Raw genomic sequence first — 72,089 nt, 5'->3', positions numbered from 1 at the left:
CTTGATGAAAGTGAAAGAGGAGAGCGAAAAAGTTGGCTTAAACTAAACATTCAGAAAAAGATGATCATGGCATCCAGTCCCATCACTTCATGGGAAATAGATGGGGAAACAGTGGAAACAGTGGCAGACTTTATTTTTTTCGGCTCCAAAATCACTGCAGATGGTGACTGCAGCCATGAAATTAAAAGATGCTTACTCCTTGGAAGAAAAGTTATGACCAACCTAGATAGTATATTCGAAAGCAGAGACATCACTTTGCTGACTAAGGTCCGTCTAGTCAAGGCTATGGTTTTTCCTGTGGTCATGGATGGATGTGAGAGTTGGACTGTGAAGAAGGCAGAGCGCCGAAGAATTGGTGCTTTTGAACTGTGGTGTTGGAGAAGACTGTTGAGAGTCCCTTGGACTGCAGGGAGATCCAACCAGTCCATTCTGAAGGAGATCAACCCTGGGATTTCCTTGAAAGGAATAATGCTAAAGCTGAAGCTCCAGTACTTTGGCCACCTCATGTGAAGAGTTGACTCATTGGAAAAGACTCTGAAGCTGGGAGGGATTGGGGGCAGGTAGAGAGGGGGATGACCAACGAAAAGATGGCTGGATGGCATCACGGCTCGATGGACGTGAGTCTGGGTGAACTCCGGGTGATGGTGATGGACAGGGAGGCCCAGCGTGCTGTGATTCATGGGGTCTCAAAGAGTCGTACACGACTGAGTGACTGAACTAAAATGAGCTGAACTGAAATAGTTACTAAACATAGAAGCTGCTGGATGCCATCTTTTTGCTCTCTCTATGCCTTCTTCCATCTCACTGATATCTCCCCCAAAATAGTTTGAAGTATTGTGTGGCACACAAATATGTGACTATCACTTATGATACACTTTTAGATCCCTGCCACTGGTGGCCAGGAAAAATTATGTTAGTAAATCTCACAGGAGTGTAGAAAATTGAGAAAGAGTTCTTAAACAACTATCAGCCTAAAGGCACAGTAACAACACAACAAACTAAGACAACCAGTATTTCTGTGATGAGGTCTATTAGCTATCTTCATAACAGTGTCCTGAATGACAAGCTTCCAATTAAACACACGTATAAGGCCAGCTATAATCTGTTCCAGAGGATTTAGAGGGTAGATACTAATTTTGTACTCTCCACCCATTATGCCACAGAATGCTAGAATCTCCTTGAAGGGGAGGTTGTATATACATCTGATACACCAATGTTTTTGCAGCTGTCACAAAGGAGAAGCCACTTGGTCTCTTGGACCAAATGGCCAGTAGGGATTGTGTTCATTATTTCAGTGGTATGGTAACAAATAAAGAAACAGTTCTTAAGTTTTACCCCATTAATCAATGAAGATGATTACTCTCCTAGTGTACCCCCTAAAGAGTTATATTTATATACTTTAAAAGCTTCTGAATGAGAGAATGTCTTTCAATCATTCTGAATCTAGGTGCAGACAGAAATCATTCCCTTTGGGACACTGACAGGCCCTTTCATACCTCAACTATTAGGAGCCACTAAAATAAAGTAGTTTGTTTGGACAATCACAATGATTATGGTTACAACCAAGAGCTTGAGTAGGATATAATCATAAGGTTAATTTTCTACTTGAGGCCAATCTATAAATATTGGGAAAGGTTTGGTCTAATGCATAGACACCAACACTAGGATGACCCAGAGGGATTGGATGGGGAGGGAAGAGGGAGGGAGGTTCAGGATGGGGAACACATGTACACCCATGGCAGATTAATGCCAATGTATGTCAAAACCAATACAATATTGTAAATAACTAGCTTACAATTAAAATAAATAAATATATATATATAAACTACCAGTAGAGAGTTAGGCAAAATGATGTGACAGACAAACATGTTCCAAATGAAACAACAAGATAAAACTTCAGAAAAATAAAAACATTTACATAATGAAGATAGGTAATCTATCTAAAAAAAGTTCAAAGTAACATCATAAGGATGCTCACCGAGGTTGGGAGGGGAGGAAAAACAAAATGAGAACTTCAAGAGGCAGATTGTTGTTCAGTCACTGTCATGTCTGATTCTTTGTGACCCCATAAACTGCAGCACACCAGGCTTCCTTGTCCTTCACTATCTTCCAAAGTGTGTCCCAACACATGTTTATTGAGTCAGTGATGCTATAAAACCATCTTAGCCTTTGCTGCCCCCTTCTCCTCTTGCTCTCAATCTTAGCCAGAATCTTTTCCAATGAGCCAGCTCTTCACATTAGTTGGCCAAATAATTGGAGCTTCAGCGCCAATCCTTCCAATAACTATTCAGGGTCAGTTTCCTTCAGGGTTGACTGCTTTGATCTCCTTGCTCTCCAAGGGACTGTCAAGAGTCTTTTCCAGCAGCATAACTCAAAGCATCAATTCTTTGGTGCTTAACCTTCTTTATGGTCCAACTCTCACATCAGTACCTCTCTACTGGAAAAACCATACCTTTGATTAGATGGACCTGGACATTTGTCAGCAAAGTGATGTTTCTGCTTTGTAATATGCTGTCTAGATTGGTCATAGCTTTTCTTCCAAGGAGCAAACATCTTTTAATTTCATGACTTCAGTCACTGTCTGCATTGATTTTGGAGCCCAAGAAAAGGAAGTCTCTCTGTTTCCATTTTTCCCCATCTATTTGCATGAAGTGATGGGATCAGATGCCATGATCTTCATTATTCCAATTCTGAGTTTTAAGCCAGGTTTTTACTCTCCTCTTTCACCTTTGTCAAAATGCTCTTTATTTCCTACTTGCTTTCTGCCATTAGAGTGGTATCATCTCCATATCTGAAGTTGTTGATATTTTTCCCAGTAATGTTCATTCCAGGTTGTGAGATATCCAGCCTGGCATTTCACATGATGTACTCTGCATGTAACCTAAATAAGCAGGATAAAAATATAAAGCCTTGAGGTACTCCTTTCACAGTTTTAAACAAGTCTGTTGTTCCATGTCTAGATCTAACTGTTGCTTCTTGACCTGCATATAGATTTCTCAGGAGGCAGGTAAGGTGGTCTGGTACTCCCATCACTTTAATAATTTTCTACTGTTTGCTGTGATCCACACAGTCAAAGAGTTTAGCATAGTCAATGAAGCAGAAGTAGATGATTTTGGAATGGGCTTTTTTTTTTCTATGATCCAATGGATATTGGCAATTTGATCTCTAGTTCCTCTGCCTTCTCTAAATCCAGCTTGAACATCTGTAAGCTCTTGGTTCACAAAATGTTGAAACTTAGCTTGAAGGATTTTGAATATTACCTTGCTATCATGTGAAATAAGCACAATTGTATGGTAGTTGAACATTCTTTGGCATTGTCTTTCCTTGGGATTGGAATGAAAACTGACCTTTTCTAATGCTGTGGCCATTGCTGAGTATTCCAAATTTGCTGTCATATTGAGTGCAATGCTTTAACAGCATCGTTTTTAACATTTGAAAGAGCTCAGCAGGGATTCCATCACCTCTACTATCTTTGTTCATAATAATACTTCTGAAGGTTACAGGATGACTGCCTATAAGTGACTAACCACACCATTGCAGGTATCCGGGTCTTTGAGACCTTTTTTTTTTTTTAATATAAATCTTTTTATTTTTATTGGAGGCTAATTACTTTACAATATTGTATTGGTTTTGCCATACATCAACATGAATCCGCCACGGGTGTACATATGTTCCCCATCCTGAACCCCTCTTCCACAACCCTCCCTAACCCATTCCTCTGGGTCATCCCAGTGCACTAGCCCCGAGCATCCTGTATCATACATCAAACCTGTATGGACATTCATATCACATATGATATTACATATGTTTCAATGCCATTCTCCCAAATCATCACACCCTCTCCCTCTCCCACAAAGGCCAAAAGACTGTTCAATACATCTGAGTCTCTTTTGCTGTCTCACATACAGGGTTATCGTTACCATCTTTCTAAATTCAATATATATGCGTTACTATACTGTATTGGTGTTTTTCTTTCTGGCTTACTTCACTCTGTATAATAGGCTCCAGTTTATCCACCTCATTAGAATGGATAAAAATGTATTCTTTTTAATGGCTGAGTAATACTTCATTGTGTATATGTATCAAAGCTTTCTTATCCATTCATTTGCTGATGGACATCTAGGTTGCTTCCATGTCCTGGCTATTATAAACAGTGCTGTGATGAACAATGGGATACACATGTCTCTTTCAATTCTGGTTTCCTCGGTGTGTATGCCCAGAAGTGGGATTGCTGGGTCATATGGCAGTTTTATTTCCAGTTTTTTTAAGGAATCTCCACACTGTTCACCACAGTGGCTTTACTAGTTTGCATTCCCACCAACAGTGTAAAAGGATTCTCTTTTCTCCACATCCTCTCCAGCATTTATTGCTTGTAGACTTTTAGATAGCAGCCATTCTGACTGGCATGAAATGATACCTCATTGTGGTTTTGATTTGAATTTCTCTGATAATGAGTGATGTTGAACATCTTTTCATGTGTTTGCTACCCATGTGTATGTCTTCTTTGGAGAAATGCCTGTTTAGTTCTTTGACCCATTTTTTGATTGGGTCGTTTATAGCTCTGGAATTGAGCTGCAGGAGTTGCTTGTATATTTTTGAGATTAGTTCTTTGTCACTTATGTCATTTGTTATTGCTTTCTCCGATTCTGAAGGCTGTCTTTTCACCCTGCTTATAGTTTCCTTTGTTGTGCAGAAGCTTTTAATTTTAATTAGGTCCCATTTGTTTATTTTTACTTTTATTTCCAGTATTCTGGGAGGTGGGCCATAGAGGATCCTGCTGTGATTTATGTTGAAGAGTGCTTTGCCTATGTGCTCCTCTAGGAGTTTAATAGTTTCTGGTCTTATGTTTAGATCTTTAATTCATTTTGCATTTATTTTTGTGTATGGTGTTAGAAAGCATTCTAGTTTCATTCTTTTACAAGTTGTTGACCAGTTTTTCCAGCACCACTTGTTAAAGAGATTGTCTTTTCTCCATTGTATATTCTTGCCTCCTTTGTCAAAGATAAGGGGTCCATAGGTGTGTTGATTTAGTTCTGGGCTTTCTATTTTCCTACACTGATCTATATTTCTGTCTTTGTAACAGTAACATACTGTCCTGATGACTGAGGTTTTGTAGTAGAGCCTGAAGTCAGGCAGGTTGAATCCTCCAGTTTCATTCTTCTTTCTCAAGATTTCTCTGGCTACTTGAGTTTTTTTTGTATTTCCATACAAATTGTGAAAGTATTTATTCTAGCTCTGTGAAAAATACCATTGGTATCTTGATAGAGATTACACTGAATCTATAGATTGCTTTGGGTAGTATACTCATTTTCACTATATTGATTCTTCTGATCCGTGAACATGGTATATTTCTCCATCTATTAGTGTCCCCTTTGATTTCTTTCACCAGTCTTTTATAGTTTTCTATAAATAGGTCTTTATTTAGGTAGATATATTCTTAAGTATTTTATTTTTTCGTTGCAATGGTGAATGGCATTGTTTCCTTAATTTCTCTTTCTATTTTCTCATTATTAGTGTATCAGAATGCAAGGGATTTCTGTGTGTTGATTTTATATCCTGCAACTTTATTATGTTTATTGATTAAGTCTAGTACTTTTCTGGTGGAGTCTTTAGGGTTTTCTATGTAGAGGATCATGTCATCTTCAAACAGTGAGAGTTTTACTTCTTCTTTTCCAATTTGGGTTCCTTTTATTTATTTTTCTGCTCTGATTGCTGTGGCCAAAACTTCCAGAACTATGTTGAACAGTAGTGGTGAATGTGGGCACCCTTGTCTTGTTCCTGACTTTAGGGGAAATGCTTTTAATTTTTCACCATTGAGAATAATGTTTGCTGTGGGTTTGTCATATACAGCTTTTATTATGTTGAGGTATATTCCTTCTATTTCTGCTTTCTGGAGAGTTTTTATCATAAATGGATGTTGAAGTTTGTCAAAGGCTTTCTCTGCATCTATTGAGATAATCATATGGCTTTTATTTTTCAATTTGTTAATGTGGTGTATTACATTGATTGATTTGTGGATATTGAAGAATCCTTACATCCCTGGAATAAAGCCCACTTGGTCATAGTGTATGATCTTTTAAATGTGTTGTTGGATTCTGATTGCTAGAATTTTGTGAATAATTTTTGCATCTATGTTCATCAGTGATCTTGGCCTGTAGTTTTCTTTTTTTGTGGCATCTTTGTCAGGTTTTCGTATTAGGGTGATGGTGGTCCCATAGAATGAGTGTGGAAGTTTACCTTCCTCTGAAATGTTCTGGAAGAGTTTGAGTAGGATAGGTGTTAGTTCGTCTCTAAATTTTTGGTAGAATTCAGCTGTGAAGCCCTCTGGCCCTGGGCTTTTATTTGCTGGAAGATTTTTGATTACAGTTTCAATTTCCATGCTTGTGATGGGTCTGTTTGTATTTTCTATTTCTTCCTTGTTTAGTTTTGGAAAGTTGTACTTTTCTAAGAATTTGTCAATTTCTTCCAAGTTGTCCATTTTATTGGCATATAATTGCTGAAAGCAGTCTCTTATGATCTTTTCTATTTCTCTGTTGTCTCTTGTAATTTCTCCATTTTCATTTCTAATTTTATCAATTTTATTTTTCTCCCCTTGTTTCTTGATGAGTCTGGCTAATGGTTTGTCAATTTTATTTATCCTCTCAAATAACCAGCTTTTGTCTTTGTTGTTTTTTGGTATGATCTCTTGTTTCTTTTTCATTTATTTCTGCCCTAATTTTTAAGATTTCTTTCCTTCTTCTAACTCTGGGGTTCTTCATTTCTTTCTTTTCTAGTTGCTTTAGGTGTAGCGTTAGGTTATTTATTTGACATTTTTCTTGTTTCTTGAGGTTTGCCTACATTGCTATGAACTGAGACCTATTTTGTATAGTTCTTTTGTGTATTCTTGACACTGTGTGCATGCTCAGTTGCTTCACTTGTGTTTGACTCTTTGTGTCCCTATCAATAGTATCCAAGCAGGCTCCTCTGTCCATGGGATTCTCCCGGCATGAATGCTGGAGTGCGTTGCCAAGCCCTCCTCCAAGGGATCTTCCAGGGATTGAGCATGTCTCTTGCCTTGTAGGTCAATTCTTTACCCTTGAGCCACCAGGGAAGCTGATATTCTTGCCACTTCTTAATCTCTTCTGCCTCTCTTTAGCTCCTCACTTATGTCATTCATTTTGTCCCATTTTGCATCAAATGTTCCCATGATATCTCCCTTTTTCTTTAAGTGATCTCTAGTCCTGCCCATTCTCTTGTTTTCCTCTATTTTTTTTTTTTACATTTTTCACTTAAGAAGAATTTTCTTTTATCTCTCCTTACTATTCTCTGGAACTCTGCATTCAGTTGGGTATATCTTTCTCTTTATCCTTTGCGTTTTTTCCCTTTTCTTAGCTTTTAGTAAGGCCTCCTCAGACAATCACTTTGCCTTGCATTTATTTTCCTTTGGAATGATTTTGGTCCCCATCTCCCGTACAATATTATAAGCCTCTGTTCATAGTTATTCAGCCACTCTGTCTACCAGATACAATCCCTTGAATCTATTCATCACCTCCACTGTATAATCATAAGGGATTTGATTTAGATTATACATGAATGTTCTAGTGTTTTTCCCTACTTTCTTCAATTTAAGCTTGAATTGCCTTAAGGAATTCATGATCTGAGTCACAGTCAGACCCAGGTCTTGTTTCTACTGTGTGTATAGAACTTTTCCATCTTCACCTGCAATGTACATAATCAGTCTGATTTCTGTATTGACCATCTAGCAAGATCCATATGTAGAGTCACCTCTTGTGTTGTTGGAAGTGAGTGTTTGCTATGACCAGTATGTTCATTTCATAAAACTCTGTTAGCCTTTGTCCAACTTCATATAGTACTCCAAGCTCAAACTTTCCTGTTTTCCCAGGTATCTCTTGATTCCTACTTTTGCATTCCAAATCCTATGATGAAAGGACAACTTTTTGGTGTTAGTTTTAGAAGTTTTTGCAGATCTTCACAGATTCATTCAACTTCAGCTCCTTTGACATTAGTAGAGAGAGAAAAAAAATACATTTATGTGAAAATATTAAGTAAAAGTCACATAGCAGAGTTATATACTGTGACACAATTAATATATAACAAATGACTTCAACAGGGGATTAAATGCAGCAGAAGAAATCATGTGAACTAAGACACAGGGCAGTGAAACTCACCCATGTTGGGGTCCAGTCCCAGTGGATTCAGGGTAATTTGAAGTGGGGACGGAGTTAGCAATTAGGAAAGAATTATTTAATTAGAGATATAAAGAGAGATTAGGGAAGAATAGTGTAGTGAGAGAGAGGAGAGAAAATAGAGGAGAAAAAGAGGCTGTATTCCTTGGTTTACACAGGAGACCAATAAAGCCCGAGACAAGGGGCTTGCACAGTCTACGCAGGCCACCGGTGCCCGCTTGAATAGCAGAGGGTGCCCCGCCTTGGGCTGCCTCTCATGTGGGTCTTAGAAGCCAGGGCAAATAAGTAGAAATGGAGAGCCTCTATGGTCCAGACGGGAATTCAGCCTGAAAAGGAGAGAATGAAAAAAGATGACACAGGGGAAACCAGTCTTTCCAGGAACTAGTCCAACTCTTTATTTTTCAGGAGAGCTTTTATACTTTAAGTTGTACGTAGAGATCAATGGATAATACAAAGTCATGCAGGGTCAGTAGTCCTCATCCTTATTGAGACCACACTTTCTTTCTGCATTCCTTCCGATATACAAAGTTCTCAGGTGATTTACATCATCTTCTGGCCAAGAGGCCTGCTAACATTTTATGACCCTTTCTGATGATGATTAGTCAATCAGAAAACTTATTTTCTCCAAAGGTGATTTTTCTTAAGTCAGGCACCACCCTCTGAAGGCACCAGATAAAGTTGCATTCCTACAGGGCAAAGGTGCAATGGGTTATAATTAAAATAATTTACTTAGCCTAAGGTCTAATGTGATTAATATCAAGGCTAATACTTATTTCTCCTAAATGCTAGTTATATCAATTAGTGTGTATAAGGGGCAAGTGATATGGAGGCTTAGCAGCAAATATTGGCTCAACAATGAAACCCTCCACTGGCATAATTTCTAACTAACTCACTAATACTATACTAATAATTTTCTAACTTCTCAAAAGAATCTGTATTTAGAAAGTTTATGACATCTCATGCCTCTCACGGTTGGGAGGCTGTGAACAATCACATGTGGCTGGATAAACCTGTCAGACAGGCTAGAGAGCCATCAGAGGACTTTTTGGGCTGAAAGACTCTTGTTAAACCCAGGAGATTTATTAACTGGAGCTCTAAGTTAGCTCCTTTTCAGAGAAAGTTTGTGGGGGATAGCCCCCTCCCCCCCCATGTCAGAAGTGTAGGTGAAAGCATAATGCAGTAAGGTAGGCAGACTCTGGTTTTGGGGGTAGATGCTCGAGAATGTACAGGGGGACCCCTGAGGCTTGATCCCACCTTTGTGTATGTCAGGCCTCCCTCCGCATGACCTGTGCCATGGGCGGGATTCCTCACGCTGGCTCCGGGCACACCCAATCAGATCAGCCACAAAGAAAGTGAAGAAACCTTAAGGGACTTATAGAACAACATCAAGAAGACCAAAGTTTATACTTTCTTTAGGTGTCTCAGAAGGAGGAGAGAAAGAAAGGGGAAAAAATGTCATGTAAAGAAATAATGATTAGACCTTTCCTAACACAGAGAAGTAAACACAGTCTATACCCTGGAAGAATTGAGAGTTTCAAATAAAAATGAACTCAAAGATACCCAAAATAAGACCTAATTAAAATTTCAAAAGATTTGGACAAAGATAGAATCTCAAAATAAGCAAGAGAAATACTACTTGTTTTGTTCAAGGAGCCCTGTTTTGCCAAAAGTTATAACTTTCATTTCAGGTTTGAAGAATTCGTTAACAAAAGAAACCAGTCATGATAGACAAAAAATCAATTCCAATATTTAATGAATAATTATTTAATTTACTTTCAATATACACTCACTAAACAAAAAGATAAACAGAAACAGTAAAGGAGAGTTATAGTACATACAACACCAATTGGACTGGTTGGCATCCAGACTCAACCAGCACTATGAAGTTCCATGTAACAGAAATCTGGTGTCCCAGTTGGGAAAAGATTTTGAGCATAATGTCCGCTCCATGGATGAGACTTCAAAATTGCAGTTTGGAGGTTCCTGATTATAATCCCAGGCTGCAAACTGATATCATCATCATTTTTGTAAGCAAATTATAGCTCAGGTTTTATGTAAATTTTTTTTCAATGCTGCTTGTTTTGCTTTGTAAATCTTGGAATATTGTTAAGCCCAGGACATGGTTGGCCAGACTGCTTTCCTGAGCTCAACAATTTCAAGATCTGCCCCCTATCTTAGCTATCACAGCAGGCACATGTTCAGGGCATGGTCTAGGCAGATCAGGGGCAAAGTCAGATGACTGCTTTGATTTCTTATCACTGAAGCTTGAAGAAGACTAGTTCCATTTAACTTCCCTAAACTTCCCATAAGACACTCTGCAGATTTTTTGGTAGAAACTTTTAAGTCTGAAAAGAAGTATCATGATGTTAGGCAGGGTGGTCGGCTCAATGAGGTGCATAACAGCGCTGGGGACCTGAGTCATGTTTCCTGTTTTCTTGAAGAACGTTCCTTAACCAAATAAGGAAAGATTTCTATATGCGATAGCATAAGGAAGGCGTTGCATGAGCTCATTCTGCCTGTCCAATCAGGTATCGCCAAGTACCCTGTAACTGAGACAAAGAGCTGACTGTATATAAACTGCCATACTGCTTTGTTCGGGGCTCTCGTCTGATTCCGCTGTGGCGGATGAGGCTTGAGCCCTAGCGCGCTAGAAATAAAAAATTCCCTTCTTGCCTTTGCATTACCATGGTGGACTTGTTCACTCTCTTGGTTGGTTTGGAGATATGGGCTCGGTGCATAGCATTTGGGGGCTCGTCTGGGATCTCCGGCCTACCGGGGAGGACAACTCTCCTGATAGAAGGGAATAATCTCGTTAGGAGTTGAGAGCTCTGAGCACCGGTGCTAGCAGTGCAGAGGCCTAGATTAAGTCCGGGGCCTGGTATCGTACTGGGTAGGCATCTAGGTGTAAAGCGAAGAGGAAAGCCCAGCATAAGGCTGGGTCCCTGGTAGCGAACCGGGAGGGCAGCTGGAACTGAGGTCGTCTTGACGGTAAGACACTTGCAAGTAGAGAAGGGGTCTCTAGTGTTATAAAGTAGACTGAAAGTAATATTGAGAGTTGGAATCTGTTTGTTGTGTCGTTTCTGTGACTCTGTGTGCCAGCACTGTCCGTGTGAGTCTTGTTGTCATTGTCCGTGTTCTCTGTACCCATGGGGCAATCTACTTCTACTCCGCTGTCTCTGATGACTGACCATTTTTCTGATTTTAAGTCTAGAGCTCAGAATCTTTCGTTACTGGTGAAGAAGAGCAAATTGGTGACTTTCTGTTCTGCCGAGTGGCCCACCTTTGACGTCAGATGGCCACAAGAGGGAACCTTCAATCCCCAAATTATCCAGGCAGTTAAAGAGAGGGTGCTTATCCCTAGTCCTGCCAGGCACCCAGACCAGACTCCCTACATTCTGGTCTGGCAGGATCTAGTGAGAAACCCGCCAGAATGGCTTAAACCCTTTGTTCTCACTCCTTCTAAACCTCCTAAACCTCCCCGTCCCTCTTCCCCGACTCCAACCTCGCTAAACCCATAGGTACTAGTCATGAAAGCTTCTGAAGAAAAAGAAGAAAAACAGGACGAAAAACGACCTAAGCCAGTGTTCCAGGAATCTCCTTCTCTGTATCCTAATCTGATTGACCTGGAAACCGAGTTGTTCCCACCCCCGTACACGGATCCACATCCGCCCTTGCTTCCACAGGTTCCACAAGTTTCATCGGGAGAAGCCTAGAGGAGGGCCAAGCCCTCGGCTCCTCCTAGGGAAGGGGGCCCTGCCCAGGGAACTCGGGGAAGAGCAAGGAAAATGGCCAGTGCAGTGGAAGAAGAAGGCCTGGAAATTCCCTCCTCCACTGTTCACGAGTTTCCGGTCTGGGCGGGGCCAGCCAGAGAGGGCGGGGAACGGACATATCAGTGTTGGCCCTTTGCCACTAGTGATTTGTACAGTTGGAAGACTCAAACTCCCTCCTTCTCCGAGAAACCGTAGGGTCTTATTAATCTTTTAGAATCTATCCTCTTTACTCACAATCCCACTTGGGATGATTGTCAGCAACTGTTACAGGTACTTTTTACTACAGAAGAGTGCAAATGGATCCTGTCAGAAGCCTGGAAAAATGTTCCAGGGGTGGATGTGAGGCCCACAATACAGCCTCACTTCATTGAAGAGGGGTTCCCTTTAGTGCGACCCAAGTGGGACTTTGAACGCGATGAAGGTAGGGAGCGTCTCTGAGTGTACCGTCAGACTCTCATGGCTGGCCTTAGAGCAGCCGCCAGAAAGCCAACTAATTTGGCCAAGGTAAATTCAGTGAGGCAAGAGCCAAATGAGAGCTGGCAGCCTTCCTTGAAAGGGTAATGGAAGCTTTTAGACAGTATACTCCTATGGACCCACAGGCAGATGAGTCTCGAGCAGCAGTTATGCTAGCATTTGTGAATCAGGCAGCCCCCAATATTAGGAGAAAGTTACAAAAGATAGAGAGGTTGGGTGAACAGTCCCTGCAAGATCTAGTGAGGGCAGCAGAGAGAGTTTTCAATCATAGAGAGACCCCAGAGGAGAGAGAGGATCTCATTAGAAGGGAAGAAAGAGAATTTAGAGCTGAAGAAAACCGTAAGAACCAAAAAGAGCTGGCTCAGATACTTTTCACTGGAATTGAAAACAAAAATAGGTTCCAAAAAGGGAAAAAGCTAGACTCAAAGACTGAGGAAAAACCTGCAAGGTGCAAGCTTGAAAAAAAACAATGTGCGTTTTGTAAGGAGATTGGACATTGGAAAGATAAATGCCCCAAGAAAAACCTAAAAGAGGGGTCCAAAAATCCCAAGAATGAGACTCCCTCTCCTAACAGTCATATCCTCTATGCGGGTGAGGATAGTGACTAGGGGGGTCAGGGCTCGATGCCCCTCCCCGAGTCCTGGGTAACTATAAATGTGGAGGGGAAACCGGTTGGCTTCATGGTGGATACGGGAGCTCAATACTCAGTCTTAAACCAAAGAGATGGACCCATGTCTAAGAAAAGTAGCTGGGTGCAGGGAGCAACCAGGACTAAGCGATATGGATGGACTACAAAACAGCATGTGAACTTGGGGACCCACCAAGTGACCCATTCCTTTCTGGTGATACCTGAGTGTCCAGCGCCCTTGCTGGGAAGAGATTTACTGTCAAAAGTAAATGCCCAAATTCATTTCGACCATGGGCAAGTGTCAGTTTTAGATGGAACCGGGCATCCTCTTCAGGTCTTGTCTCTGGCATTAAAGGATGAATACAGACTGTACTTGCCAGAGGCCCCAGCGACAATAAGTCCCGAAGTACAGCCATGGGTTCAGAGATACCCTCAGGCCTGGGCTGAAACAGCAGGAATGGGACTGGCCAAACAGAGGCCCCCTATTATTGTGGAACTGAAAGCCAGTGCCACACCGGTGAGAGTGCGGCAGTATCCCATGAGTCAAGAGGCTCGGCAAGGAATTACTCCTCACATACAACACCTCATAGACGCTGGGGTCTTGAGAAAGTGCTGGTCCCCATGGAACACTCCCCTGCTTTCCGTAAAGAAGCTTGGGGGAACTGATTTTAGACCGGTTCAAGACCTGTGAGAAGTCAACAAACGGGTGAGTGATATTCATCCTACAGTTCCTAACCCTTATACATTGCTAAGAAGCTTGCCACCAAGCTACGTTTGGTATAGTGTTTTAGATTTAAAAGATGCCTTTTTCAGTCTGCCTCTTGCCCTTGCAAGCCAAGAGATCTTCGCCTTTGAATGGCAGGAAGACAGTGGTCAGACTCCTGTGCAGCTGACGTGGACTCGCTTACCACAGGGTTTCAAAAACTCACCCACGTTGTTTAATGAGGCCTTGGATGAAGACCTCCATGAGTATCGGGTTGAACACACTACCATTGTTTTATTACAATATGTTGATGACCTTATGCTGGCAGCGACTACGGAAAAAGAGTGCCAAGAGGCAACAGGTGAGCTTCTCCAAACCTTGGGGACTTTAGGTTACAGGGCCAGTGCCAAAAAGGCCCAGATTGCCAAGCAAGAGGTTATATACCTCGGTTATAAGATAAAACAGGGCCAGAGGTGGCTAATACAGGCTATGAAAGAAACCATCCTCCAGATCCCTGAGCCGGCCAACCCTAGACAAGTGAGAGAATTTCTGGGAACTGTGGGGTATTGCCGATTATGAATCTTGGGGTTTGCAGAAAAGGCCAGGCCCCTGTATGAAGGGATCAAAGAAAACAAAGACTGGAAATGGACTGAGTCAATGAAAATGGCCTTTCAGGAGCTCAGGCGTGCCTTGCTGGAAGCTCCTGCCCTTGCCCTTCCTGACCCATCTAAGCCTTTCCAATTATTTTTAGATGAAAGGCGAGGGATAGGAAAAGGGGTACTAACACAGAAGTGGGGACCTTGGAAGCGTCCCATAGCTTACCTTTCCAAGAAATTGGACCCAGTGGCAGCCAGATGGCCACCTTGCCTCTGAATCATCGCGGCCACAGTGCTCCTAGTCCATGATGCTGATAAACTGACTTATGGACAGAGACTCTTGGTCTACACTCCTCATGCTATAGAGAGAGTTCAGAAACAACCCCTGGGTAAATGGATTTCCAATGCCCGCTTGACACACTACCAGGCCCTGCTACTTGACACCTCACGGATTCATTTTCAAACGCCCTGCACTCTAAACCCGGCTACTCTTTTGCCCAATCCGTAGGGGGATAGCCCCCTCCACAACTGTGATGAGATACTGGCCGGGGTAACGGCAATACAGAAGGACTTAACAGATACGCCACTGGATAACAGTGAGCTAATATGGTTTACAGATGGAAGCAGTTATGTAAAAGATGGACAGAGACGGGCGGGGGCCACAGTGGTAGATGATTCTGGATGGACGATATGGGTGGAGACTCTTTCCCCAGACACCTCAGCACAAAGAGCAGAGTTAATTGCCCTGATTCAAGCATTAGAGAGAGCTAAAGGAAAAAGAACAACTATTTTTACTGACAGTCGCTATGCTTTTGGCACGGTACATATCCAGGGCCCGATATATCAGGAACGGGGGTTTTTGATAGCTGAAGGAAAAGAGATTAAAAACTTGCCAGAAATCCGTCGACTTCTGGAGGCTGTGCAGTTGCCTCATGCTCTGTCAATAGTACATGTACCTGGACATCAAAAAGGGGACAGCCCCACAGCACGAGGAAATCGTGCTGCAGATCTGGTGGCTCGAAAAGCAGCTAATGAAGATTTCATCACTCCGGTGTTGGTGATCGGACTTCCACCCCCAGGTATGGGAACTTTGCCCCAACCCCTGAGTATTCATCCACAGACCTTGCCTGGATCCAGGAACATCCCTACCTCCAACAAGGAGAGGATGGATGGTACCGAGACTCTGATAGTTACTTGATACTCCCTGCTCAGTTGGGACGGCAACTGTGTGAGCATCTACACTCGTCTACTCATCTGGGAGAGAAAAAGACTCTGATGCTTTTTCAAACTGCGCGCCTGCGATTCCCCCAGCACCAAACAACTATGAAGAACATAGTACATGTTTGTAAGGCATGTCAACAGATGAGGCCAGGAAAGAGGCAACACGCAGGACTGAGGTATCGGGGAGAAGGGCCAGGGCAGTACTGGGAAATAGATTTCACTGAGGTAAGGCCAGGCAAGTATGGTTACCGGTACTTGTTAGTGTTGGTAGATACCTTCTCAGGGTGGGTAGAAGCTTTTCCTACTAAGGGAGAAACTGCAATGGTAGTGGCTAAAAAGATTTTAGAAGAAATAGTTCCCAGGTTTGGCCTGCCAGTGACTATTGGTTCTGATAATGGACCTGCTTTTGTGAGCCAAATAGTTCAGAACCTTGCCTGGGCTCTAGGGACCAAATGGAAATTACATTGTGAATACAGCCCAGTGAGCTCGGGGCAAGTTGAAAGAATGAATCAGACCCTAAAAGAAACTTTAACTCAATTGGCTATAGAGACTGGTGGGGACTGGGTGACTCTCCTTCCCTTTGCCCTCTTTCGTGCACATAATGCTCCTTATCAGCTTAATCTGACCCCATTTGAAATTCTGTATGGGTGACCTCCCCCTGTATGTCCAATATTTGAAGGAAAGAAACTTCCACCTCCTACTTTGGGGCAATTCCAGGAGGCTTTGATGGCTTTGGGCAAAGAGCATTCTCGCGTCTGGAAACTGCTCCAGAAAATACATGAGGGTCAAAACAAGGGGACTATCCCCTCACATAACATTGGCCCTGGAGATTGGGTGTGGGTCAAAAGGCACCACACCAAGGCACTAGAACCTAAATGGAAGGGTCCTTATGTTGTTGTTCTTACCACCCCAACTGCCCTAAAGGTCGACGGTATCGGGCCTTGGGTGCATTGCAACCACATACGCCCAGCCACTTCAGCAGAGCAGGAAGACGCTAAAAAAGAATGGGAAGCATCTCTGCACCCATCCAACCCCCTGAGGCTGAAGCTTCTGTGTCGTCGACAGGACCAAGGCAACTCGTATGGACCATCTTATGGATGACCATGTTACTCTGCTTCGAAGCTGCCAGCGTGAACCTGCGCCAATCCATCAAAATCACCTGGAAACTGAAAAATGGACTAACATGTGAGATGCTTAACTCCACCACCACAATACATCCACCAAATACTTGGTGGCCAGACTTATACTTTGACCTTAAGCCAGTGGTAAATGTACCTTGGAAAGGGGGCTACCTCCAGAATCATGCATTCTGGGCATGTCCAGGTGCACCCAGGCACAACTGGAAGATCTGCAGGAGGATACAGGACTCTTATTGTAAATCTTGGGACTGTGTCAAAAAAAGAATTTTGTGTTATGGTGGCTGTGATACCAAAGATACTGTATCGACCAGAAGAAGCTGTATATGATTATCGGGCCCACAAATTGACTCTTAATCAACAAGAAAGAGCTTATAAAGTTAAGAGAGAGCACATTACTGCCATAACCATAGCAACTATGTTTGGTCTGGGAATAGCCGGGGCCGGAACTGGAATAACAGCTTTGTCCATGCAAAGTCAAGGATTTAACTCTTTAAGAGCAGCCATAGATGAAGACATCACTCGTATAGAACAGTCTATTAGTCATTTAGAGTCATCTTTAACTTCCCTGTCTGAAGTAGTTTTGAAAAATAGAAGAGGGCTAGATCTGCTATTTCTGCAACAGGGGGCACTTTGTGCCGCCCTAGGAGAAGAATGTTGTTTTTATGCAGACCATACTGGAATAGTTAGGGAATCCATGGCCAAAGTGAGAGAGGGGCTAGCCCAGTGTAAATGAGAGCGTGAGGCTCTACAGGGATGGTTTGAGTCCTGGTTTCAACAATCCCCCTGGCTGACTACTTTAATCTCTACCCTGCTAGGACCCCTGATAATCCTTCTAATAATGCTTACGTTTGGCCCGTGTATTATCAATAGACTTGTAGCCTTTGTAAAAGAGTGCATTAACACAGTACAACTGTTCGTGCTTCGGCAGCAATATCAAACAGTATCTCAGGACCCAGAGGAGGATTCCTCTGTATGATCTGAGAACAGAGGGGGAATGTTAGGCAGGGTGGTCGGCTCAATGAGGTGCATAACAGCACCGGGGACCTGAGTCATGTTTCCTGTTTTCTTGAACATTCCTTAAGCAAACAAGGAAAGATTTCTATATGCGATAGCATAAGGAAGGCGTTGCATGAGCTCATTCTGCCTGTCCAATCAGGTATCGCCAAGTACCCTGTAACTGAGACAAAGAGCTGACTGTATATAAACCGCCATACTGCTTTGTTCGGGGCTCTCATCTGATTCCGCTGCGTCGGATGAGGCTTGAGCCCTAGCGCCCTAGAAATAAAAAATTCCCTTCTTGCCTTTGCATTACCATGGTGGACTTGTTCACTCTCTCGGTTGGTTTGGAGATACGGGCTCGGTGCATAACACATGATATATACAAAGAGCTTGGGGAAAAAAGCAAAAACAAATAAATAAACAAACAAACCAGAAAACTTTCTAAGCAAGAATACATTTCCTGGCAAAGTTGTCATTTAGAATGAAAAGAGTAATAAAGAGTTTTCCAGACAGACAAAAGCTAAAGCTAGTGGAGGTGATGGAATTCCAATTGAGCTATTTCAATTCCTGAAAAATGATGCTGTGAAAGGCCTGCACTCAATATGCCAGCAAATTTGGAAAACTCAGCTGTGGCCACAGGACTGGAAAAGGTCAGTTTTCATTCCAATTCCAAAGAAAGGCAATGCCAAAGAATGCTCGAACTACCCCACAGTAGCACTCATCTCACATGCTAGTAAAGTAATGCTCAAAATTCTCCAAGCCAGGCTTCAGCAGTACATGATCCATGAACTTCCAGATGTTCAAGCTGGTTTTAGAAAAGGCAGAGGAACCAGAGATCATATAGCCAACATCTGCTGGATCATGGAAAAAGCAAGAGAGTTCCAGCAAAACATCTATTTCTGCTTTATTGACTGTGCCAAAGCCTTTGACTGTGTGGATCACAATAAACTATGGAAAATTCTGAAAGAGATGGGAATACCAGACCACCTAACCTGCCTCTCGAGAAACCTATATGTAAGTCAGGAAGCAACAGATAGAACTGGACATGGAACAACAGACTGGTTCCAAATAAGAAAAGGAGTATGTCAAGGTTGTATATTGTCATTCTGCTTATTTATATGCAGATTTCATCATGAGAAACTGCCGGGGGCCAGGGTGAGGAACTCCACCCATGGCAAAGGTCATGAGGAAGGAGGCTTGGCATACGCAAAGGCGTGATCAAGCCTTGGGAAACCCCCTGTTCCCGAGCATCTAACCCCAAAACCAGAGTCTGTTCTATGCTCTCACCTACACCTCTGACTTTACGGCGGGCTCTCCCCCATAACCATTTCTCTCAGAGAAGGAGTAAACGAGCAGCTCCAAGTCAATAAAAATTCCTGGGCGTGACAAGAGTGTTTCAGCTTACGGACTCCTCTGAAGGTTATCTAGCCCACCTGTATAGGTTATTCCGGCCACATGTGATTGTTTACAGCCTCCCAACCTGAGAGGCATGAGATGTTTTAGACTTACTAAAGGCAAATTCTTTTGGGGAATTAGAAATTATTAGTATAGTGGGTTGGTTAGGAATTATATTGGTGAAGGGTTTTTCATTTGTTGTGTCAATAATTGCTGCTAATTCCCTGCTCTGGGTGGGGCAAGGATGTCTCAGGTCAAACCTCTCTATTGACAGACTAGCTTGTGTGACAGGATTATCCATACTCCTGCCACTATGCACATGATTGTTTACTACCTCTCAACCATAAACAGCACAGAGAGTTTTGGAGTATTTTGAAAGTCTTAATTAGCATAGGGCTTTTTTCTTCTTGTTGAGTCAATGATTGCCGCCAGGCCTCCATATCCTTAGGCACCTGGAAATATATTAATCAATGTATTTGGAATATAGAAAAGGAAACATAGTAGTTTTTAAGGTTAGCAATACTAGTCTTTTTGAGTTAATGAATTTTCTCTTTTGTAATAGATCACTGTACTTTGTTATAAATCACTGTGTCCTTGCTATGTAAAAATGTAACTTTATCACTATCTTAAGACTAAATAGATCTTAAGGGGAGCATTGGTGAAAGGCTTTTCATTTGTTGGGCTGATGTTTGCTGCTAAATTTCCATATTCCCTGCCCTTATAATGAATATAACTAGCATATAGGAGAAATAAGCATTAACCTTTAAGATTAATAATGTTAACCTTGGGTTAAATAAATGCCTTTCTTGATTGTAACTCACTACACCCTCACCCTATAGGAATGCAACTTTATTTGGAAGGTGGTGCCTGGTTTAAGAAAAAAAACACCCTTGGAAAAAATAAGTTTTTGGTTATCAGAAAGTATCATAAAATCCCTAAGACCTTTTTATGTTAAGCACGTGATTTTGATAAAGGTCAGGACTGCTGATCCCCACGTGATTCTGTATTCATCCCTATGTGTAACAAAAGGTATATAAGCAAAACCAAAAATAAAGAAATCGGATCAGTTTCTGGAAAGACTGATTCCCCCATGTCGTTCTTTCTTGCTCCTCGTTTTTCTGGCTGAATTCCCATCTGGAGCATGGATGCTATTCCATGTAATCCAAGTTATTCAGCCTCTTTTCTCCACTCGTTTCTAATCTCTCTATATATCTGTAATTAAATATGTATTTTTCCAAAGACGCCAACGCCATCCCCACCTTCGAATTCCCTGGATCCACTGGGGCTGGACCCCAGCAAGAAACACTGGGCTGTAAGAAGCACAGCTAGAATCAAGATTGCTGGGATAAATATCAATAACCTCAGGTATGCAGATGACACCACCCTTATGGCAGAGAGTGAAGAAGAACTAAAAAGCCACTTGATGAAAGTGAAAGAGGAGAGTGAAAAAGTTGGCTTAAAGTTCAACATTCAGAAAACAGATCATGGCATCCAGTCCTATCACTTCATAGCAAATAAATGGGGAAACAGTGGAAACAGTGGCTGACTTTATTTTTTGGGGCTCCAAAATCATTCCAGATGGTGATTGCAGCTATGAAATTAAATATGCTTACTCCTTGGAAGGAAAGTTATGACCAACCTAGACAGCATATTAAAAAGCAGAGACATTACTTTGCCAACAAAGGTCAGTCTAGTCAAGGCTATGGTTTTCCCAACGGTCATGTATGGATGTGAGAGTTGGACTGTGAAGAAAACTGAGCCCCGAAGAATTGATACTTTTGAACTGTGGTGTTGGAGAAGACTTTTGAGAGTCCCTTGGACTGCAAGGAGATCCAACCAGTCCATTCTAAAAGAGATCAGTCCTGGGTGTTCTTTGGAAGAAATGATGCTATAGCTGAAACTCCAGTACTTTGGCTATCTCATCCGAAGAGTTGACTCATTGGAAAAATCTTTGATTCTGGGAGGGATTGAGGACAGGAAGAGAAGGGGATGACAGAGGATGAGATGGCTGGATGGCATCACTGACTCGATGGATGTGAGTTTGAGTGAACTCAGGGAGTTGGTGATGGACAAGGAGGCCTGATGTGCTGCAATTCATGGGTTCGCAAAGAGTCGGACACAGCTGAGTGACTGAACTGAACTGCACTAAACAGTCAGGACCCTGCCCCTAGTAGGCAACGCTGCTCCACCTAGGCTATTAATAAAATACTTTAATGCCCCTAACAGGGTCAAATAAACCACTCTTTTGTCACTACTTCTGTTATTACCTAAAATGAAATGCTTACCAGGGAGACACCCTAACCTGCTCTTAAGGAGGACTGGGGGAAGAAATCAGTGACTTACAATCCCTTAGAGTTAGAGTACAAAGCTTATGACTGTTTCACTGTTTATCAGTCTCAGGGTACAGGCTTGGATTGTTTTACATCATGATATCTATTCCCATCCACAGTGGCAAAATAGCAATGAGTTACAAACCCCTTAATTCTACCCAGCACTGGTCACGCTGGAGACCTTGGGGAAGCCAAAACTCCAGTCAAGTGGTCCCAGGAGGTCATCATGCCTTGACCTGCCTGGGGATCTGGTCCTTGAAATGTTGTCATGCCTTAACCTGCTCGTGGATCCGCCAGTCCCGAGGGTCCCAGGAGGTCATCATGCCTTGACCTGCCCTGGCACCCAATTCTCAGGAAGGCAGTCATGCCTCGACCTGCCTGGGGATTCAGTCTCTAGGAAGCTGTTATGTCTCAGCTTGCCTGGGGATCTACACCCTGACCCGGGGATGTCTGGCTCTCAGGTTGCAACAGTACTGGGTAGAATAAGCTTCATAAAGACTCACCCCTAAGGAAGTCCACCCTTGGATACAGAAGGAAGCCTATTACTTGTCGGACTGTGCCCAGTCTCAGCAATAACTCAGGAGCCCAATGAGAACCCTGTTGCCTTTCCAGAAAGGCTAAAAGAAGCCCTCCAAAAGTTTACCAATCTGGACTTAGACTCTTATGAGAGACAGGTGATTTTAAAGGACAAATCCCTGTCCCAATGTGCATCAGATATCAGAATTTAGTTACGTCTACAGCAGAAGGACCTTGCTGCTTCTTTAGATGAGATGATCCAGACAGTCACCAATGCCTTTTATAACAGAACAGGAGAAGGAGGCCAAGGCCCAGGAGAGGGATAGAAGGAAAGAGACAAGGCATGCCCAGATGTTGGCTGCCCTCCATAGAAGCCCTATGGCACACCTTGATTCCTTGAAGGACAAGGCACAAGGCAAATGCCTAATCTGTAGACAGGCAGAGTATTGGGCCAAAGAGTGTCCAAACCACGATAAGTCTCCTAGAACGACTTGCCACAAATGCCATCAACTGGGACTTTGGGTGTCACTCTGCCCTCGGGACCCAAGAGCCTCAAGGTCAAGCACCAAGCCTCCCTTCATGATGGCTCAAGAGGACTGAAGTGGCCCGCTCCAGCCAGCCTGCCTGTCACAGATAACCATCATGGGGCTGGAGCCAAGGGTCCAACTGGATATGCCAGGTAGGTCTGAGAATTTCTTGGTTGACACAGGGGCTACCTACCCTGTCTTGATCTCCTACTCTGGAGCCTTCTCCTCCCAAACCTGTACCATTTTGGGAGCTACAGAAAAAGTAACTACTAAAATATTCACCTGAGCACTTCTTTGTTGCCGGGATGGACAAATATTTTCCCACCCATTTCTGGTGGTCCTTGAGTGTCCTACTCCCTTATTGGGAAGAGATATACTAACTAACCCAGAAATGCACAAGGAAACCAAGCAGCTAATCAGGCAGCTAAAAGAGCAGCATTACAGAACCATGATGCTGTACTGATGCTACTTATGATTGTTTTCATGCATTATAAATTTTCTAACCTGTTTGTCTCTGCTCAGGTCAACAAGCTACATGTGGTATCAGTTCAACAAAGATACAAAACTACAGCCAACCAGGAAAAATATCACTCACCCTTAGATGAACACTGCTATGCGGACTCTGAGGCCTGAGACTAGAAAGAGGGGAAGGCCCAATACCCTTTGCCATCCCAATTCAGCAGGAAGTAGCCAGAAAGACCTCAATGCCCCTGTTCCCAAAGAATTAGGCCTCCCATCTCTTGAGGGGGGGATGTTAGGTAGTTAGAATAGGGAAAAGGAGTCCAAAATTGCAGTGACCAGAAGACAAGGAAGATAAAATCCCAAGAAAATAGAACAAAGGAAGGCCAAAGAAAGTTCCAAGGACCAGAGTGAGGACTTCAAGTAGAACAACACTCCTGGCTGAGCCCAATTAGCATAGGGCAGGCCCAGGGGGAAGAAAACATATAAAAGGAGGAGGCAAGCACTCTCTCTCTCCTGTGTGTGTACGCTCTTTCTCTCTCTCTCTTCTGTGGTGCATATGCTCGCTGTCTCTCTCTCTCTCTCTCTCTCTCTCTCTCTCTCTCACCCGTAGGGTATGCTCTTTCTCTCTCTTTCTCTCCCCTGCATATGTACATGCTCTCTCTCTCTCTCTCTCTCTCTCTCTCTCTCTCTCTCTCTCTCTCTCTCTCCCTTTTGCGTGCACTCTTTCTCTCTCCCTATCCACCCCCACTGCACGAGCATGCTGGTGCGCTCCTCCACACTCTTCTCTTCTTTGAGGATGGATTCTCCTGCTATCTTCTAAATAAAATAAAGCTGTAAAACTGATTTGTCTAAGAGCTATGACACGGTTTGTTCAAGACCCGAGAGCTGTGACATGCCAAGGGCTTTAATGTCTGTCACCCCAAATCATTGTTGTGACGAGACAAGAAGTGAATGAGAAACATACATTTGCCTGACATGAAAAAATGTGGTCCAACAGAGAAGGGAATGGCAAACCACTTCAGTATTCCTACCTTGAGAAACCCATGGAGAGTATGCAAAGGCAAAAAAATGGAAAACTGAAAGATGAACTCCCCAGGTTGGTAGGTGCCCAATATGCTACTGGAGATCAGTGGAGCTGACTGTGGCACAGATCATGAACTCCTTATTGCCAAATTCAGACTTAAGTTGAAGAAAGTAGGGAAAAACCATTAGATCATTCAGGTATGACCTAAATCAAATCCCTTATAATTATACAGTGGAAGTGAGAAATAAATTTCATGGACTAGATATGATAGACAGAATGCCTGAAGATCTATGGACTGAGGTTCATGACATTGTACAGGAGACAGAGATCAAGACCATCCCCACGAAAAACAAATGCAAAAAAGAAAATGGTTGTCTGAGGAGGCTTTACAAATAGCTGGGAAAAGAAGAGAAGCCAAAAGCAATGGAGAATTGGAAAGATATACCCATTTGAATGCAGAGTTCCAAAGAATAGCAAGGAGAGATAAGAAAGACTTCCTCAGTGATCAATGCAAAGAAATAGAGGAAAACAATAGAATGGGAAAGACTAGAGATCTCTTCAAGAAAATTAGAGATATCAAGGGAACATTTCATGCAAAGAAGGGTTTGATAAAGCACAGAAATGGAATGGACCTAACAGAGGCAGAAGATATTAAGAAGCGGTGGCAAGAATACACAGAGGAATGGTACAAAAAAGATCTTCACGACCCGGATAATCACGATGATGTGATCACTCACCTAGAGACAGACATCCTGGAATGTGAAGTCAAGTAGGCCTTAGAAAGCATCACTATGAACAAAGCTAGTGGAGGTGATGGAATTCCAGTTGAGCTATATCAAATCCTGAAAGATGATGCTGTGAAAGTGCTGCACTTAATATGCCAACAAGTTTGGAAAACTCAGCAGTGCCCACAGGACTGGAAATGTCAGTTTTCATTCAAATCCCAAGAAAGGCAATGCCAAATAATGCTCAACCTACCTGTATTGTTATGTGGGTTGTCTACCACTAGAGCAACTTAGGAAGCCTAAAGAAGTTGTTGTACGTATATACAGTGAAATACCACTCAGCCAGAAAATGGAACAAATTTGCATCTGTTATAGTGAGATGGATCAACCTAGAGACTCTTAAACTGAGTGAAGTACTTCAGAAAAAGAAAAAAAATACAGTATGTTTAGGTGGCAGTCGAGAGGAGCTACCCTGCGCTTGAGGCCAGGGACAGTGGCCGGGAGGAGCCAACCTCCGTCCAAGGCCAGGGGCAGTGGCAGGGAGGAGCAACCCCACGTTCAAGGAGTGGTGGCTTCCCGGGCACAGGAGGGCCTAGAGGAGCCATCACACACTGAAAGTCAGGAAGGGTAGTGGGAGGAGATACCCATCATCCAAGGTAAGGAGCAGTGGCTGCGCTTTGCAGGAGCAGCCGTGAAGAGATACCCCACATCCAAGGTAACAGTAACCCCAGTAAAATGGTAGGTGGTGCAAGAGGGCATCACAGGGCAGACAAACTGAAACCATACTCACAGAAATCTAGTCGATCTAATCACACTAGGACCACAGCCTTGTCTAACTCAATGAAACTAAGCCATGCCTGCAGCGCAACCCAAGACAGGCGGGTCATGGTGGAGAGGTCTGACAAAATGTGGTTCACTGGAGAAGGGAATGGCAAACCACTTCAGTATTCTTGCCTTGAGAACCCCATGAACAGTATGAAAAAGCAAAATGATAGGATACTGAAAGAGGTACTCCCCAGGTCAGTAGGTGCCCAATATGCTACTAGAGGTCAGTGGAGAAATAAATCCAGAAAGAATGAAGGGATGGAGCCAAAGCAAAAACAATACCCAGCTGTGGATGTGAATGGTGATAGAAGCAAGGTCCGATGCTGTAAAGAGCAATATAGCATAAGAACCTGGACGTCAGGTCCATGAATCAAGGCAAATTGGAAGTGGTCAAACAGGAGATGGCAAGAGTGAACATTCTAGGAATCAGCGAACTAAAATGGACTGGAATGGGTGAATTTAACACAGATGACCATTATATTTACTACTGCGGGCAGGAATCCCTCAGAAGAAATGGAGTAGCCATCATGGTCAACAAAAGATTGTGAAATGCAATCTCAAAAATGACATAATGATCTCTGTTTGATTCCGAGGCAAACCATTCAATATCACAGTAATCCAAGTCTATGCCTGAACAGTAACGCTGAAGAAGCTTAAGTTGAACGGTTCTATGAAGACCTACAAGACCTTTTAGAACTAACACCCCAAAAAAGATGTCTTTTTCATTTTAAGGAACTGGAATACAAAAGTAGGAAGTCAAGAAACACATGGAGTAACAGGTAAATTTGGCCTTGGAATGCAGAATGAAGCAGGGCAAAGACTAATAGAGTTTTGCCAAGAAAATGCACTGGTCATAGCAAACACCCTCTTCCAACAACACAAGAGAAGACTCTACACATGCATATCACCAGATGGTCAACACCGAAATCAGATTGATTCTATTCTTTGCAGCCAAAATGGAGAAGCTCTATACAGTCAACAACAACAAGACCAGGAGCTGACTGTGGCTCAGATCATGAACTCCTTATTACCAAATTCAGGCTCAAATTGAAGAAATTAGGGAAAACCGCTAGACCATTCAGGTATGACCTAAATAAAATCCCTTATGATTATACAATGGGACTGAGAAATAGATTTAAGGGCCTAGATCTGATAGATAGAGTGCCTGATGAACTATGGAATGAGGTTCATGACATTGTACAGGAGACAGTGATTAAGACAATCCCCATGGAAAAGAAATGCAAAAAAGCAAAATGGCTGTCTGGGGAATCCTTACTAATAACTGTGAAAAGAAGAGAGGCGAAAAGTGAAGGAGAAGAGGATAGATATAAGCATCTGAATGCAGAGTTCCAAAGAATAGCAAGAAGAGATAAGAAAGCCTTCTTCAGTGATCAATGCAAAGTAGTAGAGGAAAGCAACAGAATGGGAAAGACTAGAGATCTCTTTAAGAAAATTAGAGATATCAAGGGAATATTTCATACAAAGATGGTCTCGATAAAGGACAGAAATGATATGGACCTAAAAGAAGCAGAAGATAGTAAGAAGAGGTGGCAAACGTACATGGAAGAACTGTACAAAAAAGATCTTCAAGACCCAGATAATCATGATAATATAATCATTAATCTAGAGCCAGACATCTTGGAATGTGAGGTCCAGTGGGCCTTAGAAAGCATGACTACCAACAAAGCTAGTGGAGGTGATGGAATTCTAGTTGAGCTGTTTCAGATCCTGAGAGATGATGCTGTGAAAGAGTTGCACTTACAAATGTGGAAAACTCAGCAGTGGCCACAGGACTGGAAAAGGTCAGTTTCATTCCAATTCCAAAGAAAGGCAATGCCAAATAATGCTCAAACTACCGCACAATTGCACTCATCTCACATGCTAGTAAAGTAGTGCTCAAAATTCTCCAAGCCAGGCTTCAGCAATACGTAAACCGTGAACACCCTGATGTTGAAGCTGGTTTTAGAAAAGGCAGAGGAACCAGAGATCAAATTGCGAACATCCGCTGGGTCATGGAAAAAGCAAGAGAATTCCAGCAAAACATCTATTTCTGCTTTCTTGACTATGCCAAAGCCTTTGACTGTGTGGATCACAATAAACTGTGAACAATTCTGAAAGAGATGGGAATACCAGACCACCTGACCTGCCTCTTGAGAAATCTGTATGCAGGTCAGGAAGTAACAGTAAGAACTGGACATGGAATAACAGACTGGTTCCAAATAGGAAATGGAGTACATCAAGTCTGTATATTGTCACCCTGCTTATTTAACTTGTATGCAGAGTACATCATGAGAAACACTGGACTGGAAGAAACACAAGCTGGAATCAAGATTGGTGGGAGAAATATCAATCACCCCAGATATGCAGATGACACCACCCTTATGGCAGAAAGTGAAGAGGAACTAAAAAGCCTCTTGATGAAAGTGAAAGAGGAGAGGGAAAAAGTTGGCTTAAAGCTCAACATTCAGAAAATAAAGATCATCGCATCCAGTCCCATCACTTCATGTCAAATAAATGGAGAAACAGTGGAAACAGTGTCAGAGTTTATTTTTCGGGGCTCGAAAGTCACTGCAGATGGTGACTGCAGCCATGAAATTAAAAGACGCTTACTCCTTGGAAGAAAAGTTATGACCAACCTAGATAGTATATTCAAAATCAGAGACATTACTTTGCCGACTAAGGTCGTTCTAGTCAAGCCTTTGGTTTTTCCTGTGGTCACGTATGGATGTGAGAGTTGGACTATGAAGAATGGTGAGCACGGAAGAATTGATACTTTTGAACTGTGGTGTTGGAGAAGACTCTTGAGAGTCCCTTGGGCTGCAAGGAGATACAACCAGTCCATTCTGAAGGAAGATCAGCCCTGGGATTTCTTTGGAAGGAATGATACTAAAGCTGAAACTCTAGTACTTTGGCCGCCTCATGCGAAGAGTTTACTCATTGGAAAAGACTTTGATGCTGGGAGGGATTGGGGGCAGGAGGAGAAGGGGATGACCGAGGATAAGATGGCTGGATGGCATCACTGACTCGATGGATGGGAGTCTGAGTCAACTCCAGGAGTTGGTGATGAACAGGGAAGCCTGGCATGCTGCGATTCATGGGGTCACAAATAGTTCGACACGATTGAGTGACTGAACTGAACTGAACTGAACTGAAGCGATTATATGGAATCTAGAAATATTGTAGGGAAGGAATGGAGACCCAAATATAAAGGATGGTTTTGTGGATGCACTGAAGGAAGGAGAAAGTGGGATGAATTATTCAAGTAGAATTGGCATATACACACTACCCTGTGTAACGTATAAAGCTAGTGGGAAGCTGCTGTGTAACATAGAAAGCCCAGGCTGGTGTGATTGGGTTTGGGTGGGCAAGAGGTTCGAGAGGGAGGGGTATATATAAGTATATATAAATATATATATAAGTATGTGTGTGTGTGTATATATATATTTTATATATTTATATATATGTATGTATGTGTATATATATATATATATATATATGTATGTATGTATATGCCGGGAACCATCATGAGGAATCCTGCCCATGGCAAAGGTCATGAAGAAGGAAGCCTGACAAAATGTAAAGGCGGGGATCAGACTTCAGGAGTTCCCCGTGGAATTTCCTGAGCATCTAACCCCCAAATCAGAGTCTGCCTGCTTTACTATATTATGCTTTTCACCTTCTCTTCTGACATTAACAGGGGGCTGCCCCCACCAGCTTTTTTTAGGAAAAAGTTAGTTTAGAGCTTTTAGATAATAAGTCTCCTGGGCATAATAAGAGTGTTTCAATCCAAAAACCCCTCTGATGGCTCTCTAACTTGCCTTACCTGGAGTGTTACAACTACGCCTGTGATTGTTTGCAGCCCCCCAACTGTGAGAGGCATGGGAAGCCTAAAACATAAAGCCTTTCAAAGAGCTAAAAGTTATTAGAATAGTGCTGGTGTAAGATTTCATTATTGGGCCAATGCTTGTTGCTAAGTTCCCATATCTCTTACCCACTGTACACCTGGGAGGACATTTGTTAACATATTTAGAATGTAAGAATAAACAAGTGTAGCCTTGAAACTGACCACATCAGATTTTTGAGCTAATTGGTTCTTTCTTTGTTGTAACTTACTGCACCTTTGCTTCATGAAAATGTAACTTTGTTTGATACTTTCTGAGTCTGACATAGATTAGAAATATAAAGAAAAAAACACTTCAAGGGAAAATAAGTTTTCTGGTTGAGCAGCCTTTATCAAAAGAGGGTCTTAAAATGTTTCACAGGCCTCCAAGGCCAGAAGATAATGTACACAGCATCATTTGTGGGAAAGGTATAAAAGTTCTTTTAAAAAATAAAGTTATTGGGGCCTCGCTCACTGAAGCAGCTTGGTCTCCCCGTGTCTTCTTTATTTTCTGGCTGAATTCCCATCTGGGGTGTGGAGGCTCGCCATGTATACTTACTTGCCCTGGCTTCTAAGACCCATGCGAGAGGGAACCCAAGGCAGTGCACCCTCCACTATTCAAACGGGCGCCGGTGGCCTAATGTCGATGGTGCAAACCTCTTGTCTCGAGGTTTTATTAGTTCTCCATGTAAACCAAGTTATTCAGCCTCTTTTCTCCACTAATTTTCCTACTACACTATTCTTTCCTAATCTAATCTTATATTTCTAATTAAATAAATCTCTCTTCACCGACTCTGTCCACCCTTTGAATTCCCTGGATCCACCGGGGCTGGACCCTGGCAAGTATATATATAGTTATGACTGATTCATGATGTTTTTCAGCAGAAACCAACACAACTTTGTAAAGACATTATCCTCCAATTAAAAATTTAAAAAAATAATAAGAAAACTTTGAATTCTAGATGCTTATGCCTGTAGTAGAATTAAGACCTATATTTTAAAATTCAAAATAATATTGTGCTGTTTAAAAAAAAAATTAGGCAAATGGAAATACAACATACCAAAACTCATGGGATGAGACAAAAGCAGCTTTAAAAGGGAAGTTCAAAGTAAGAAATGACTTCTGCTGCTGCTAAGTCACTTCAGTCATGTCCAACTGTGTGCGACCCCATAGACGGCAACCCACCAGGCTCCTCCATCCCTTAGATTATCCAGGCAAGAACACTGGAGTGGGTTGCCATTTCCTTCTCCAATTCATGAAAGTGAAAAGTGAAAGTGAAGTCACTCAGTCGTGTCTGACTCTTAGCGACCCCACAGACTGCAGCTTATCAGGCTCCTCCATCCACAGGATTTTCCAGGCAAGAGTACTGGAGTGGGATGTCACTGCATGAAATTAAAAGAAAATTTGAAATAAAACCTAACTGTATACTTCGTAGAAGCAGAAAAAGAAGAACCAATTGCAAAATTAGTAGTAAGGAGTAACAAAATCGTAGTCCAAATCAGAGGTGAAAAAGGCAATAGAAAAAAAAATAAATAAAACTAAGAGCTAGTTTTTTGAAAGTTTAAACAAAACTGTCAGATCTTTAGCCAAATTCATCAATTATATATATATATAGGTTTCCCAGGTGGTGTTAGTGGTAAAGAACCCATCTGTCAATGCAGGAGATGTAAAAAAAAGTGGGTTCAATCCCTGGGTCAGGAAGATTCCCTGGAGGAGGGCAAGGCAACTCACTGCATTATTCTTGCCTGGAGAATTCCACGGATAAAAGAGCCTAGTCGTCTACAGTCCACGGGGTCACAAAAAGTCAGACATAGCTGAAGTGACTTGACATGCATGCACACATATTTATGTAGGTTGGTGAAAAAGTAACTGCAATTTTGGATTGTGAATTTTAAATCAATACAACTAGGTCAAACACATCTTTATTAATCAAATACAGTTTTGTGTTGATACATTACAGTCAACACATTTTTGCCAAAAAGAAATGTCTGTTTACTACTGTTCCATTAAAATCCATGCTTTGAGATTCAAATAACATTTGGAAAGCATTTTCTGCCTCTTGCAAGCATTTTCCCTGCAAAAAGTTGTCGAAGTGCTTGAAGAAGTGGTAGTCAGTTGGCAAGAGGTCAGGTGAATATGCTAGATGAGGCAAAACTTCATAGCCCAATTCTTTCAATTCTCAAAGCATTGGTTGTGTGATGTGCAGTCAGGCATTGTTGTGGAGAAGAATTGGGCCCTTTCTGCAGACCAATGCTGCAGCAAGCATTGCAGTTTTTAGTGCATCTCATTGATTTGCTGAGAATACTTCTCAGATGTAATGGTTTAGCCATTACAATGGTGTGTTGCGGATCACAATTGTAGCAGACCACCAAACAGTGACTAGGACCTTTTTTTGGTGCGAGCTTAGATTTGGTAAGTGCTTTGGAGCTTCTTCTCAGTTCAAACACTGAGCTGGTTATCACCTATTGTTGAATAAAATCCACTTTTCATCACACATGACAATCCGATTGAGAAATTGTTTGTTTTTGTTGCATAGAATAAGAGAAAATGACACATCAAAACAATCTTTTTTTTTATTTGCTGTCAGCTCATGAAACACCCACTAATTGAGCTTTTTCACCTTTCCAATTTACTTCAAATGATGAACAACTGTAGAATGGTTGAGGTTGAGTTCATCGTCAACTTCCCGTGTAGTTGTAAGAGGATCAGCTTCAGTGAGCCTCTCAACTGGTTATTGTCAACTTCTGATGACCGGCCAATGCTCTCCTCATTTTCAAAGCTCTTGTGTCTTCTGTAAAACTTCTTGAACCACTGCTGCATTGTAGGCTTTTTAGCAGTTCTTGGGTTAAATGCACTATTGATGCTGCGAGTTGTCTCCACTGCTTTATGACCCGTTTTGAACTCAAATAAGGAATTCACTCAAATTTACTTTTTGTCTAGCGTCATTTCCCTAGTCTAAAATAAATAAAAAATAAACTGCAAGCAATAAATCATTTGCAAAATAAATCAAGCAAGAAATGTGCTTTCAATTGATGTATCAGTTCAGTTCAGTTCAGTCGCTCAGTCGTGTCCAACTCTTTGCGACCCCATGAATCGCAGCACGCCAGGCCTCCCTGTCCATCACCAACTCCCGGAGTTCACTCAGACTCACGTCAATCGAGAAGGTGATGCCATCCAGACATCTCATCCTGGGTCGTCCCCTTCTCCTCCAGCCCCCAATCCCCCCCAGCATCAGAGTCTTTTCCAATGAGTCAACTCTTCGCATGAGGTGGCCAAAGTACAGGAGTTTCAGCTTTAGCATCATTCCTTCCAAAGAAACCCCAGGGCTGATCTCCTTCAGAATGGACTGGCTGGATCTCCTTGCAGTCCAAGGGACTCTCAAGAGTCTTCTCCAACACCACAGTTCAAAAGCATCAATTCTTTGGTGCTCAGCCTTCTTCACAGTCCAACTCTCACATCCATACATGACCACAGGAAAAACCATAGCCTTGACTAGACGGAACTTAGGCGGCAAAGTAATGTCACTGCTTTTGAATATACTATCTAGGTTGGTCATAATTTTTCATATAGCAACCACATATATTTAAGAATGTATTCCAATATCAAACAACAAATTTCAAAAATGCATAACCACAATTACTTTTGCACCAACCTAATATATAAAAGTCAAATAAATAATATCAAAAATGGAAAGGAAAGTATTAAAATTGATACCACAGAAATACAATGGATTAAAATAAACTACTATGTAAAAATTATATGCCAACTAAATGGGCAATGGGACTTCCCTGTAGCTCAGACAGGGAAGAATATGCTTGCAATGCAGGGGACCCAGGTTCATTCCCTGAATCTGGAAGAGCCTCTGGAGAAGGGAATGGCAGCTCACTCCAGTATTCTTGCCTGGAGAATCCCATGAACAGAGAAGCCTGGCAGGCTACAGTTCATGGGGTTGCAAAGAATCAAACATGACCGAGCAACTAACACTAATTGGACAACATAGAATATATGGATAAATTCCTAGGTACATACAACTTAACAAGTCATGAATAAATAGAAACAGGAACAGATCAATTACTAGGAAGGAGATTGTATTGATAATTTAAAAATAATTCCCAACAAAAGGAAGTCTAAGATTAGATGGTTTCACTGGTAAATTCTATTAGTGATTTAAATAATAATTAATACAAATCATTTTCAATCTACTTTAAAAAATTAAAAGAGAAAGACATGCATTTAAATTCTTATTAGAAAGCTAGCATTAGCCTGATTAAAAAAAAAAAATTGGACAAGGACACCAGAAGATAATGAAATTACAGCCAATGTCCTTAATGAATATGCCTTCATAAATCCTCAATAAACTTTTCACAAGCCAAATAAACAATGTATTAAAATGATCATATGCCATAATTAAGTGAGATTTTTCAAGGAATGCAGACAGTTCAATATATGCATATCAATAAATGTGGTATACCATGTTCGAAGTGAAAGTTATTCAGTCGTGTCTGATTCTTTGTTATCCCATGGACTATATAGCCCATGGAATTCTCCAGGACAGAATCCTAGAATGGGTAGTTTTTCCCTTCTCCAGGGGATCTTCCCAACCCAGGGATTGAACCCAGGTCTCCCACATTGCAGGTGGATTCTTTACCAGCTGAGCCACAAGGGAAACCCAAGAATACTGGAGTGGGTAGCCTACCCCTTCTCCAGGGGATCTTCCCGACCCAGGAATCAAACTGGGGTCACCTTCATTTCAGGCAGATTCTGTAACAACTAAGCTATCAGGGAAAATAAAAATGATATTACCAAGGAGAGAACAAGATGTCGGAGGAGAAGGTGGATGAGGAGTACATCTCTTCATGGACATCAGGAATACACGTTCAGACACAGAAGTGCATGTAGAACACCAGCTGAGAGCAGACAGAAGTACCTGACCAGCAGAAAAGGATATATAGGACCACTCAAAACTCAGTAGGATGAAGGAACTAAGGGGAAAAACAGAAATGTTAGTAGGACTGGACCTGCTTTTGGTGGGTGGCAGAACTGAAGCAGGGGTCTGATCCCCACATAGGGGCAATTGTCTGAGTTAGAGGAGAAACATTTAAGGCTGAGAGTGAAACAGCGGATTGGTGGCAGCCTAAATGGAATGAGAATCAGACAGTCCTTGCAGCAGCCATATATACCCCAAACAGGGACACAGGTCCCCTAGAAGGCACAGAGGCTGGAAGCTGGAGTTTAGGTATTGTGGAGAAATCCCAGGGCAAGGGCTGCTGTTGATGGTGAAGAGACAGATTGAGGGGATGTGAGAGAAAAGATGCCACAATCACCCTAATACTAAAAACAAAGATGCCTCAAAACAGAACACTACAGAATAGGCAGAGCTATGGAGAAAGACTGGCCAAAGAAGCCTTCTGATCGCCAGTGACAAGAAGTTCAAAAAAAGACTCTGATAAGGCCATAACTCCTGTGGAGGAGGCAGTCCATGTCCTTGCACACTTGGTGCAGCCAGGGTCCCCATAAGCCAAGCAACTGTGCCATCTTCATGCTCAACTCTCACTGGGGCAGAGTTGCCATAGGCAAAAAAAGTCTTGCCTCTATGTGCACAGGGTTCCTTCAGTCATGTCTGACTCTTTGTGACCTGGTAGACTGGCCTTTCAGGCTTCTCTGTCAGGGAGGGGGGTTCTCCAGGCAAAAATGCTGGGCTGTATTGGCCAATACTGGTTTCCATATCCTTCTAGAGCACTGTATTTCCTGCTGCCCTAGCCACCAACTCCGCTGAGTACCTGGTGCTGCCAGAACGCCTGTGACCCAAGCAGCTGCACCACCTCCACATCTGGCCCTCACAGGGGCAGACCTAAGTCCTCCAGGGCAGCCTCAGGAGCAAATCGCAGTAGACAGCCCACATGCAGAGGTGGAAATAAAACTGCAATTGCAATCCAGGTGCAGTATGGCTAAGGAAGAAGACCCAAAACCCTCCCACCAGCTGTAAAAGTTTCAGATTAAATCCACACAATCAACTAGGCGGACTCTGTGTCTATGGAATATATAAAAGATCATTGAGAGCTTCCACAAAAGAAAACACACTAGTTCTGATAGCTGTGGACATTAGAAACAAGAACACACAGGAGTGGACCAGATTAGAATCTGAGCTACCCTCAGAGCAGGTCTAGAGATAAGCAAAGTGTTAGAGGGCATCCTAGAGAGGTGAGGTGGATTGTGACTCCCAGTGAGGGAAAGGATTCTGACAGTGGTGACTCAAGAAAATTATTTATTATTCTTATATTTTGACTTGTTCTATAGATTCTTTTGGACTTTTTTATTATTTTTTGCCCCTTTTTTCCTCCCCTCTGTTGTAGTTATTGATTTTATTGGCACCATGAAATGTAATTAAGTTTTTGAGCTTTTTATTTTTTTCCTTTTTTTTTTAATTGTAGATATAAACCTCTGCCTCTATGTTGGGCTTTTACAGTTCTGGGGAGTTTTCCCTTTTTACTTGTTTTTCTTCTTTTTAATTTTAATTTTTTAAACCTCTTATTATTTTTTTTACATTTATTCCTTTGTTTGCATTTCCTACTGTTCTTTTCCCCTTGAAATTAATCTTTAATATATATAAATCTTCTTTATCTACCTCTACTTAGCTTTGCATATCTATTATTTCTTTCTTTTGTTTCTTTCCTTTCCTCTCAACATATTTGTTAGTTTTATTTTCATTGCTTTATTTCCCAATTGGCAACTGACTTTAGTTTTGTTTTCCAATTGTGCTTTAGTTAGTTTTGTTCTGGTAGACATAATGTTTAGTTCCTTTTGTTTGCTGGGTCAATTTATTGTACTTTATTTTCGTTGGACTGTTTTGATTTTGTTTATGGGTGTATATGTATATGTGTATATTCAGTTACAATTATTATTGTTATAAACCTCTGCATCTATGTTGGGCTTTTTCAGTTCTGTCGAGTTTTTTTTTTCTTTTTTCTGTCTTCTTCCATTATTTTTCTTTTCTCTTTTTTTAAATTTTAACTTTTAATTTTTATACCTATCATATTTTTCTACATTTATTCCTTTTTTTGCATTTCCTACTGTTCTTTCCCACTTTCAGTTAATCTTTAATATATATAAATCTTTTACATTTACCTCTATTTAACTTTGCATGTCTATCCTTTCTTTCTTTTCTTTCTTCTTTCCTCTCAAAATAATTGTTAGTTTTTGTATTCATTGCTTTATTCCCCATGTAGCACCTTGCTTAAGTTTTGTTTTCCAGTTTGTGCTTTATTTAGTATTGTCCTTAACTGGTAAATATAATTTTTTTTTTATTTTCTTTTTTAGCTGGGTCAATCTATTATATTTCACTTTTTTTGGACAGTTTGATTTTGCTTATGTATGTGTATGTATATGTGTATATTCCATTACTTTAATTATTATTTGCCTGATTTTGTAATTGTCATTTGTCTGGAGTTCATCTTTCGTTTCTCGTTTTTGGATATTTGTTTTAATCTCACTTAATGTCATAACAAACCACTTGTGAAACCGTCATTCCTGACCAGAAATCAAGCCCTGAGCCTTTGGAGTGGGAGCACTCACTCCAAGAATCTAGACTACCAGAGAATTAACCCTAGGGAGTATCAAATACTGAGAACTCACACAAAGGAATCCACTGAAATACAAGACCTGGCATCATCCAACCACCAGTAGCACCCTGAGTAGGATGCCTCATCTAAACAAACAAAAAGAAAATAAAAACCCAATCATCAGCAGACAGTATTACCACCTCACTCAGCCTTGCTCATTAGAGGAGAAACAAACAAACAAACAAACATTCAGCACAAGTCTCACCCTATACGAAGCTTACTCAAACCACTGGACCAAACTTGGGAGGTCAGAAAACAAAAGGAAGAAAGAATTCAACCCTGAAGCCTGGGAAAAGGAGATCTCAAATACTATAAGTAAAAATAAATAAATACATAATGAAAAGGCAGAGACATACTACACAAATGAAGGAGCAAACTAGAAACACAGAAGTTCAAATAAATGAAGAGGAAATAGGCAAACTACCTGAAAAAGTATCCAGAATAATGATTGTAAAGATGATCAAAAACCTCGAAAACAGAATGGAGAAAATGAAAGAATTAATTAACAAACAACTAGAAGAATTAAAGAATAAATATACAGAGACAAACAATACAATTACTGAAATTGTAATTAAAAATACTCTAAAAGGAATCAACAGCAGAATATCTGAAGCAGAAGAATGAATCAGTGACCTGGAAGATAAAATGGTGGAAATCACTTCTGAAAAGCAGAATAAAGCAAAAAGAATGAAAATAACTGAGGATAGTCTCAGAGACCTCTGGGATAATATCAAACACACCAACATTCAAATTATGGGGGTCCCAGAAGAAAAAGTGAAAAATAAAGGGTATGAGAAATTTTTTGAAGAGATTATAGTTGAAAACTTCCCCAAAGTGGAAAAGGAAATAGTCAATCAAGTCCAAGAGGCACAAATAATCCCATACAGGGTAAACTCAAGGAGAAACATGCTAAAACACATGCTAATCAAACTAACAAAGACTAAACACAAAGAAAGAATATTAAAAGCAGTAAGGGAAAACAACAAGTAACATACAAAGGAAATCCCATATGCTTAACAGCTGATCTTTCAGCAGAAACTCTGCAGGCCAGAAGGGAATGGCAGGATACATTTAAAGTACTGAAAAGGGAAAACCTACAATCAAGATTAGTGTACCCAGCACAGATTTCATTTATAATTGATGGAGAAATCAATGCTTTTCAGAAAAGGAGAAGTTAAGAGAATTCAGTACCACCAAACCAGCTTTACAACAAATGTTAAAGTGATATATATAGTCAAAACATACAAGAGAAGAAAAAGATCTACAAAATTAAGCCCCAAACAATTAAGAAAATTACAATAGGAATATATATATATATATATATATATATATATATATATATCAATAATAACTTTAAATATAAACAGACTAAATTCTCCAACCAAAGGACACAGACTGGCTGAGTGGAAAACAAGACCCATATATATGCTGTCTATAAGAAACCCACTTCAGACCTAAAGATACATATAGACTGAAAGTGAGAGGATGGAAGAAGCTATTCCATGATAATGAGAAGAAAAAGAAAGCTGGAGTAGCAATCCACATATCAAACAAAACAGACCTTAAAATAAGAAAGATTACAAGAGATAAAGAAGAACATGACATAATGATCAAGGGACCAATCCAAGATGAAGACATAACAATTGTAAATTACTATGCACTCAACTTAGGGGCACCTCAATACATAAGACAAACACTAACAGACATAAAAGGAGAAATTGACAGTAACACAATAATAGTAGGAAACTTTAGCATCCTACTCACAGCAATGGACAGATCATCAAAAGAGAAAATTAATAAGGAAACACATGCCTTAAATGAAACATTCTAAAACAAATGGAAAACGAAGAATAAAAACCCTCAAAATTAGCAAAAAGAAATAAATCATCAAGATCTGAGCAGAAATAAATGAAAGAACCAAAATAAAGATTAATAAAACTAAAAGCTGGTTCTTTGAGAAGGTAAGCAAAATTGACAAACCTTTAGCCAGACTCATCAAGAAAAAAAGAGAGAATAATCAAATAAGCAAAATTAGAAATAAAAAAGAGGTTACAACAAACAATGTGCAAATACAAAGGATTATAAGAGACTATCATGAACAAATATATGGCAATAAAATGGATAACCTGGAAGAAATGGACAGATTCTTAGAAAACTTCAATCTTCCAAGACTGTACCAGGAAGAAATAAAAATTATGAACAACCCAATTACAAGCACTGAAATTGAAGCTGTGGTCAAAAATCCCCCAAAAAACAAAAGCCCAGGACTAGATGACTTCACAGAATTCTATCAAACATTTAGAGAAGAGCTATTATCTATCTTTCTAAACCTCTTTCAAAAAATTGCAGAGGAAGCAAAACTTCCGAACTCATTCTACAAGGCCATCATCACCCTGATACCAAAACCAGACAAAGACAACACACACACAAAAAGACTATAGGCCAATATAACTGATGAATACAGATGCAAAAATCCTCAACACAATTTTAGCAAACATAATTCAGCAACACACCAAAAAGCTCATACACCATGATCAAGTTGGGTTTATTTCAGGGATGCAAGGATTCTTCATTATATGCAAATCAATCAATGTGATACACCATATTAACAAACTGAAAGATAAAAACCATATGATAATGTCAATAGATGCAGAAAAAGCCTTTGACAAAATTCAGTACCCATTTATGATTTAAAAAACTCTTCAAAAATTGGGCATAGAAGGAACCTACCTCAACATAGTAAAGGTCATAAATGATAAGCCTACAGCAAACATTATTCTCAATGGTGAAAAACTGAAAACATCCCCCCTAAGATCAGAAACAAGAAAAGGGTGTCCACTCTCACCACAATTATTCAACATAGATCTGGAAGCCCTAGCTACAGCAACCAGAGAAGAAAACAAAATAGAAAGAATCCAGATTAGAAAAGAAGTAAAGCTCTCACTATTTTCAGATGACATGATACTGTACATAGAAAACCCTAAAGATAGTATCAGAAAATTACTAGAGCTCATCAGTGAATTTAGCAAACTTTCAGAATACAAAATGAATACACAGGAATCATTTTTCAGTGATTTCTAAATGCATATAATATATGCATTTCTATATACTAACAATGAAATATCAGAAAAAAAGGAAATTAAGGAATCAATCCCATTCTCCATTGCAACAAAAAGAATTAGGTATCTAGGAAAAAACTTACCCAAGGAGACAAAAGGACTGTACACAGAAAATTATAAGACACTAGTGAAAGAAATCAAAGATGATCTAAACAGATGGAGAGATATTCCATATTCCTGGGTAGGAAAAATCAATATTGTGAAAATGATGATACTACCAAACACAATCTACAGATTCAATGTGATCCCTATCAAATTGCCAATGGCATTTTTCACAGAACTAGAACAAAAATTTCACAATTCATATAGAGACACAAAAGACCCCAAATAGCCAAGACAGTTTTGAGAAAGAAGAATGGATCTGAAGGAATCAACCTTCCTGACTTCAGATTATACTACAAAGCTATAGTCATCAAGACTATATGGTACTGGCACAAAAACAGTAATATAGGCCAATGGAACAAGATAGAAAACCCAGAAATAAACTCATGCAACTGTGGGTACCTTAGTTTTTACAAAGGAAGCAAGAATATGCAATGGGACAAAGACAGCCTCTTCAATAAATGGTGCTGGGAAAACTGGACAGCTATATCTAAAAGAATGAAATTAAAACACTTCCTAACACCATACACAGAGATCAAGTCTAAATGGATTAAGACCTAAATTTAAGACAAGAAACTATAAAACTCTTAGAGGAAAACAAAGGCAGAACAATCTCTGACATAAATCAAAGAAAGAACCTCTATGATCCGCCTCCTAGTGTAATGGAAACGAAAATAAACAAGTGGGACCTGATTAAACTTAAAAAGTTTTGCACAGCAAAAGAAATGATAAGCAAGGTGAAAAGACAACCCTCAGAATGGGAGAAAATAACAGTAACTGAAAAGACTGACAAACAATTAATTTCCAAAATATACAAGCAACTCATGCAACTCAAAACCAGAAAAACAAACAACCCAATCAAAAAGTGGGTAAAAGACCTAAACAAACATTTCTCCAAAGGAAACATACAGATGGCTAACAAACACATGATGCTCAACATCACTCATTATTAGAGAAATTTAAATAAAAACTATAATGAGATATCACCTCACATTGGATAGAAAAGCCATCCTCAAAAAGTGTACAAACAATAAATGCTGGAGAGGTTGTGGGGAAAATGGAATGCTCTTGCATGGTTGGTTGGAATGTAAATTGATACAGCCACTATGGAAGATGGTATGGAGCTTCCTTAGAAAAAAAAAAAAAAAAGGGATAAAACCACCATATGACCCAGCAGTCCCACTCCTAGTCATATACCCTGAGGAAACCAAAACTGAAAAAGACAAATGTATCCTGTTGTTCACTGCAGCACTATTTACAATAGCTAGAACATGGAAACAACGTAGATGCCCATTCATAGATGAATGGATAAAGAAGTAGTGGTACATATACACAATGGAATATTACTCAGCCATAAAAAAGAACACATTTGAGTCAGTTCTAATTAGGTGGATGAACCTAGAGCCTACTATGCAGAGTGAAGTAAGTCAGAAAGAGAAAGATAAATATTGTATACTAATGTACATTACAGAATCTAGAAAAATGGTACTCTAGAACTTATTTCCAGAGCAACAGTGGAGAAACAGACATTGAAAATAGACTTATGGACACAGGGAAAGGGGAGGAGAGGGTGAGTTGTATGCTGAGAGTAACATGGAAACTTTCATTACCATATGTAAAATAGATAGCCAATGCGAATTTGCTGTATGTCTCAGGAAAATCAAACAGGGGCTCTTTATCAACCTAGAGTGGTGGGATGTGGAGGGAAATGGGAGGGAGGTTCAAAAGGGCGGGGACATATATATACCTATGGCTGACTCATGTTGAGATTTGACAGAAAAGACAAAATTCTGTAAAGCAATTATCCTTCAATTAAAAAATAAATAGATTAAAAAAAAGAATGTTTGAGATAGCTTCATATCTCCATACATTAAAGTATACATTTAATCTCCATAGATTAAAGTCAAGGCGAATTATCTTCAGATTGTCACAAAAGCACTGAAAAGCTCGCTTCCATTCAGTTCAGTTCAGTTCAGTCGCTCAGTCGTGTCCGACTCTTTGCGACCCCATGAATCGCAGCACGCCAGGCCTCCCTGTCCATTACCAACTCCCGGAGTTCACTCAGACTCATGTCCATCGAGTCAGTGATGCCATCCAGCCATCTTGCCCTTAGTCATCCCCTTCTCCTCCTGCACCTAATCCCTCCCAGCTTCAGAGTTTTTTCCAATGAGTCAACTCTTTGCATGAGGTGGCCAAATGACTGGAGTTTCAGCTTTAGCATCATTCCTTCCAAAGAAATCCCAGGGCTGATCTCCTTCAGAATGGACTGGTTGGATCTCCTTTCAGTCCAAGGGACTCTCTTCAGCACTCTGCCTTCTTCACAGTCCAACTCTCACATCCATATATGACTACTGGAAAAACATAGCCTTGTTTCCATTACAACATCTTATCTTTGAGAAGCAGGGTTTTCTGCAGTAACAGCAACCAAAACAAGATTACAGAGTAGACTGGACATAAGTAACTCACCTCGTGAGTGTCACTGTCTTCCATCACCCCCAGCTGGTTGCAGGAAAACAAGCTCAGGGTTGTAACTGATTCTGCGTTATGGTGAGTAGTGAAATGATGTATAATTATTTCATTACACATCACAATGTAATAACGATAGAAACAAAGTGCACAATAAATGAAATGCACTTCAGTCATCCTGAAATCACCACCTCTCCACCACCAATCCATGGAAAAATTGTATCCTACAAAAACAGTCTCTGGTGCCAAAAAGATTGGGAGTGCTGATCTAAAGTAATAGGCCCCTTTGTATGGAGTTTATACTCTTAGAATAGAGATCACAGCATGTGAAGTTATTAAAAGTCATCAACATCTTATCCATGGTGAGTTCTTATTGACCTATTGTAGTTGCATATGATTGCTTACATTTTTATTAAAAAGGAAGTACATTAAAGGTCAGAAATTGCTATAGGCTTGAAGGCTCTTAACAAATAATTGAATTTACAAATAAGCCAATTATGGGGCCTTTAGACATGAGTACTTGATATAATATCATAAAGAGGTTAAACTATGAAATTGTAAAATATAAATGTGTACAGCAGCACTAGTGGTAAAGAACCTGCTTGCCAATGCAAGAGACGTAAGAGATGCAGGTTCAATACCTGGGTCAGGAAGATCCCCTGGAGGAGGGCATGGCAACCCACTCCAGTATTCTTGCCTGGAAAATCCCATGGACAGAGAAGCCTGGAAGGCAATGGTTCATAAGGTCACAAAGAGTCAGACATGAGTGAAGTGACTTAGCATACACGGGAGTAAAGGCAAAGCTAGGTTCATAATTTTAGAGTTATTGCAAGTATACCAAAGCTTAATAGGTAATGCTAATTGTTCATACTATGTGTCCCTCAAATGAGCACTAGTGGAATATGGTAAAATTTATTATAGGTTTCTAGAATTTATACAACCTAAATTCCTTATAGCGTTCAGTACTTAAATAGTTTTGTGGATTTCACAATACTGTTATCGGTGAGAAAAAAAGAATCACTGCAATATTGAAAATAACTTCTTTAGGAAAGTTTTTCACATATAAATCAGATCTATTACAGAACACCAAACAGAAATGTAAAGATATAATTTCTAAATTCAGGAAAGTAGCACAAAATGAAACTTAAGAAGGTTGAGCAATTTGGCATGCTTTACACAAAAAGATTAAACAATTTAAATATTTTAAATTTAAAACATTCTCTACTATATGATTAAAGAGCTTACTTAGAAACACACACACATACAAAGGATGAATCATTGTCAGTGTTGTAGCTAACACATTGATGCTGCTTTCAGATATCTAAATCCCATAAATTCAAAAGAGAAAGGTAAGAATTATTTCATTGCCATTTCAAACAACTAGTTCCATTTAGTTCAGTCGCTCAGTTGTGTCCGACACTTTGCGACCCCATGAATCGCAGCACGCCAGGCCTCCCTGTCCATCACCAACTCCCGGAGTTCACTCAGACTCACGTCCATCGAGACAGTGATGCCATCCAGCCATCTCATCCTCTGTCGTCCCCTTCTCCTCCTGCCCCCAATCCCTCCCAGCATCAAAGTCTTTTCCAATGAGTCAACTCTTCGCATGAGGTGGCCAAAGGACTGGCGTTCCAGCTTTAACATCATTCCTTCCAAAGAAATCCCAGGGTGGATCTCCTTCAGAATGGACTGGTTGGATCTCCTTGCAGTCCAAGGGACTCAAGAGTCTTCTCCAACACCACAGTTCAAGAGCACCAATTCTTCGGTGCTCAGTCTTCTTCACAGTCCAACTCTCACATCCATACATGACCACAGGAAAAACCATAGCCTTGACTAGATGGACCTTAGTCGGCAAAGTAATGTCTCTGCTTTTGAATATGCTATCTAGGTTGGTCATAACTTTTCTTCCAAGGAGTAAGCGTCTTTTAATTTCATGGCTGCAGTCACCATCTGCTGTGATTTTGGAGCCCAGAAAAATAAAGTCTGACACTGTTTCCACTGTTTCCCTATCTACTGCCCACGAAAGTGATGGGACCAGATGCCATGATCTTCGTTTTCTGAATGTTGAGCTTTAAGCCAACTTTTTCACTCTCCTCTTTCACTTTCATCATGAGGCTTTTTATTTCCTCTTCACTTTCTGCCATAAGGGTGGTGTCTTCTGCATATCTGAGGTTACTGATATTTCTCCCGGCAATCTTGATTCCAGCTTGTGTTTCTTCCAGTCCAGCGTTTCTCATGATGTACTCTGCATAGAAGTCAAATAAGCAGGGTGACAATATACAGCCTTGACGTACTCCTTTTCCTATTTGAAACCAGTCTGTTGTTCCACTAGTAATACCTATTAAATTAAAAATTGACAAAAGCTTGAAGTGGTTACTAGGTTTTTTTTTCCCCCTCCCTTTAAAAAATATAAGCCATAGAGTAAATGCATGAATAAATATCTTTAGTATCCCACACACTTTAATGTTGAAGTCATATAGTAAATCTCTGATCCTATTATTAAATATGCTCATTTCTTGTTGACTTTTACTCTTAACAGATCTCAGTCTCCAGCACTTATCAATGGCACGTTTGTTGAAACCTGTGAGGAAATGCACAAGAAAATGGCTTTTTCACTTTTCTGAAAATAAAAATATACCTAAATTTGCTCTCTACTTTCCCTATATTCCACCCCTACTCTCTTTCACTGTCTTAATAACATAGGGTGAAGGAGGAGATAAATTGCCTGCCCTGCAACAGGTCTCTTCTATGAAGACAGAAGGACTTGTGATTGTTGTAAAGTTGGTAAACAAATATACAAAGGTTACTAACATCATGAATTTCTTCTACAGCAACCAGATCTTCATGAACCACATAAATGTGAAGCAGCTATTTGCCACTCAATTTTTTTTTAAAGCCTGAAATGAGAAATTCTTAACACCATTATTTAAATTTTCACCTATAGCAGACACACTTTTAATATAGACTTTACTTTTAGAACAGATTTAAGCTCATGAAATATCTTTTATTTGAAAATTATTTCAGTGAATTGGAATGTTATGGCTCAAGTAATTATTTTTTAAAATGTGGAAGCAATATTATTTGGAAGAGTTGACATCCAAAATACATACTGCCAGTCTGCCAAAGAGCTCCACCAGATTCTTTGGAGGCATAACAGTGGAGGTATTTAGAGGCATCAGATAGCAGTTCCCTAGCAGCAAGTCCAGGTAAGCAGTCATGCCCTGTTGGGGAGGGGAAAATGTTAGGTATGATTTACAGAGTATCAATGCTGCAGATTTTTCAACGACCATTAGAACAAGCATCTACAACCTTTCAAAATCAATTAATGTATATTCAATAGCAAAAGAATGAAAAAGGCTCTGCTGCAAAAAGTTACGTTTATCAACATATTTAATACCAATAAATTTAAGGAAAAAAGAAATTCAGAAATATCTGTAAGAAGGAGAAACACACATTTTCGAAGTCGTGAATAATTGCTGCAGTGTTACTATCAGAGAATCTGGGGACAGGCACATCAATGATTGCAATGTTGTCCTCCTCACAAATGTCAACCTCTTTCATCACAGGCAGAAAGTAGGGTTCCTTTCCTTGGAGGGAATTTGCAGGAGCCTCGGAATCAAAGAAGCACATTTCTCCAGGGTAGATGGTACTCTAAAAGACAAAAGGTGACAATCAAAACTTTCTAACACTCACTACCTTGACATTTAAACCATTTCTCAAGCTCAAATCAGTTTGTTGTACCAGTTATCAAGCTGAGGATTGTTGATTACAGTCATAACCATGAAGACAAATCAATTTTACTCTGAAAGGTAATTTGAAAATTTTCCCTAAATTGTTTCTCTTGTGGCCATCACAGAATTATTTGTTTCCACTAAATATGTAACAATTAGTAATCCAAAAGATAATAACTTTCATTAATATTACCTTCAGCATGAAGTACTTGTAAATACAGGCTCCACCAACAATAAGTCCTGCCAAGATGAATGAAAGGCTTAAGAGAGTAAGCATACATCTCCCAGAGGAACCTGCTTTTTCCTTGGTGGCAACTCAGAGTTCCTATTTATTCAAAAGCAAAATTAAAAACAAACAAACAAAGAAAACAAATTGTGCTTTTAAACACATAGTTTCTTTTTTATACATTTTACTGCCTTTGAAACCCAAAATATTTTAGATAGATGTTAAGTCACCCTAGCCTAAAAATCATTTCAAGACAATTCTTGATGTTTAATAGATGTGACAATCTCCAATTTATAATGACCTTTTTATTTTTCTGGCATTTCCAAATTCAAATATAAAGTTATTTCAAAGTATATACTTCTAAAATCAGCTGAAAATAACCATGCATTTATGCAATAAGTTATCCTCTTTAAATAAATGGAACCCGTTACTTTCTGGACTTGTGCAGTGATATAATCACTAACTTTCTGGAATACAATAGTTTCTTTAGTATTTTTTATATATCAACTTATTTGCCAAATTAAAAGTGAATTAACAACCTTTGGTTTATTAAGTGATTTTCAGAAAGCTGTTTTTTGAAAATTAACTTCTATAGGAAGAAAGGAATTCTATAAATTAGGCATATACCATTTCACCCTATTTTATAAATTAAAATATTGAAGACAAAATTTATTTCATAACTTTTTTAAATCGGAGAATAATTGCTTTACAGTGTGTTTACATAGCTTTACAATGTTTGGTTTCTGCCATATGACAATGTGAATCAGCCATAAATATACATATGTCTTTTCCCTCTCGAACCTTCCTCCCACTCCCATCCTATCCCACCCTTCTAGGTTGTCACAGAGCACCAGGCTGAGCTCCTTGTTTTATACAGCAACTTTCTACTAATTTTAATGAGAAATTGGGCTTCCTAATGTCATCCAATATTATATGTCTGAGTATTGCTTTTAATAAAATAACATTTTTTTACCTTCTGGGTAAAACACTAGATTTAAAGTACATTGATACTTAGGAACAAAGCTGTGTGTGCAAAAGTGACTATAAAATTTTGTTAAATCTACCATTTGGTTGGGCTTCCCAGATGGAGCTAGTGGTAAAGAACCATCCTGCCAATGGATGAGGTTTGATCTCTGGGATGGGAAGAGATCCCTAGAGGAGGGCCTGGCAACCCACTCTAGTATTCTTGCCTAGAGAATCCCATGGACAGAGGAGCTTGGAGGACTACAGTCCAAGGGGTTCCAAAGACTTAACAGGACTGAAGCAACCTAGCATGCATGCATAATTTGTTTAGTAACTGGAACAAAAGAATCCAAAGTAAACAAGCAACCAATTAACTTTGTACTCTTCTCAGGGCAGTGGAAGGGGCCCTTCAATACAATTCTTTAAAGTCACAATGTCCTAAGCAGCAATATTAGTGAAAGGTAGAATGAATAAAGTCAGCAAATTTATTCTTTAATAATTGTTCAAATTGGTATATAAATAGAATTGTTTTAGTCTTTCAGGCCATTAGCTTTTTTCCATAACTACTTAATACTAATTAAACTTTAATTAATTTGGTGAAAACAAATATATGGATTCTAAGGAGAGGCAATCATTTCATAAACTGTTTAAAAATTATTTCTCTTTTAAATTAAAATAAATTTAGTATTCATAGTTTCTTAGCTAAATTTATTCATTTTTAAGCCCTCTATTAATACTTTATAAGACTGGAAGGCTTTCTGTGTCTTAATAATTTTTAGAAATTTAGATTATTTTTATTAAAAAATAACCTTAGATAAATACTACAAATATTATCAATTATGATTGTGAATACCTGTAATCTAGAGCTACAGGCTTAGAAATTATATTTTAGATGATTAAACTGATGTCCAGAAAAATGAAGTGACATGTTCATAAGTCAGAAAAATGACTTACTTTGAAATTTGCAAAGGAATTTATTTTTTTTTCTTTTCACTGAGATCTGAGAAGAGAAATCTGCACTTCAATTTTATTTCTCCCTTCAATATTTCAGGAATTTTATTATTAAACAAGGTTTAAGTACTATAGTGCCCATTTCATAAAATTTCCCACCATAGTAGGTAAGATATGGAAACAATCTAATTGCCCATGGATGGAAGAATGGACTAGGAATCAGGATTTTGTTTTCATTTAAATTTTCAAGACTTCAGTGTGGTTGGGGTTCTCACCACAGTTCATTTCCCTCTGAACATTTTTTTAAAGTCATTGTACACAACCTCTGACATACTATTTTGTCATGTTCAACAGCAAAAAAGACACAGATGAGTATAACGGACTTTTGGACTCAGAGGGAGAGGGAGAGGGTGGGATGACTTGGGAGAATGGCATTCTAACATGTATACTATCATGTAAGAATCGAATCGCCAGTCTATGTCTAACGCAGGATACAGCATGCTTGGGGCTGGTGTATGGGGATGACCCACAGAGATGTTATGGGGAGGGAGGTGGGGGGGGGTTCATGTTTGGGATCACATGTAAGAATTAAAGATTTTAAAATTAAAAAAAATAAAAAAATAAATAAAAACAGTCATCCATAAAAAATACCCACATGTGATAATAATTTTGATAGCAATGACTTGACTTTCTGTCTTGCTGATCTTCAACAAACACAATACATATATTCTAAAAAAAAATTTCCTATGAACTTATCAATATATTACAATATAATGTGTCAAATATTATTGAATCAGTGAATCAGTGTTTTACAGTGGCCAAGTCAGGATACTGTGGGAATTTCATCACCTAATAAAGAAATATAATCACAGCCTGCATGCTCAAATTTGTTTATTCTACATAACATCACAGGCCTAGTAGAAGTATTGCTTGCATATTAACTGAATTCAACAAATCATGGAGTTTGTGGTGATGAGGGGAAAATAATATTATTTTGTGACTATACTTAACTGCTGGCATCTAATTAGACTTCCGCAAAAAATCTGTCCATTTTTCCCCTTACAAAGTAAGTAGGACAGTTACATATTTGACCTATCATTTACAAAAAAAATCCTCAATACAAGGGGGTGTTTTTGAGTTCTGAAATGTGCAATAAACAACAGCTAGTTTGATTGCTGGGTTAATTATTGAAAGTTTCCCTGATAAAAATTCTGCAAAGGCTCATTAGCATTTCAAATTATGTGCATAATCAGTTTTACTACATGGATTCTCATTTTATTTAAAGGTCTTTTCAAATCTCCACTCTGAATGCAAAAGACTTTATAGAGAGAACAAGGCAAATTGGGGCAGATCTGTAAGCTCCAATACTGTACAGATTTTATAGAACAAGAAAAATATATATATCATTGTACGTTTTAACATTGAAATTTTACCGAGGGAAATGACAAATAGTTTACAAACGCTGAAAACATGCTAAATGTTTAAAGGAAATAGAAAATGCAATAAATAGACAATGGCTAACATTTTCAGGGGAGAAACTTCCCCAGTTACTGGAAATACTAGAAGATTATATTACAAGGTCAGACCTGTTTCAGATCTTTCAATGGGGGAGGGTGAGCAGAAGGGCTATCGCTCAAAAAGAAAGTACTGTACTAGAAAGGAAAAAAGAGAGAGAGAGAAAAATACAAAAACTCTCAACATTTCTTCTACAGAAGAAGAATGTTTCCTTCAGGAAATGCCACTAGGAAAACACAAGGATTTTGCAGTAAGAGGGCACACCGGACATCTCAAATTCGAATTAAGACCAACTTCAGTTATGGCAGTTCCTTTACCAAAAGAGAAGGAGGCGGCACAGCTTAAGGTCACGTATGGCCAAGGAGAAACTGAAAATATACACCAGTTGGAGGGGGTAGGGGAAAAAAGACACTTGCTCCAATCTGTACAGCAGCCAATCAAAGCTGACCTCTTCCCACTTCCACAAGCACTCAGCGATCCTAGAAAGATTTAGATTCCTAGAACTTCATACATGTCAAAAGGGAAGAAAGAAGTCCCGTGTCCTTGCTCATTCTGCATATCCACCCCACCCCCTGTGGAAAATGTGTGTCCTTGGAACTGACTGGGTGACTTGCCCTCCTCGTTGATCCCTAGCCACCCACATGTCCCCCAGGAGAAGGTGACATCTGGTTCCAGGACTTCTCTTCAAACTCCCTCCAATATTCCTCGCCAATGTATAATGTAACCTGGGAACCCCGCGCAAAGCGCTGAGATGCTAAGGGGCTTGCAAGCAGCACAAGCGGAAGATGGTGCAGATAGAATGGGGGAGACTGGGCAAAGCCAACAGAGAGCACAGGGAGCATTGCCAGGGAACACAGAAACTGCAGAGTAGGTTTTGTTTTTGTTTTTGTTTTTGTTTTTTCCTTTTCCACCTTTTCCCTTGCTTCTCCACAAACCACCCCCACCCTGCCTTCTGGACCGTAGCAGGCAGTCAGGGGAAGAGTAGGGATTGCTACCTTGCTGGTCAGGATCTGAGCTTGGACCATGCAGCTTATAAGGGCCTCCACGTCTTGCTGCGCCTCCTCTTTTTGCACTGCTGTGGGTGTATTGAAAGCAATTTTCACCGTGGTGAATCTTCGGACAGCGCGGTAAGGCACTGCTGGAATCAGTGTTCTGGGCTGCAGGTTGGAGGAGGACAAGATAGCACTAGCCCGAGCAGCACCTTCTTTCTCCTCTTCTGCTTTTACACTGCTGGGAGCCCAGGTCTGGGTATACTTGAGACACAGTCTCAAGCTGGATGGGAGACCATGGGCGGGCTTAGGGAAGGGCCCAGCAAGGACAAGGAGGGAGTCCAAGTGCTGGAATGGAAGTGGGAGTTGCCAGTGGTAGAAAAGAAATGGGGTGGAGCCGATGGCCTGAGACTCAGAACTCCTTACCTGAACTTCAAGCGTGCTCCCACCTATCTCTCTGCTCCATCAGATAAGGAAGCATGCTGTGTCCTATCTCTTTGTCTCTGTCCGGGCCACAATAGCCCTTGACCCTGATTTTAGTTTCTTAAAAGTGGACCTGGCCTCCCACAGGGCCAAGAACTGTAACTTGGCATCCTTTCAAGCTTCCTCCTCTCTGCACCCACCCAAGACCTGAAAGCATAGTTCCAGGACTGTTCTGTAACTTTACAATAATAGTCCCTTTAAAGAACACTCAGAGCATGTTTGGAGTTACTTGGTTCATTCTCTCAACACATTTTTTTTTTTCATTACTTGACATTTAAAAAAATTTTAATTTCCTATCCCAGAGCAATCCTAAATCAGATATACAGGACACCTACCTCCTTAAATCCCGTTTTGCAGGTAATACATGATGTAACACCCAGGAATGTAGAAAGCTCATAGAAAATCTAGGAAATAATCCAGATCTTTTAATCTCCCAGGACAGGGAATCGAGACCAGGATCTCAGCGCAAAACTAGTTTCTTTTCAGCTACCAGCTATGACATCCATTGGGAAAAAAGCAGGTGTGTGTGTGTGTGTAGCTATGTGTTTCAAGAGGTAGAAATATGGGTGGAGGATAGAAAATCTAGCCAGATGCTAACACAGATCTAGTGAGAAGAAAAACAATAATCTCAAAGGGACTGAATTAGAAATCATCATTGACACATTTACACATGCTGTTTCTTAACAGTCAGTTCTGCATTTGGTGACAATAATACAGAACTTCACTGTATGAAATTCATGTTGTGAAAGTTGGTGACTGAGGGTAGTAGTGGTAAAGGGTTTATTCCTGGTGCCTGAGACAGTAGAGGGATCTGTTTTTGTGAAAGTAATAACACTTACAAAAAAAAATCCAGCTTATGCTGCAGAATCCCCCTTCTACTCATATACTTATTAAAATGACTGGAAGGTATTGACAGTCACCATCCCTCTGTCCAAGAAATTATGGGTTGGAGTTTTTCTCACTGATGTTTCTTTAACTCTAAAGTGCATAGCCTGTCTCCACTGTGGGAACTTTGTGAAAACAGCCTTCATTTTCTTGGATAGGCTACAGATGGGAAGGTAGATGGAGGGTAACAGTGGAAAGCCTGTGCCTTACACAAGGCCAGATGTATGAGTTTGCTTAGAAATATCAGTGTCTTATGTTATTTTACTTATTCTTTCCTAATTGTGACCATTATAAGTTAACCATTATATTCTTATATTCTTTCCTAAGTGTGACCATTATAAGTTAATTTTTGAGGCAATCTTTAGTGTAGGCTGAGGAAATATCAATTTCCTAAGATGTTTCTTTTGCAGTTACTTACTGTTTGTCATCACATTTTTGACAACTCAGCCTAGGGTCTGTCTTATTCTGGCCCTGTGATCCATACCACACAGATTGTTGAACCAATGGCTGCTCTGACACATCTGTCTATCAAGTGCAATGTTCTGGATGAGATAATAATGTATATTTTAGTCTGTCTTCCCTTGAAAATGGTCATGTAGAGAGGGCAAAGATTATTTCTATTTTTCAAATGAATAGACTCAAATTCTCATGACAACCAATGAAGTATATGATTAATTGCAGGATTTATGACATTGAGAAAATCACCTCATCTCCTTGGGTCCCACTTTATCCTCAGTAGAATGGTAAAATATTTTCTTCCTGCTGCTGTGAGGATCATTTAGGATAATGCAGGAGGAAACATAATATAAATTATGAAAAGGATAGAAGAGTGAGATGGTTGGTTATGCTACAATTCTTATTTTAGTATATAATACAGTCATGTTTCACAGTTATAATATATTTTCTTTTTATCCTTCAACTATTCTTTAGCTTCTAGAGCTGCTTAAGCTCCAACAGTCTTTGAGTATAGATCATCTTGGAAAAGGTCAGACTTCTAGGAATAGTCACATAAATCAACATTTAACTTTTCTGTTGAATTTTGAAAACTTAGGCCATCTTCTGTTTGTTTAAGCCATACTGCCTTTTAGGAATAACACCCATACATATCTAAGGGCCTTTGCTGTTATTGGACATAAGTGATGTAGGCATGGTCTCAAGTTAGCAGGTACTGCTGTTATCCAAGTTAGCAGATATTGCTGTTATTCTTTCGTTATAAATAAGTAATGCTTCTTTTAGAATCATAGGATAGCAGTAACACACATCATTAGTATCCATTTATGAAAGGCAAATACTTCCTGCATGCTTTTTTTTTTTAATTTAAAAATGTAACCTGACACTTGCTCATTGGGCTGCAACCAGAAAAGTGAATATATTTCATCTAGCAAAAAATCAGTTAAGCTCTTTCTTGTACTTGTTCCTTTCTAGCAACAACTTCTTATTTTTCAGAATCAACTTCTCTCAGTTTCTTGTCTTTGGAAACCATGCAGATCTGGCTGCTATATTGATTTCAACTAACATCTTTGTTGTTGTTTTCTCTATTTTTATTGAAGTATAGTTGATTTTCAATGTTGTGTTAATTTCTGCTGTACATCAAAGTGACTCAGATATATACATATACACATTATTTTTTATATTCTTTTCCATCATCATTTATCCCAGGAGATTGGATATAGTTCCTTGTGCTATACGATAGGATCTTGTGTTATCCATTCTTAATGAAATAGTTTGTATCTATTAATCCTAAACTTCCAATTCATCATTCACTCTCTCCCCTCCCCAAATGTCAGTGGGACAAATGTTCCAATCAAAAGATACACAGTGGCATACTCGACAAAGAAACAAAAGCTTACAATATACTGCATATAGAAGATCCACTTTAGGGCAAAGGACACACATACATTGGAAAGTGAGGGGATGAAAAAAGCCATATCATGCAAACTGAAAAGAAAAATTGGGAGTTGCCATATTCATATCAGGTAAAATAGACTTTAAAACAAAGGCCATAAAGATAAATAAAGAAGGTCACTGTATAATGGGAAAAAGATCAGGGCAAGAAGAGGATTTTACACTTGTCACTATATATTCACCTAATATAGGAATGCCCAAATGCATAAAACAAATACCAGTACCTAATGTTGTTAACCATATCAGAATACACATCATTCAAGTCTATGAATGATTTCCATGTTCTCACATGCCAAATAATGACTAAATTATTACAACTTGAGCTGAATGGAACACAGAAAATAATTGAATGTCAAGCAACGTTGTCAACTCTCTTTGAATGACCTCAAATCCCCCCAAATTCCACTACACAAAAATAAGGTTACTAGTGGCATCTGTGATATTATTTAACTTGTTAATTCATTTCTTTGTCCATCAAGTATTTACCTTTACCAGGTGCCTACTGCCTTATGCTGTAATCAGCCATGGGAATGCAGAGGTGACCAAGCAGATACAATTTTGCCCTCATAAAGCATATCACCATTGCACCCATGGAAATGCTATTTGTTGTGAGTTCTCTAAATTTTGTAGTGGGAATGTGGGTCCTGAGCTGTGGAGTTCAGTTCAGTTCAGTCCAGTCCTTCAGTCGTGTCTGACTCTTTGTGACCCCATGAATCACAGCACGCCAGGCCTCCCTATCCATCACCAACTGTCAGAGTTCACCCAAATTCATCTGCATCGAGTCGGTGATGCCATCTAGCCATCTGATCCTCTATCGTCCCCTTCTCCTCCTGCCCCCAATCCCTCCCAGCATCAGTGTCTTTTCCAATGAGTCAGCTACTTGCATGAGGTGGCCAAAGTATTGGAGTTTCAGCCTCAGCATCAGTCCTTCCAATGAACACTCAGGACTGGTCTCCTTTAGGAAGGACTGGTTGGATCTTGCAGTCCAAGGGACTCTCAAGAGTCTTCTCCAACACCACAGTTCAAAAGCACCAATTCTTCAGTGTTCAGCTTTCTTCACAGTCCAACTCTCACATCCATATGTGAGCACTGGAAAAACCATACCCTTGGCTAGACGGACCTTTGTTGGCAAAGTAGCATTTCTGCTTTTTAATATGCTCTCCAGGTTGGTCATAACTTTCCTTCCAAGGAGTAAGCATCTTTTAATTTCCTGGCTGTAATCACCATCTGCAGTGATTCTGGAGCCCCCCAAAATAAAGTCTGACACTGTTTCCACTATTTCCCCATCTATTTTGCATGAAATGATGGGACCAGATGCCATGATCATAGTTTTCTGAATGTTGAGATTTAAGCCAACTTTTTCACTCTCCTCTTTTACTTTCATCAAGAGGCTTTTTAGTTCTTCTTCACTTTCTGCCATAAGGGTGGTGTCATCTGCATATCTGAGGTTATTGATATTTCTCCCGGCAATCTTGATTCCAGCTTGTGCTTCTTCCAACCCAGCGTTTCTCATTATGTATTCTGCATATAAGTTAAATAAGCAGGGTGACAATATACAGCCTTGACATACTCCTTTTCCTATTTGGAACCAGTCTTTTGATCCATGTCCAGTTCTAACTGTTGCCTCCTGACCTGTATACAGGTTTCTCAAGAGGCAGGTCAGGTGGTCTGGTATTCCCATCACTTTCAGAGTTTTCCACAGTTTATTGTGATCCACACAGTCAAAAGCTTGGCATAATCAATAAAGCAGAAATAGATGTTTGTTTTCTTTTTTTTTTTTTTTTCCTGAAACTCTGTTGCTTTTTCGATGATTCAGCAGATGTTGGCAATTTGATCTCTGGTTCCTCTGCCTTTCCTAAAACCAGCTTGAATATCTGGAAGTAGGATATAGCAATTCTGCAATCCAGCAGAGCACTTACACCCACAGATAGTGCTACCAAGAATGCTTAAATTCCAAGCTCATCTACAATGGTTCAAGGATCCAGCATTCTATTTAGGAAAAGTGACGTGACAGAAAGACGTGTATTGGGGAATGAGTTAGGAGGTACTCCCATATTCCAGGTAGAGGAGCTGGAAAACATTGACAGCTGCAATATTGACAGTAAATGGGCAACTTTCATAAATATCTAGGAGCCATATTTTATAAATTATGGTGCAGGAATAAGTTATTTGAAGGAAAAAAATGTAGAAAATATAATTCTGTTTTGGATGATTGTGAATTCAAGGTCTGGGAAATGGTGGTATCTTTGATAACAATACCAAACTTTTGTTGGAAACATCAAATGCTAGATTTCTGTGCTAAGTTAAATTGATAAAGTTATTTAATCTTTACCACAATGCTGAGAGGTATTATTACATTTCCTATGTCATTAATGAAGAAGCTGAATTTCCAAGAAGTCAGACAACTTGCCCAAGGTTAAATTCTAACCCAGGTGCTCTGCTTTCAGTGATTATACTCAACCATTATATTGTGTTGCTGCCACTAAAATAAATGAGACAATTAAGGAGGGAGCTGGCTTGAAAGCAGATAAAATAATTAGCATATTCTCTAGGGAAATGAAGCAAGAATCCCCTGCCTATACTTCAAACAGAGATTCCTGCCTAAGATTTTGTTGAGGATTACAAACATTTGAAACCCTTGTGCAACTTTGCTAGCCATGGGTACATGGCTGTAGGCTACTCATTTAAAAGCATATATAGAAACAACTATGGGTCTTCCTTGGTAGCTCAGATGGTGAAGAATCTGCCTGGAAACAAAGAGACCTGGCTTCGATCCCTGGATCAGGAAGATCCCTTGGAGAAGGAAATGGTTACCCACTCTAGTATTCTTACCTGGGTAATTCCATGGACAAAGCAGTTAGTGGGCCCAAGTCCATGGAGTCTCAAAGAGTCAGACATGACTGAGAAACTAACATTTTCACTTCATTTTCACAGAGAGATCTGGTCAGCCACCTGCTGGAGTAGACTCATTTCTTGACTCCATTTAAGGTTACTTTGTAGGCTAGTAAGCTATGATAAGGGGGGAATGCAAAGTTTTCTTAAATATAAGAAATAAATATCATCATCTCTTCACATGACTTAGTCATAACCTTGGGGTTAAGAGGAAAATGTGCTCCACCCTCATTTATAAAAGTCACTTTTCTTATTATTTAAGGCAACAGAAAAATCAAATGAAAACAATTGTATTTTCACACATCTAAGTTGTGTAAAAGTTCTTATCTCATTGCAGACTGTCTGTGCACTTTTTAAAATAGTTAGAACCAATATCCAAACATGTCTTTTCTGATCAATCTTTACATAAGTTCCAGTCTTGAATAATACAAGAGAGAAATTCAAGTTTAGCCCTAAGAATGCTTTGAAAAATGTCTACTTGGTTCAGTTGCTCCAATACTTATTACTGAGTGATACTAAGATATCTTTGTGGCTTCAGAGTTATGTTCCTATTCAATGAAAGCACACTCATTTGAATTTGTATTAATGATTGTTAAACCAAATCTTATTTTTATTTTCATGTTTAGTTTTGTTGGTAGATCAACATATTCTGTTCCTAGTTTCTTCTTAAAGAACACAGAATCCCAATTTTTTTTTTATGACACAAGATTCATATTGATTGTTCTTTGCAGCTTCCCTTTTTATTTCTATTTGATTAACTTTTTTTAAAAATAAAACTTCAAAGAATTCATATTCCAAAGCCTTTACTTATACTAAAGCATTATGGTATATTGTTAATAATGAGAAAACATAACAAACGACTGCTATAAATTAGACTGCAATTAGGTCTTCTGCTGAGGTACAGGTCAGCAGTGGCCTGCTGCAGGGGCAGGGGCTCTGGGTGCAGCAGACCTGGGTGTGGCATGAGCCCTCTTGAAACGAGGTCAACATTAACCCCACGTAGAGCCTCCAGAACTTACACAGAACTGGGGAAACAGACTCTTGGAGGATATAAACAAAATCTTGTGCACACCAGGACCCAAGAGAAAGGAGCAGTGACCCTACAAGAGACTGACCCAAACCTGCCTGTGAGTGTCCAGGAGTGTCCAGCGGAGGTATGGGTTGGCAGTGGCCTGCTGCAGGGTCAGGGGCACTGATTGTGTCAGTGTGTGCATGGGACCTTTTGAAGGAGGTTGCCATTATCTTCATTGAGTTCAGTTCAGTTCAGTTGCTCAGTCGTGTCTGGCTCTTTGCAACCCCACGAATCACAGCACACCAGGCCTCCTTGTCCATCACCAACTCCTGGAGGTCACTCAGACTCATGTCCATCGAGTCGGGGATGCCATCCAGCCATCTCATCCTCTGTCGTCCCCTTCTCTTCCTGCCTTCAATCCCTCCCAGCATCAGAATCTTTTCCGATGAGTCAACTCTTCACATAAGGTGGCCAAAGTATTGGAATTTCAGCTTCAACATCAGTCCTTCCAATGAACACCCAGGACTGATCTCTTTTAGTATGTACTGGTTGGATCTCCTTGCAGTCCAAAGGACTCACAAGAGTCTTCTCCAACACCACAGTTCAAAAGCATCAGTTCTTCAGCACTCAGCTTTCTTCACAGTCTAACTCTAACATCCATACATGACCACTGGAAAAACCATAGCCTTGACTAGATGAACCTTTGTTGGCAAAGTAATGTCTCTGCTTTTGAATATGCTATCTAGGTTGGTCATAACTTTCCTTCCAAGGAGTAAGAATCTTTTAATTTCATGGCTGCAATCATCATCTGCAGTGATTTTGGAGCCCCAAAATGTAAAATCTGACACTGTTTCCCCATCTATTTCCCATGAAGTGATGGGGCCAGATGCCATAATCTTAGTTTTCTGAATGTTGAGCTTTAAGCCAACTTTTTCACTCTCCACTTTCACTTTCATCAAGAGGTTTTTTAGTTCCTCTTCACTTTCTGCCATAAGAGTGGTGTCATCTGCATATCTGAGGTTATTGATATTTCTCCCAGTAATCTTGATTCCAGCTTTCGCTTCTTCTTCCAGCCCAGCGTTTCTCATGATGTACTCTGCATATAAGTTAAGTATTCAGGGTGACAATATGCAGCCTTGACATACTCCTTTTCCTATTTGGAACCAGTCTGTTTTTCCATGTCCAGTTCTAACTGTTGCTTCCTAACCTGCATGCAGATTTCTCCAGAGGCAGGTCAGGTGGTCTGGTATTCCCATCTCTTTCAGAATTTTCCACAGTTTATTGTGATCCACATAGTCAAAGGCTTTGGCATAATTAATAAGACAGAAATAGATGTTTTTCGGGAACTCTCTTGCTTTTTCGATGATCCAGCGGATGTTGGCAATTTGATCTCTGGTTCCTCTTCATTACCTCCACCATAGATTGATCTCAGGTCAAGCAACAGGGAAGGAAAACAACCACACCCACCAACAAAAATTGGATTAAGATTTACTTAGCATGGCCCTGCCCATCAGAACAAGACCCAGTTTCCTTCACAGTCAATCTCTCCCATCAGGAAACTTCCACAAGCCTCTTATACTTATCTATCCAAGGGCAGACAGAAGGAAAATCAAAATCACACAAAACAAATCAAACTGATCACATAGACCACAGCCTTGTCTAACTCAGTGAAACTATGAGCCATGCTGTGTAAGGCCACCAAAGAGGGATGGATCATGGTCAGGGGTTCTGACAAAATGTGGTCCAATGGAAAAGGGAATGGCAAACCACTGCAGTATTCTCGCCTTGAGAAACACATGAACAGTACTAAAAGGCAAAAAAGATTTGATGGTGTAAGATAAACCCCCCAGATGTGTAGGTGCCCACTCAATATGCTACTGGAGAAGAGTGGAGAAATAACTCCAGAAAGAATGAAAAGTGCAGCCAAAGCAAAATCCACACCCAGTTGTGGATGTGGCTGGTGATGGAAGTAAAGTCCGATGCTGTAAAGAACAATATTGCATAGGAACCTGGAATGTTAGGTCCATGAACCAAGGTAAATTGGAAGTGGTCTAACAGGAGATGGCAAGAGTAAACATTAACATTTTAGGAATCAGTGAATTAAAGTGGACTGGAATGGGCTAATTTAACTCAGATGACCATTATATCTACTACTGTGGGCAAGAATCCCTTAAAAGAAATGGCATAGCACTCATAGTAAAAAAGAGAGTCCAAAATGCAGTAGTTGGGTGCAATCTCAAAACGACAGAATGATCTCAGTTCGTTTCCAAGGCAAACCATTCAATACCACATTATCCAAGTCTATGTCTCAATCAGTAATGATGAAGAAGCTGAACTTGAACAGTTCTTAGGAGATTTATAAGACCTTTTAGAATTAATGCCCCCAAAAGGTGTCATACTCATTATTGAGGACTGGAATGCAAAAGTAGGAAGTCAAGTGATACCTGGAGTAACACGTAAATTTGGCCTTGGAGTGCAAAATGGACCAAGGCAAAGTCTAGCAGAGTTTTTCCAAGAGAACACACTGGTCATAGCAGACACCTTCTTCCAACAACACAAGAGAATACTCTACACATGGATATCACCAGATGGTCAATACTGAAGTCAGATTGATTATATTATTTACAGACAAAGATGGAGAAGCTCTATACAGTCAGCAAAAACAAGACCAGGAGCTGACTGTGGCTCAGATCATGAACTCCTTATTGCCAAATGCAGACTTAGACTGAAAAAAGTAGGGAAAACCATTAGACCATTCAAGTACGACCTAAATCAAAGCGCTAATTATTGTACAGTGGAAGTGACAAATAGCTTAAGGGATTAGATCTGATAGACAGAGTGCCTGATGAACTATGGATGAAGGTTCATGACATTATACAGAAGACAGGGATCAAGACCAGCCCCAAGAAAAAGAAATGCATAAAAGCAAAATGGCTGTCTGAAGAGGCCTTACAAATAGCTGAGAAAACAAGAGAAGCCAAAGACAAATGAGAAAAGGAAAAATATACCCATTTTAATGCAGAGTTCCATAGAATAGCAAGGAGAGATAAGAAAGTCTTCCTCAGTGAGCATTGTAAAGAAATAGAGGAAAACAATAGAATGGGAAAGACTAGATATCTTATCAAGAAAATTAGAGATATCAAGGGAATATTTCATGCAAATATGGGCACAATAAAGCAAAGAAAATAAATTGACCTAACAGAAGAAGATATTAAGAAGAGGTGGCAAGAGTACATGAAGAACTGTACAAAAAAAGATCTTCATGACCAAGATAATCATGATGGTGTGATCACTCACCTAGAGCCAGACATCCTGGAATATGAAGTCAAGTGGGCCATAGAAAGCATCACTACAAACAAAACTGGTGGAGGTGATGGAATTCCAGTTGAGCTATTTCAAATCCTGAAAAATGATGATATGAAAGTGCTGCACTCAATATGCAAGCAAATTTGGAAAACTCAGCGGTGGCCACAGGACTGGAAAAGGTCAGGTTTCATTCGAATCCCAAAGAAAGGCAATGCCAAAGAATGTTCAAAGTACCACACAATTCCACTCATCTCACATGCTAGCAAAGTAATACTCAAGATTATCCATGCCAGGTTTCAACATGGAGAACCATGAACCATGAACTTCCAGATGTTCAAGCTGGATTTAGAAAAGCCAAAGGAATCAGAGATCAAATTGCCAACTACCTTTGGATCATCAAGAAAGCAAGAGAGTTCCAGAGAAACATCTAATTCGGGATTATTGGCTATGCCAAAGCCTTTGTGTTGATCACAACAGACTGGAAAATTCAAGACATGGGAATATCAGACCACCTGACCTGCCTCCCTAAGAAATCTGTATGCAGGTCAAGAAGCAATAGTTAGAATTGGACTTGGAACAACAGACTGGTTCCAAATCAGGAAAGGAGTACATCAAGACTGTATATTATAAACCTTCTTATTTAACTTATATGCAGAGTACATCCTGAAAAATGCCAGGTTGGATGAAAGACAAGCTGGAATCAAGATTGCTGGGAGAAATATCAATAACCTCAGAGTTGTAGATGGCATCGCCCTCATGGCAGAAAGCACAGAAGAACGACTGAGCCTCTTGATGAAAGTGAAAGACGACAGTGAAGAAAAGTTGGCTTAAATCTCGACATTCAGAAAAATAGGATCAAGGCATCTAGTTCCATCATTTCATGGCAAATAGTTGGGGAAACAATGGAAACAGTGATAGACTTAATTTTGGTGGGCTCCAAAATCACTGCAGATGGTCACTGCAACCATGGAATTAAAAGACGCTTGCTCCTGGATGAAAAACTAGACAGTATATTAAAAAGCAGAGACATTTATTTCACAACAAAGGTCCATATACTCAAAGCTATCATTTCTGCAATATTCACATATGAATGTGAGTGTTGGACTATAAAGAAAGCTGAACACTGAAGAATTGATGCTTTTGAACTGTGGTGTTGGAGGAGAATCTTGAGAGTCCCTTGGACTGCAAGGAAATCAAACCAGTCAATCCTAAATTAAATCAGTCCTGAATATTCATTGGAAAGATGGATGCTGAAGCTGAAACTCTAATACTTTGGCCACCTGATGCAAATAACTAACTCATTGGAAAAGACCCTGATGCTGGGAAGAATTGAAAACAGTAAGAGAAGGGGATTACCGAAGATGAGATGATTGGATGGCATCACCAACTCGATGAACATGGCTTTGAGCAAGCTCCAGGAGATGGTTATGGACAGGGAAGCCTTATGTGCTGCGGTCCATGGGGTCGCAAATTGTCAGAGATGACTGAGCAACTGAACTGAACTGAACTAGGTCAGTGTCACAGTTAGTCCTAACAAATTAAGTCAGATCATTATTGGAAAATCTGGTTGACAATATTCTAACCCAAGCTTAAGGTGTGTAAAATGTGTTTTTTACACTTTAGTGTGGGGTCCACGTTTCTGTACTAGTGCAAAAGGGAATTTTTGCATAAAGGAAGAATATAGCGTATGACACATCAGTTACACTTCCTGACTTTCAAGTTATGAGAATTATCTTTTCAGAACTTGTTTTCTGTTTTAATAACTGAAATTTGTAATTGCCTCTACCACATTGAGAAGAATTCTATATAAAAATGTTGTCCACATAGCCTGGGAAGGAAGGGTTTATATTACTATGTTCTGCTTGTGTTGTAGTTAACTCAGAATAACTGGCTTCTTTCCTCATATTTGGCATTGGAATTTTAAATTTAAAAGATTCTACTAAATGAAGCAAACTAGAATACTGCCATTTATAAATAGAAATAGACAATTATATAAATGCTAATATTTATTATGAATAAAGATACTCTTTTCTTTCATCCACTGTGATCTTACCCCTTGACATTTAAGCTTTAAAAATACATTTTATTTACAAGAACTGTGACATGCTTAATTCTCCACTTCTGTAAACCTTGGAAGGTAGCGAAAAGACATCCCATCCTGGAGTACTCTTATCCAATTTCCTTTTCATTACCTTTTGGGGTTGGAAATTGTAGTTGATTGGCAGTGGTATCTTATTTGGTGTTTTATTTGTGAAGACCTTAAGAATAAATCAGTCCTCAATCAATGGCAAGAATTGTTATTGAACAACAGTGAGGCATGCATAGAAATGAAAATGCACGTAAGTTTAGAAATAACCCAGGAATGAATTCACTCAGAAGGCTAAGAAATCCTATGGGACTGTGAATATGGATGAGGAAGTGATAACTAAGAACATCCAAAAAATACTGTGATGAATGTGCTGAGACTGTGACCAGAATATGATTGTCACCCAAAGCAATTTCTTCAAAGACAATTTTGTAAGAAAAACATTTGAATTCCAAATGTGCATCTAAATACAGGTAGAAATATCTTCCCCAAAATTCAAAATAAGATAATTATAATTGTTTCTGAAATTCAAGGAAGCCAAAAGGTCTCCTAACAAATCAACCTAAGCACATGATCCGTTGTCTGTGTGTGTGTGTGTGTGTGTGTGTGTGTGTGTGTGTGTTAGTGAACATGCTCTCTTGAGGCTAGTTTCTCCAAATCACATTACTGTCTTAGGCATTCAAAGAAATTTTACCTGAAATCCTCCACAACATATCTATATATTTTGTGTACTTTTGGTGTACAGCATAAGATAGTCAAGTTCTTCTCATCACACACTGTACCTTAATCTAGAACAATATTGGCATTGCTCTTACTTCTTAGTCCTTATTAGTATCTTCATTTTTGTGTTTTCTATGTATAGTGGTGAAATTCCATAGTGGCTCAGAAGTAAAAAATCCTGCCAATGAAAGAGTTGAGGGTCTGATTCCTGGGTCAGGAAGATCCTCTGGAGAAGGAAATGGCAACACATGGCAAGAATACAGAGAAGAACTGTACAAAAAGGTCTTAATGACCTGGACAACCATTATGGTGTATGAGTTACTCACCTAGAGCCAGACATCCTGGAGTGGGAAGTCAAGTGCACCTTAGAAAGCATTTCTACAAACAAAGCCAATGGAGGTGAAGGAATTCCAGTTGAGCTATTTTAGATCTTAAAAGATAATGCTGCTAAAGTGTTGTACTCAATATGCCAGCAAATTGGGGAAACTCAGTAGTGGCCACAGGACTGGAGGAGTCAGTTTTAATTCCAATCCCAAAGAAGGGCAAGGCCAAAGAATGTTCAAACTATTGTACAATCGTGCTCATTTCACATGCTAATAAGATAGTTTTCAAAATCCAGTTCTGTCTCTGTATATATATCCATTAGAGTTCCCACATGGAATTTTCTCCTTCAGAGATGGTTCCAGTAGATGCTCATGTGATTCCACTTGTATACATGTATTTTTAAAACTTGATGAGGCAATGCTTGATGTATAGTGCACATTGACTTGGAAGCATGCAGCACCCTCAAGAAGTCTTATGCATAGTTTCTCCTTGGTGGTAAGTACACAGCAGAAATCTGTTCTCACTTAAGTCTTGAGTCTCAATCTTAACTCTCACTTCCTCCATCGTGTTTTCCTGGAGCAAAGTTCTCATATTCTTTGACCTCAACCAACACTAATTTTGTATAAATCCTTTCTCCTGTTTTTTTTTCATGCCACAGTGTGTGATTGTATTTCATCTCCCTAACTATCCCGTGTTTCTAAAATGAAGAGGTTGTGTTCCATGTTTTATATCTTCACAGTGTCCAGCATGAATCTGAACAAATACCTAGTCCGTTTTCAAACCAGACTTACTGATTATGTTAGTTGTTGATAATTGCTTCTCTTTGGGAAGAAAGAGGGAGAAAGTAAGTAGAAAATTAAGAGGGCTTTATGCTTCCTATACTCTCATACTTTCAATCTACCAATTAGCAAATCTACAGTGATCTTCTTTTACATGTCCAACTCTGCACTACTCAGGAAATATAAGAAATACCAAGAATGCTATCTTTTATAAAGACCTTTAAACACTTCTGCAATAGAAAAGTAAAATTTTGTTATATAGAGTCTTAGCTTTATGTCCCTTTTTTCATTTGGTTCTATTTATATTCATCATGGCAGAGCTTAACAGTCCTGTCCTATCCTTCCCTCTTTTTTTTTTTTTTTTGAAACCAATAAAGTTGCTTAGAAAATGCATATGATTTTGGTAGACCACATAGGTTTGCTACTATATCCCTCCTTCTGAATTGAATTGAGACCTTGTCAGGTCTACTCCTGACAACAAAGGAGCAGAGGGCAACAGAGGATGAGATGGCTGGATGGCATCACTGATTCAATGGACATGAACTTTAGCAAACTCTGGGAGATGGTGAGGGAGAGTGAAGCCTGGTGTGCTTCAGTCCACGGGATCAGGAAGAGTCAGACAAGACTTGGAGACTGAACAATAACAGGTCTATTCTACAGGGCATATCTGATCCAGAGAAACAGAATACACTCTACCTATAGCTCTGAGATATCAAAAAGGAAAAAAAAAATACTACTTTTCTTTTATTCACCAGTAAAGAAGTCACTGCTCCCATGGGAAGGAGGAAATAGGGGTGAGTGTAGGTAAAATCAGAGTTCTTTTTTAGGGAATTCTGCCTTTCTATATGGAAGCAAGAGCACTGATAAATAAATGCTCACCCCAACACCTACCTCACTGGGTTCTTTTTAAAATTTTATTTCTTGTGATACTTTATTATTAAGAAATAACTGACATACAACTTTATATTAGTTTCAGTTATACAACATAATGACTCAACATTTGTATATATTGCAAAATGATCACAATATCTAGTTAACATTCATCACCATATATTATTACAAAGTACTTTTCTTGTGATGAAAATTTTCAAGATCTACCCACTAAGTAGCTTAAAAATATGAAAACCAGTATTATTAACTATAGTTGTCAAGCTGTCATGTATTTATTTATGAATGGAACTTTATATATTTTTACTCCCTTCACCAACTTCATTCCCCACCCCTGCCTCTGCCAGCCAGCAATCTGTGCTCTGTAAATATGAAATTCTTGCTTTATTTTCTTTTTAGATTTCACATAAAAGTGATGTCATAAGGGATTTGCATTTCTCTGTCTGACTTTTTTCATTTAGCATAATGCCCTCAAAGTTACAAATGGCAAGATTTCATTCTTTTTTTATTGTCAAATGATATTAAATAGTTTATATATTCTTTATCCAAGTTTCCATTTATGGAAACTTAAGTTGTTTACATATTTTCACTATTGTAAATAATGCTGCAATGAATATAAGGTGCATATATTTTCTAATTAGTACTTTTGTTTTCTTTAGATAGATATAATTAAAAAATATAGCTACAAGAAGTATAGTTTCAAGTAGAGTATTGAGGAAATACAGTTCTGTTAGGCTTCAGAAAAGTATTCAAGCAAGTTGTGAGAATAGAGTTTACAATACTTTTAGTCACATAAATCTCTACATTGGATTCTATACCAGCCCAGTTTTTAAAGTATTGTTTTCTTGAAGTATTTTATAAAAGCCTTTAACAATGTGAAATTCTGATCAAGTCTTGTTTTGTTTTGTTTTGTTTTCCTTGAAAGAATAACTATTACTTTACTAATAACAATTATAATTCAAACCACACAGTGTTCAATTTGGCCTTCAATTCAGAAAGTATCAAGTTTGTTTCTAAAACTAGCAACTTTTTTCAGCTCTCTGTAGATAGCACTAGTAACATCTGCTAGCATTAATTTCATAACCCAGAAAATATAATTTTGTTCTTTTTCAATTAAGTCAAATTAATTTGCTTAATGTGCAATCACCTCCCTCAACTCTAAGACAAGTGGGAAAACAAGTTGAGTGACAAGGTATAGGGTGGGGACCAAATCCCCTAAGGACTCAGAATGTTTTCTCTAAGACAGATCATGCAGCTTGGCATAAGAACATTTCTACCCAACATGGGTAGTATCAAGGGTGAGAAAACTTATTTCATTAAAGATCTGACTACATTCATATTACAATAAGATCTTTGTATATGTTGAATAAGTTAATTTGGAAGCAAAGACTGAGGCTTGCCTAGTAGGAACCCAGATGATACAGAGAGCATGTTATTTCAGGGTTTCTTCTGTAAGCAGATACTGTCCTTTTAGTATAAATTATATGACTTTGTACAGGCCAATATTCAACTGGTAAAAGATTATGGGATGAGTAATAGATTACTTTCATGATATTTTACTTATTAATTGAAGGAAAGGCATTTTGTAGTATGTTCAGAATCTTCTCTTACATGAATAAACTGGCTGGAGTAGGACAGTGGATTTAAGAAGATTCCAAAGTAGATAATGGGAGTCAGAATATGTAAGTAAGTGTCAAAAGACTAAAGCAATAGGAATTAGTGGTCAACATCAGAGAGGTCTGGGAGCCTGGGAGCAGTTCATAAAGACTAGCTACTTGTGTAACTATCTTTGGTCAATCTGCACTGGGATATTATATAAGGCCTTGGCATCTTAGTCATTATGTATTGCACTTTCCATTATGTCATGAGTAAATACCCTCAAATATGAAGAACTAGAGTATTGACATGGATGGGGGAATGAAAAAGAGGCCCAATTCTGAGGTATAAAGCATATAAGAAAGTAGAAAATAAGATCAGAGCACGGTTAACAGCAAGCTTGTCTTGATGCTATTTCATGAGATTCCAGCTACTAAATTGGTCTTAGAAAATCAAAGATTTAACTGGAACCTCCTGGTAGACTACTGCTTAATAGAAGGACCAAAGAACTAAGAAACATTTTATTTTATTAAATTTTGTCCCATAGAAACACAACATCTTTTATTTTCCTTTTGACTTTGAAGCCTTTGTGCCAAATACAAAAATAAACCTATCTCTTTTGCTTAATGACTCATTTAGGAAGAAATACTTTTATCAGAAAATTAGTGGCTTTGACCTTTATATATATTTACCTTTAGACAGAGCTTCCCATCCTTCCCCTAGGCTCAACCTAGCAAATCTTGAGTATTCTCTGACCTTTATTAGAAAATTAGTCATGTTTGTTAGGGAAAAACCATTGGCTTCAGGGATAATGAAATCCCAGTTTCCCCTTTTCCCTCTTTCTCGCTCTAGGCATATCTTAAGAAAGAACCATACTGTATTCCCCTTTTCTTTCCAGGCTTGCTTCTCATTAGCTTTTTTCCCCCTCCATACACTGCCTACCTGGGGAGTGCATAAAGTAGGTTTCTTAATGTGTACACAAACTTTATTTAAATCACCAAGGGCCCTAACAGAACTTAAGGCTTCCTTCTCAGTCCCTGTTTGCATTTTAAGCAGCTTTGGCAGTTGTGATGAGGAGTTCTCCATCAGAACTACAGGATTCTATATGTGCTTGTGTAGCTTATGCTTTATATTTATTATCTTTGGCATGTTGAATGATAAGCCTGGACATTCTAATTTTAATAGGCTGCTCTTTTCATTATGGCAAGAGTCAGCAGAGCTAAACCTGCTCTCCAATTTTACTTTTCTCTAAACCTGTAAAGAGTATGTTTGCTTGGCAATGAGGAATTTTCTGTTTTCCAGTATATAGTTTATTTTAGAAAATCTGGGCACTGGGCACAGATGACTATGCTTCTCTATCATACTTCTGCTCATTCAGTTCAGTTCAGTTCAGTTCAGTTCATTCGCTCAGTCGTGTCTGACTCTTTGCAACCCCATGAATCGCAGCACGCCAGGCCTCCCTGTCCATCACCAACTTCCGGAGTTTACCCAGACTCACGTTCATTGAGTCAGTGATGCTATCCAGTCATCTCATCCTCTGTTATCCACATCTCCTCCTGCCCCCAATCCCTCCCAGCATCAGAGTCTTTTCCAATGAGTCAACTCTTCACATGAGGTGGCCAAAGTACTGGAGTTTTAGCTTTAGCATCATTCCTTCCAAAGAAATCCCAGGGCTGATCTCCTTCAGAATGGACAGGTTGGATCTCCTTGCAGTCCAAGGGACTCTCAAGAGTCTTCTCCATCACAGTTCAAAAGCATCAATTCTTCGGCACTCAGCTTTCTTCACAGTCCAACTCTCACATCCATACATGACTACTGGAAAAATCATAGCCTTTACTAGATGGACCTTAGTCAGCAAAGTAATGTCTCTGCTATTCAATATGCTATCTAGGTTGGTCATAACTTTCCTTCTGAGGATTAAACATCTTTTAATTTCATGGCTGCAGTCACCATCTGAAGTGATTTTGGAGCCCCCCAAAATAAAGTCTGACACTGTTTCCACTGTTTCCCCATCTATTTCCCATGAAGTGATGGGACCGGATGCCATGATCTTCGTTTTCTGAATGTTGAGCTTTAAGCCAACTTTTTCACTCTCCTCTTTTACTTTCATCAAGAGACATTTTAGTTCCTCTTCACTTTCTGCCATAAGGGTGGTGTCATCTGTATATCTGAGGTTATTGATATTTCTCCCAGCAATCTTGAATCCAACTTGTGCTTCTTTCAGCCCAACATTTCTCATGATGTACTCTGCATATAAGTTAATTTGCAGAAAATAGGTAAAACCACAAGACCATTCAGGTATGACCTAAATCAAATCCCTCATGTTTATACAGCTAAAGTGACAAATAGACTCAAGGTATTAGATCTAGTAGATACAGTGCCTGAAAAAACTATGGACAGAGGTTCATAACATTTTACAGGAGGTGATGACCAAAATCATCCAAAAGAAAAGAGTAATTCAAGAGGGCAAAATGGTTGTCAGAGGAGGCCTTACAAATAGCTGAGGAAAAAAAGAGAAGAGAAAGGCAAATGAGAAAGGGAAATATATACCTAAGTAAATATAGAATTCCAGAGAACAGTATGGAGAGATAAGAACGCCTTCTTAAGTGAACAATGTAAAGAAGTAAAAGAAACTATTAAAATAAGAATGAATAGAAATTTCTTGAAGAAAATTAGAGCTACCAAGGTAACATTTCATGCAAGTATGAACACAATAAAAAACAGAAATGGCAAGGACCTAACAAAAATGGAAGAGATTAAGAAGATGTGGCAAAAGCACACAGAAGAGCTATACAAAATGATCTTTAATGATCTGGACACCCACAATGATGTGTTAACTCACCTAGAGGCAGACATCCTGGAGTGGGAAGTCAAGTAGGCCTTTGGGAGCATTACTACACACAAAGCTATTGGAGGTGATGGAATTCCAGTTGAGATATTTAAAATTCTAAAAGATAATGCTCTTAAAGTGTTCCACTCAATATGTCAGCAAATTTGGGAAACTCAGTAATGGCAAAAGGAATGGAAAAGATCAGTTTTCATTCCAATCCCAAAAAAAGGGTATGCCAAAGAATATTCAAACTACCATACAACTGCTCTCTTTTAACATGCAAACAAGGTAATCCTCAAAATCGTTCAAGCTAGGCTTCAACAGTACCAGAACCAAGAATTTCCAGATGATCAGGCTGGATTTAGAAAAGGCAGGGGAATCAGAGATTAACTTGCCAACATCCGTTGGATCATAGAAAAAGAAAGAAAGTTCCAGAAAAACGTACACTTCTGCTTCATCGACTGCTAAAGTCTTTGACTGTGTGGATCACATCAAAGTGTGGAAAATTCTTAGAGACTGGAGTACCAGACCACCTTACTTGCCTGCTGAGAAACCTGCATGCAGGGCAAGAAACAACAATTAGAACTAGACATGGAACAATGAACTGGTTTAAAATTGGGAAATGAAAATCTCAAATTGTTTATTGTCACCCTGCTTATTTAGCATCTATGCAAAATATATCATGTGAAATGTCAGGCTAAATGAATCACAAGCTGGAATTAAGATTGTTGAGAGAAATATCAACATCCTCAGATATTCAGATGATGTCACTCTAGTGGCAGGAAACAAAGAGTAACTAAAAAGCCACTTGATAAATATGAAAGTCGAGAATGAAAACGCTAGCTTAAAATTCAACGTTCAAAAAACTATGATAATGACACCCACTCCCATCACTTCAGGACATATAGTAGGGGAAATAGTGGAAACTGACATATTTTCTTTTCTTTGGCTCCAAAATCACTGTGGATGGTGACTGCAGCCAAGAAATTAAGAGACACTTTTTCCTTGGAAGAAAAACTATGATGAACCAAGATAGTGTGTTAAAAAGCAGAGACATCACTTTGGCAACAAAGGTCTGTAGAGTCAAAGCTATGATTTTCCCAGTAGTCGTGGACCACTGTGAGAATTGGACCATAAAGATGGCTAAACAACAAAAAATTGATGCTTTCTAACAGTTGCTGTAGAAGATGCTTGAGAGTCCCTTGGACAGCAAGGAGATCAAACCAGTCAATCCTAAAGGAAACCAATCACATATATTCACCAGAAGGACTACTGCTGATGCTGAAGCTCCAGTACTAGGC

The 72,089-nt window shown here is 39.6% G+C and overlaps 1 protein-coding gene and 1 pseudogene across 1 annotated transcript; one reads left to right on the top strand and one right to left on the bottom strand.

Annotated features, from left to right (window-relative positions):
• Positions 1–13,134: 13,134 nt before the first annotated feature.
• On the top strand, positions 13,135–14,058 carry LOC108634318 (annotated as a pseudogene).
• A 17,977-nt stretch (positions 14,059–32,035) lies between these two features.
• On the bottom strand, positions 32,036–51,803 carry ITM2A (integral membrane protein 2A). Its single transcript, XM_018043615.1, is given in 8 exon segments — positions 32,036–32,302; positions 45,167–45,288; positions 45,437–45,604; positions 45,814–45,928; positions 46,161–46,358; positions 46,632–46,763; positions 51,089–51,430; positions 51,795–51,803. Coding segments are annotated over 8 exon segments (1,353 nt in total).
• Between the last annotated feature and the right edge of the window lie 20,286 nt (positions 51,804–72,089).

Source organism: Capra hircus (assembly GCF_001704415.2).
Source record: "Capra hircus breed San Clemente chromosome X unlocalized genomic scaffold, ASM170441v1, whole genome shotgun sequence".
NCBI lineage: Eukaryota > Metazoa > Chordata > Mammalia > Artiodactyla > Bovidae > Capra > Capra hircus.
This window is presented reverse-complemented; position numbering and strand designations above follow the sequence as displayed.